Source organism: Trichomycterus rosablanca, chromosome 8 (genome assembly GCF_030014385.1).
Source record: "Trichomycterus rosablanca isolate fTriRos1 chromosome 8, fTriRos1.hap1, whole genome shotgun sequence".
Taxonomy (NCBI): domain Eukaryota; kingdom Metazoa; phylum Chordata; class Actinopteri; order Siluriformes; family Trichomycteridae; genus Trichomycterus; species Trichomycterus rosablanca.
In genome coordinates this window covers 38,143,888-38,215,976 of record NC_085995.1, presented here as the reverse complement: position 1 = coordinate 38,215,976, position 72,089 = coordinate 38,143,888, and the positions used below count along the sequence as shown (strand labels likewise).

Below are 72,089 nucleotides of genomic sequence, written 5' to 3'. Positions count from 1 at the left end.
ACCCCTGTAGGTCCCATTTCAATAATCAACATATAGAGCAGGGGTGTAAAACTTATTTGGCCCTCAAAGGGCTGATTGTGACGTATCCTGCTGTGATTGCTCTCTGCCTTTTAAGTCTTGGACAATTTGTTGTTTTTCTTGGAGGCTAATTTCTGTGTTTGGTGTCAAAATGTCAAATTTATTCTGTATATTTATATTGTACTCCTGTAGCACAGACACGGCCTCATAACACGAGGCGGTCACAAAGTCGGCATGCATTGTGGAAGATCCAGTTTATGTACGAATTTACAGTGTATTTTAAGACAATCATACGTCTTTTAAGCTCTCGTGGGCCACATGAAATGACGTGGCGGGCCGGATTGAATTCGACATGTGATCAAGAGAAATCCTCTTGTATTATACTTTAAAATAGGAATGACTACAATGCCTTAATTCAGGCGAGAGTTTGGGAGTGTAGTTCACGATAAATAAGATCTCAAAAGACGTGCTATCATGCTGTGTGTAGGAATTACTGCCTATTTAGTCCAAACCTGCATTTATCGGATGAGAAGGCCTGGTCCACAGTTACAGTTTAGGTTTCTGTGCAGGCAACTGCAATTTCTTACACCAAACTGGTCAAATTGTGTCTTTATGGAACTCACTTTGTGCTTAGGGACACAGACCTACTTTAAACAGAACAGAGCTTATTATAGTACTACATTTTAAAATGAGACCGGCTGTATTTATAACTGCACTGTGATACTGAAAATAATAGGAATGATTAGAAACTAGAGGAAAGGAATTTTGACACCCCATTGCTGGCCCAATTTCAAACATCAGCCGTAACATTAAAACCACCTCCTTGTTTCTACACTCACTGTCCATTTTATCAGCTCCACTTACCATATAGGAGCACTTTGTAGTTCTACAATTACTGACTGTAGTCCATCTGTTTCTCTACATGCTTTTTTAACCTGCTTTCACCCTGTTCTTCAATGGTCAGGACCCCCACAGGACCACCACAGAGCAGGTATTATTTAGGTGGTGGATCATTCTCAGCACTGCAGTGACACTGACATGGTGCTGGTATGAGTGGATCAGACACAGCAGCGCTGCTGGAGTTTTTAAATACCATGCCCACTCACTGTCCACTCTATTAGACACTCCTACTTAGTTGGTCCACCTTGTAGATGTAAAGTCAGAGACGATCGCTCATCTATTGCTGCTGTTTGAGTCGGTCATCTTCTAGACCTTCATCAGTGGTCACAGGATGCTGCCCACAGGGCACTGTTGGCTGGATGTTTTTGGTTGGTGGACTATTCTCAGTCCAGCAGGGACAGTGAGGTGTTTAAAAACTCCAGCAGCGTTGCTGTGTCTGATCCACACATACCAGCACAACACACACTAACACACCACCACCATGTCAGTGTCACTGCAGTGCTGAGAATGATCCACCACCTAAATAATACCTGCTCTGTGGTGGTCCTGGGCTCCAATATGGTAAAGTAAAGCCAATAAAATGGACAATGAGTGTAGAAACAAGGAGGTGGTTTTAATGTTATGGCTGATCGGTGTATATGGCATGAATTATACCATTTACTTAATGTATCTCGACTTCACATGCTTATGAAAACAAACCAGAAGTGAATCAGAACATTTGCTTAACAAATACGTCTGGCTTCACACAGGCATCGACGTGGACATTGATGTAGAGCATGCTGGTCAAAGGGCAAAAGTGACACCTACTCCTCCTGCCTCAAGTGGACCCCCTAGTGGTCGGAGTGATGGTGACCCAGCCGGCCCATCCAAAGGGGAAGACGGAGGACCAATGAGCTCAGTAGAGAACAATGAGAACAGTATGGGGAGTGCCGACAGAGGAGCCAAAGTAATGATCAGTTAATGATAAGTTGCACCATAGTGTTTAATAACTGTACCAGAAATCAGTACCCAAGTTTAATTTCTTAATTTTTAAAGGATCAGAGGGACCAGAATACCGATGAAGAATGGACCCATCTGAGCTCAAAGGAAGTGGATCCATCCACCGGTGAGCTGCAGTCACTCAGGATGGAGGTGGACGGCGCAAATCTGGAAGCTGATGGAAGCCCCAGCAGCTCCACTGCTAACCAAGGTCCGACCGGTTTACGCGAGGCTGCGCTCTACCCACACCTGCCCCGAGGTACAGTACTGGATCTATCTTCTAGAATCAAGTTAGAACCGCAAATCGCTAAACCACTAAATCGCAGCCTAAATCTTTCCTCTAACCCTCCAGATGCAGATCCTCAGCTGGTGGAATCCCTCTCCCAGATGCTCTCCATGGGCTTCACAGATGACGGCGGCTGGCTGACCAGGCTCCTCCAAACCAAGAACTACGACATAGGAACCGCGCTGGACACCATCCAGTACGCCAAACCACCAGGCCCACAGCAGTGAAGCATCAGCAAGGGCTCACAAACACCGGGGTTACATTTAATCACTTACAACCCCGTGCTAATCTATAGCAATCTGCCAACTCTGCCTTTCTAAAAATATATAACAAGTTTCTTTCATACTGCTGACGGCAACTTACTCAGGCATTTAAAAGACCAGTTAGCACATGCTCCATTTTATTAACAACATTTGGCACTTAAAAAGTTACAAAAGTCGATATAAACACAGAAATCTACCATCATAGTCACCGGTTGGTTAAATAATTTAAGATACTTTTTTTTTGTTTGTTTAATTGGAAGCATGTTTGTAAGACTTCTGTCCGTATAACCGTTTTATTATTTGAATTATATGGAGTATTTTTTGCTAGTCACAGTTTAATAGGATTTATTTTCTGTTTCACATGTCTAATAAACTGTAAGCAAAGCAATTGTTTAAGTGTTTGTGGATTATTCACAATACATTGTCTATATACTTAAGGCCTCAGTACACAGTACTAACAGTGTACGCAGTACAAACAGTACACAATACTAACAGTACAAATTATGTACACAGTACTAATGGTACACGCAGTGCAATTTGTATAGTATACATACTGTAGTACAAACTGTGGGTACAGTATACAGAGTACACAGTACAATTTGTACAGTACTAACAGTACACACTATGTACAGTACAGTACTAACAGTACATGCAGTACAAATTATGTACAGTACATAGTACTAGCAGTACAAATGAGATACGGTAAACAGTACTAACAGTACATGCAGTACAATGTGTATAGTACACAGTACAAACTGAAGGTGCAGTATACAGAGTACATAGTACAATTTGTACAGGACAAACATGAGCGGACAGTACTGTTCCAAGCTGGCACTGATATGAAGCTGCTATAATAGGTGTCACTTGTCTCAAAAAGCCCTTACACGTTGAAATGTCAAAATTCACTTCAATTTAAGCACAAGAGCTCAGTCTGCGTACCAATTCATCCCAAAGGTCTGTGTATGTAGTAACCTGAAGATCATCTTAACTGTTCCAGCAGAGCTCATAGTTCAGCATTTTCCTGGCAATAACCCTACCCAGATTCGTCCACCACAGTGGCAGATGGTGACGTATGCTGCATCACGTCAGAGGATGTGTTTTACTCTGATCCCAAGTCCAACAGCAAGTGCTCGCCATTGCTTGACACTGTGATCTTACACTACACTTAGGGCTGCTGTTATAACCTAAAATCTAATTCACAACGCTCCAAATTAACACTGACGTTGTGCTGACGTTGCTTCCAAAGGCAGTTTGCACTTTGGTAGTCAGTGATGCAGTCTTGCTCTTTAAGCTGTTAGATGTCACAATAGCGTCACTAAAAAAGCTATTTTACACACCCGTGGCTTAAATGCCAAAACCCATTTATACTTTTGGCCATACCGTGTCTAAATTGATTAAAATATTTATCAATATGTGTCATTAAAGTCCTCCTCTGTATGGAACATGGAGTTAAAAGGAAGACCAAGGCACGGCTTTTCGACGGGTGGAGGCTGAACACACACTGGTTTCTGGGTGTTAACAGGTCTTGAGGTGAAGGTCGGACTTCGAAGGTGTTGGGAAGCATTTCCACCCAAACAGCGAGTCAGATTCCCAAACTCGCACACGACGTTCCGGTCTAGACGAGTCTCATCCGTTGGCGCTCTTGCGTTTTCCTTACTGCTCAGATTCCTGATGATTCCAGTCGGATCGTTGGCTTGGGACAAGTAATCAACATCGGTGGTACTAGTGGTATACTGACCACATACGCTACCCTCATCATCGTTCTCGTCATGGTCAGTGCTAGCAGAATTGAGAAACCTTGTCCACTTAGAGTCCTTTGCATCCAGTTTAGTTTCACTGGGTCTCTTACTTGAGGATGAAGGTGGAAAGGAACCGCTGGAAGGAACAGAGGGCCGATTGGGGGGCAGTTTGTTGGGTCCGGCGCATTTTGAACTTGGACTTTGATGTTTAGAGCTCAGTGGGAGAGCTGAGGGGTCAGGAGGAGCGAATGTGCTGCGGCATGCGTTGTTTACTGGAGATTCTTTGGGGGATTGTCGTGTTTGAGGTGATGATTTAAAGGCGACATCACGGTTCTAAGGAAAAAGATTCACCCTTCATGAAAAAGAAACAATTCTAACCAACCATGTTAACACTGCTGTTTTATATGGGCCATTCCGTCCCTATGACATTATACACCGATCAGGCATATCATTATGACCACCTTCCTAATATTGTGTCGGTCCCCCTATTGCTGCCAAAACAAATTGTGCTGCTTTCTATCAGAACCAGCATTAACTTCTTCAGCAATCTGAGCTACAGTAGCTCGTCTGCCAGCCTTAGCTCCCCACGTGCATCAATAACCCTGTCGCCGGTTTACCACTGTTCCTTCCTTGGACCACTTTTGATAGATACTGACCACTGCAGACCGGGAACGCCCCACAAGGGTTGGCCCTCGTCAAACTCGCTCAGATCCTCACGCTCGTTCATTTTTCCTGTTTCTAACATCAACTTTGAGGATGAAATGTTCACTTGCTGCCTAATATATTCCGTGATGAAGAGATAATCAGTGTTCTTCACTTCACCTGTCAGTGGTCATAATGTTATGCCTGGTCAGTGTATGTATACATATATACGCAAATTAACTTTAAAGTTCTCCCTTTTTCTCCTGTATGTTTGATAACATTTTAACTCTAACCGAGAAGATGCATCTCGACGACGTACATTCCTGTTACCGGCATTTTTTCTTAGTTGTTATTTGTTCATTTTAAAAATAACATGTTTTGATAAATCTCGAGACTGTGCCCAGTGTTCTTGTGCTTTTAGCATGTTCTCCATGCTGCTATATTTCATGTATTTATTAATTCTATGTTAAAAACTCAGTCCTGTTAGTCATATGCAGCTCATCTTCCACTTAGAAACCTTCTAAATATGAAACTGAGATTGAGATTGACCGAAAAAGCCACTGAGGTCTGAACTATGTGGCTGGATCTGCTAATGTATGAGAATTTTACCTGAAATGGAACTGCCTTGGTCTTCCCATGAGTTTCCAGGTCCTCATCATCGCGTGCGGTCATGTTCTCACTACAAGCCGCCTCCGAGGTGAAGTTTTTCTTTCTTCTTCTGTGGAATAGCAACACTTTATGTTGCTATGTCCAAAATATGATTATAATATCTATCGATAATGTTACTTTTACATTCTAATGCTTGTAATGCTTCTAATGATTCCTTGTGCATTAATGAATAAAACAGAGCTTCTTGTCTCACCTGAAAGTATTACGATTCTGACCCCACTGTCGTTCTGTGTAAACGTTCTCTTCCTCCTCCTCATCTTCATCTTTCGGACAGCTGTTTGTCTGGTCTACAAATTTACTCCAGCGGCTTACAACTTGTGCCTCACCCTACACAATAATTTATTAGAATAGAACGCCTTTATTCGTCATATATCCATGTACACATGTACAGTACAACAACATTCTATTTCCACATACCCCAGCTCATTTGGAAGCTGGGGTCGGACAGAGGGTTGAAAGCCTTGCTCAAGGGTCCAACAGTGGCTGACTGGCAGAGCTGGAATTCAAACTTTCAACCTTTCGATTGATAGACCAAGGCTCTACCCACTAGACCACTACCAGATGAACCAGTGTATTTAAAATAATTTGTATTTTAGAATTTTTAAGGCCATGCTTTACACTTCGGTTACATTCATGACAGGACAGGTAGTTGCAGGTTACCCATGATTCATCAGTTTAAGTTACAGGTCTTTGGACTGTGGGAGGAAACCGGAATTCCTGAAGGAAACCCCACACAGAAACTCCACAACAGAAAGAACCCAGACTGTGAGGCAACAGTGCACAACAGTGCTACCGAGCCCCCCGTGCTGGCCCAATAATAGTAGATATGTAGATATGTCTAGATATGTTGTTGAATCTATATCTATATCGATGGGCAGTTGTAGCCTAGCAGTTAAGGTTGGTTGGTTGAGTTTTATCGCAATTATAAGCTCTGTATTTAGAGCCATCTCTATGGCGTGCCATTTGTATGTTGTTTTTTAATTATTTTTTTTCCCTTTTTCTCCCCCTTTAGCGCATCCAATTGTTCAGTTTGCATCGCGCTTCCTCTCTGTCTATGCCGAACCCCGCCCTGACCGAGGAGATCGAAGCTAACCCGTATCCCCTCCGAAACACTGGCAGCAGCCGGATGCATCTTTGCCACCCACACATCGATGAGTTTTGGCGCCACCTAGCGTTGCATGCGGAGAGACGCGCCCCAAGTGCGCTCTTCCTCATCTCTTGTGTAGGCGCCTCTTAATCAGCCGGCAGAGGTCGTAATCGCATTCTGACAGAGAGAGACCCACCCCCACCGGTCTCCAATCCCACCCCCCCCCACCTGAACAACAGGCCAATCGTTGTTCATATAGCCACCCAGCCTTCGATCGCTTAGGATACAGAGATATATGTTGTTTACATGTGCATCAAAACTGTAGAGGTTAAAATTACAACAAATGTTTTAATTTAATGCTTTTCAGGAATTTTAAAATCTTAAAAATGTCATTTATGTCCGATCCCATCAGGTACAGATTTCTGTCCTGGGTAAAAACTTTGCATTCACATAGAATATGTTTCATTGTTAGGGTAGTTGAGCAATGAAGGCACTTTGGGGCCTGTTCTCCTTTTACTAGATGTCCGTGTGTGATGTCCTATCTTGCATCGTGTGAGGGCAGCGGTTAAGGTACTGGACTAGTAAGCAGAAGGTTGCAGGTTCAAACCCCACCACTGCCAGGTTGCCACTGTTGGGCCCTTGAACAAGGCCCCGAACCCTCAGTTGCTTAGACTGTATACTGTACTGTAAGTCGCTTTGGATAAAAGCGTCTGCTAAATGCCGAAAATGTAAATATCTGCAGTGGCAACTTGAACAAATGACCATCTGAATACGAGTCCAGTTGCTTAACGCACTGAGCTACCACTGAACTACAACCACAATTTTTAGAACTGGGTTTGAATTTCCAATAAAACAGTCATCATTTATCAGTCAAATCAGTTATTTTGCACATAATAGCAACTGCTGCCTCTATAAGAGCAGAAATTACAGCACTGATGAATAATAAAATTGTCTGCAAATGAAAATCCTTTAAAAAAAAAAGGGCTTTATGTTTCCAAACAAGATTTAAATGCATCATCTAATTAAGCTGCCACAGGAAAAACCTCTACCTTTTGCTCACAGGTCTGAACATCCTCACCAGTGTCTTCATCATCTCCACATACATCCTCATTCTCCCTTTAAAAAAACATAATCATAAAACTTTTACTTTAATTTACTGGGTTAAGACATTTAGTCACTAATTACCTTTAGCAGCTTACCACTGAGTCCAAGCTTTTTCATTTTCTACCTCTTGCAGATCCCCACGCAGTGAGTTCAGCTTCTGTACATGCCGTCTACAGTCTGCACCCGTTCCTCTGCCATATTCCTGCAAGAAAGCAAATACAGAGCATAGCTGGGCGGTATATCGACTTTGATTCCTCATACGGTATGGCTTTTTCATATACCGCTATACCGTAGCACAGTTAATACAACAGCTGTAGGCTTCAATAGGCAGCAAATCATGTAATATTGTTAACCAATGAAAGAGGTTTTCTTGATATAGTGGAAAAAACTAAACAAAAACAGCAAAGAAATGAGCCATGTCGGCAGTTTAGAAGTTTTTTTATACTTTATATACTTCCCGGTTTGTCATGGCACAGTTGCTGCAAAAAAAGCAAACGGTTAACCGACGTTACTCCCGGGACAAAAATACTTCAGTTTAATTGTTATATCGACGTTATACCATCAACACCGAAGCAAACTGGAAGCACAGATATAAAGTCGTCTACTTTTCGATAGATATACTGTTTAGTTTATTGACCCCAAAGGAAATTAAAAGCACTTAAAACCTTCATTATATACATGGTGAAATTAAAACTTTTTATATTCTACGTACTTATGACAGTAGAATAAGCCACAGAAATGTAAAGTCCCAGTCATACAAAAAATATAACACACTGTGATATACTGTAAAACCGTCAGAATCTTAAAAATACTGTGATACAATTTTTTGGTCATACCGCCCAGCCCTTATAGAGCAACAGAAAAATATTAAAAAAAAATAATAAAAAGCTCATATATCATAGAGAATAAATGAAAGTATAGAATAAACCTACCTTCATAAGGGACTGTTTCTCCCCACACATCTTGCAGCTCCATTTTTTGCTTTTTTTAACCTGAAATAAAAAACAGCATTGTCTGATAACCCCCGTCTTCATTTGCATTACTATTCTTCAGAGCTTTACATGTACATTTACATTTTCAGCATTTAGCAGACGCTTTTATCCAAAGCGACTTACACAATGAGCAATTGAGGGTTAAGGGCCTTGCTCAGGGACCCAACAGTGGCAACTTGGTGGTGGCGGGGCTTGAACCGGCAACCTTCTGTTTACTAGTCCAGTACCTTAACCACTGAGCTATCACTGGCTTTATTAAAGACTTGTTTGAAAAGACCTGTTATTACTAGAGATGGACCGATCGGGGTTTTTGGCACCGGGGGGGGGGGGGGGGGATTAGCAGTAAAAAAACTTAAAAAGAGCCTCACAGTAAAGATAAACAGGAGCAGCGCGCACGTGTGTGTGTGTGTGTGTTTGTGCCTTTAGAAGAGACGCTTTGTTCACAGTATCGCTATAAGTGATTCATTGATTCATGAGTTGATTCGTTTTTATGTGAAGCGTAAGTTTCTCTTCTCGGTTATCTCTCCGTGTTTACTGTTATTAATTAAATGTCGTGGTTTTAAATAAATACCAGCTACTACAGAACATTCTGTGTGACTCTCTTACATTAAAAAGCTTCATTAAAAAGCTTAATTAAACTGCTATTACCACAGATCTGTAACCGAGTCAGACTCGTTCCGTCTAAGGAGCTAAAAGTTTTCTAAAAGTTCAGCAGATGATCCTAAACTAACGAATTTGGTAATGAATAAACTTTTGCCTCTGATTGGCTCTGTAACGTTTTCTGTTCTCATCTACATCACAAGTAAGAACCGCTCACGATTTACCAAAGTGAACCAGGAGTTTATATAACGTGCTGATAGAATCGACTCAGATGTGACCGGGTTGAATTATCTTTTTAAAGTAAATATTACAATCAGCAAAATTACATCGTAAGAGCTTTCACGATGGTTTCTGTACGATGGTTGATGAATGGTGATGTGATGGTTGGTGCTTCGTAGCTCAAAGTCTGGATCAATCCACTGAGCTGTTAACTTAACATGGTCTTTATATATCACACGATCGGATCGGCTACTTTTAGGAAATATCGCCGATCGCCGATAGCATATTTTGATTAAAAATCGGCCGATACCGATTCGTAGCCGATCGATCGTCCCATCTCTATTTATTACATTAACATTATCACACTAACCTTATTCTGATAATTTACTTCTAAGTGTTTATAAGTAAGGGTCGACCGATATTTAGATTCACACAAGTAGGTTGATCCAGAAGGCTGTCCAGTCTGTGTGACAAGGTCTCTGATTTAATTGTGTAGATGATGATAGATTTAGGCTTTTATGGAATATTCTCCACCAGTTGACAGATCCCTCTTGGTTTCTTTACTGACCTCGGTCCCGTTGCTGAGCTCAGGAGAAGACGATGGCACAGAGACACGGACACTGCCAGTACCAAAGATCTTCTAACTTTATTTGGGGAATTAACAAGAATAAATAGCTAAGGAGAAGGGGGTGTTGGTGGACAACAAAAGCAGGCAGCTGCTGTACAAGGTGTGAATATTTTCAGGATGTGGAAGTAACAGGATGATCAAAGGGACAGTAGGAAGTTCCAAGGTGCGAACACATACATGTGGTTATCATATAACTCATGGCTATAAAGTTAACTAAAGAAATAAATATATTCTAACAGCTTAAACCAGAGGTGGACAGTAACGAATGACATTTACTCGTGTTACTGTAATTGAGTAGTTTTTTTTGTGTACTTGTACTTGTAAGTAGATTTTACAACCAGTAACTTTACCTTTACTTAAGTATGTTTTGTAGTAAGAATTGTAATTCACTACATTTTAAATAACATCCGTTACTGAGTAAAAAATCTAGGTATAGAGTAGTTTTGAGTAATGGATTTGCAGTATGACTGTTGTTTGGTATTTGTTAGTGATGAAAAGAAGGCTGGTCTATAGAATCCACAATAATGCCAACTTCAGTGGTTATACAGTTTTATGGGATGGTCTGTACTAAAATTACACATCCCTAAATGTTTTAAATGTTGTATCAACATGTTCTTTCTATTAGATTTTAATTAAAAACAACTATTGTGAGATATATCCACTTGTCCGGTTTGCATTACACAGAAGGGGCGGCACGGTGGCTTAGTGGGTAGCAATGTCGCCTCACAGCAAGAAGGTCCCGGGTTCGATCCCCAGGTGAGGCGGTCCGGGTCCTTTCTGTGTGGAGTTTGCATGTTCCCCCCGTGCCTGCGTGGGTTTCCTCCCACAGTCCAAAGACGTGCAAGTGAGGTGAATTGGAGACACTAAATTGTCCATGACTGTGTTCGATATAACCTTGTGAACTGATGAATCTTGTGTAAGGAGTAACTACCGTTCCTGTCATGAATGTAACCAAAGTGTAAAACATGACGTTAAAATCCTAATAAACAAACAAACAAACAAACATTACACAGGAGAGGACCCCCCCCCCCTGCTGTTAAACACATAACGAAGTAACGTTTACTCTGAGTACATTTTAAATGAGTTACTTTTTACTTGAGTAGATTTTTAGACTAGTAATTTTACTCGTACTTAAGTAAAAATTCATTAAAGTAATAGTACTTTTACTTGAGTACAATATTTTAGTTCTCTTTCCACCTCTGGCTTAAACTAGTCTTTAAGAGGGGTGTCCACATACTTTTGACTATATAGTGTCCATGTCTATTCTATAAAACCTAAGGTGATGTTTAGCATTTAATACAACCACACAGCTTTTAGTAGCTTCAAACAAACAGGCAGGTTTAGCCTAGCAGTTAAGATACCGGACTAGTAATCAGAAGGTCGCTGGTTCAAGCCCCACCACTGACAGGTTTCCACTGTTGGACCCTTGAGCAAGGCCCTTAACCTTCAACTGCTTGGACAATATATACTGTCACAGTACTGTAAAATCACTTTGGATAAAAGCGTCTGCTAAATGCTGAAAATGAAAATGTAAACAAACATTAAGAATAACTACATGAGCACACTAGCCAGCAAGCTAACATTACAAGCTAGCTAAATAAATGTAAACAGATTAGCAAACAGCTAAAGACTTTTTAAGCGAATAAAGATAAACTTTTACCTGCTGTACTTGAAACGTCTTGCAGGAGAAACATCTCACAACCTGAAACTCTTGTACCATCCTGATAAATATGGTATTAATTTAGTTTATAGAACTAAACTCGTTTTATCATTAGCAACAAGATCTTGCTTTTTGAAACCGCGCGGTACGAGGCGCCTGCGTCGTGACGTCATAACTGGAGTCGATTCCCGAAAGCGTTGGACTCGACTCCTTGCCTGCTTTATTTTCGGCAATCTATGGAGTCAATGCCCGGAGTGTTGGAGTCGACTCCTTCACTGATTCACTTTTGGCAACATGTCGATTCTCGAAAAGTGTTGGAGTCGACTCCTTTCCTGATTCATTTTTGGCAAACCATGGAGTCGATACATTTGAAGACTCTTAACATGTACATTTTCGGCATTTAGCAGGCTTACAGAAGTATTCCACAGTAAACATCTCCCTACTCTAAGTAAACAACAGTCCAAGGATAAAAAAAAATAACTTCAACTACATTCCTTTTTGCGCCACCTACTAAAATTAGTGCACCATGGATTTGGTGTTAATCCAAACTCACCCATTCACTCACACATAGTGGCAAATTTAAGGCAGCTAATGTAACTTTCGAAGACAGCACCTATGCAGACAGCAATATGTGATACACGATGATGCAGCTGGAAAAAGTAGGTGCTGTACAGTAACGTGGGTTCTTGAGACCTGGGTTTGATTGCTGTTGCCTGTCCTCCCTGTGTTGTGGGCAGTTGTAGCCTAGTGGTTAGGATACTGGACTAGTAATCAAGGCCAGGTTGCCACTTTTGGGCCCTTGAGCAAGGCCCTTAACCCTCAGTTGGCCCTTAACCCTCAGACCCTAACCCTAACCCTTTAGTGACTGCTCGGCCACAGTAATTACAAAATAGACAAAATATATATTTATACAAAAAATAGAAATGTTTTTTAAAATGTAAAAAGTGTAGAAAATGAGAAAATTTTAAGTTGAAATTAAGAAAAGAACTTAAAAATATAATTAAAAAAATAGAAGCAATTTAAAGTGAAATAGAAGTAATTAAAGTGAACCAGTTGTGCAAAAGTGACAAAGTAGTGCAGAAACTGAACATAATACTGAACATAAATTGCAAAAATGTAAATGTTCTCCTCAGTTTACCATCTGGTCAAGGCAGTTATAGCAGTGGTGGAGGAATACATAGAGCATGGTGTGATCCTCCATACCTATTCAGGCTGTATTAAAAAATATGAAAAATTTCCCCCTAAAAGGAAAACAATGTTGAACAAAAAGTCCAACATATGAAAGTCCTTGTAGTAAATAGAGAGATACAGATCAAACCCAGGTCCTCAGGGCCCATGTTGCTGTGTAGTTGTGTAGTTATGTACTGCACTTTTAAAACCCACCTTTTTGCTAAGCACTTAAGCTGACATGTACTTACTAAAGTTCTTATTTATTCCTTGTATTAAAAAACCCTTGGTTCTCACAGGTTGTATTCTTGGACTGTTGTCTACTTAAACTAGAGTTAGGTAATGTTCACTGTGGAAGCTCTTCTGTAAGTCGCTATGGATAAGAGCGTCTGCCAAATGCAGAAAGTGTAAACGTTAAAAACAACAATTACATCTGAATTATGCATGTTTTTTTCTCCCAGTTTTGTTAGACTAATTTTTTTTGTGCTGCCTGGACTAGTCCTTCCCCAATTACAAAATTACACTAACAATTTTAAATGATTAAGATTTAAACATCATGTTTTTTACACTTTGGTTACATTAATGACAGGAAACGGTAGTTACTCATTTCACAAGATTCATCAGTTCACAAGTTTAATATCAAACACAGTCATGGACAATTTTGTATCTCCAAGTCACCTCACTGCATGTCTTTGGACTGTGGAAGGAAACCCACACAGACCTGGAGAGAACATGCAAACTCCACACAGAAAGGACCCAGACCACCACACTTGGGGATCAAACCCAGGACCTTCTTGCTGTGAGGCGACAGTGCTACCCACCGAGCCACCGTGTCACCCCAGTGGAGATAGTGGTAGAGAGGCATATGCCAACAAAGCAATCATGTCAAAGCAATGTCAGCAATCATGAAGAATGACTCCCACATTCTCCATAAAACACTACAGGGGCAGAGGAGTACACTTATCAATGTATAATCTGCACTGGACACTTTCTGTAGTTCCTGTAATAGCTGTACAATCGTATACTTCCTGCACTTTAGGAACAGCTAGAGTTGTAAATGTAAACATACTGTATACTTAGAGACCCTTGAGGCCCTTGACTTCATATGAATGTCAGATTGTAGGGTTAAAATTTCTGTATGTAACATGAGATCTGAATATTCTTGGTCAGCTTCTTCCACGTATGAACGAAACAGCCGTCTTTGCAGCGGTCATGCCCCAATAGAACCGTTTTTGTGCTAGGTTGCACTCATCTTCACAAACAGTGCAGATAACAAAAGGAAAAATGCAAAAATGGCACAAACTGACTACTGATGGATGAAAACTTTCTAGATTAGCGGTGCTGTAGGCAGGCTGAGGTGTAGCTACAGTAAGAAAGCGCATATTAAAGAAACAGTGGCCACATTTCAAGCTAATCACGTTGACCTGTTTGAATGAGGCACTGCACGATCGACTGGTAGATTGCGATCGACGTATTGGGCACCCTGCTCTAATGAAACACTGTTCAAACTGAAACATAACTTTGAGAAAACGTTTTAGATCATTATATTAATCAACTTCTTTAAAAAAGAGACAGCAAGACACAGCAGCTTGTATTTTATCTTTATATTTATAAAATCACAGGTAAATCATTTCATTAATAAAGCAGGAATCATTAAGTGGCTTCTCATGCAGAAAAAACAAAATCGTTTATCTAAAAACACATAAGATGACAATTCTAGGAAGAAAAAATCCCTTTCTGATTCATATTGAATTTTAAATTCATTAATTAGTACTGATAAAAATGAAACTCGGCCCAATTTACTTCTTTGGCGTTTTTGAAGTTCTTTATCTAGACACAGACTGAATAAATCAGAAAATGTCTCACATGGATAAAACCTCCCTGAGTTACATTTGCTTTGTTTAACTTGAATTAGAGAACACGTTTATAATCATACATATTAAAACTGCTAATAAATGTTAGTTTTTATAGAAACAGGTGCAATTAATCTGATGAGCTTAACCAACCCAGATCTTAATCCTGACAGTTATAAAATCCCAGAAACTGATTTCAGATCAGCATAAAAAGTGTTTTTTTTGTTTCACCATCATGACGACCATTTCAGAAGACGAGCTTCTTCATCGTAAACCACATCATGAATGGAGGAATGCCAGTTTTGAAATGTTCAAGTTAAAATACAACAGCGTGATTTTCATTTCATTTTCATCGTAATTATGTGATATTAGGCATCAATTCATTTATGAATCGTTGATTATAGAAGCAAAGGCGAATGGACTGAGCTTGTAACCCGCTCCACTGTAGAACTTATTCTGGAACTCCACCCTGGAAAGGAAAAAAGGAGTCAATACATTTATACACTAGAAGAAAATACTTAATTATTAGCAGTAAAACAGCATAAAAGAAAACAATATCCATATAAACATGCACTATTGTAATAAAAAAATTTTGTCCAATAAATTTCCATTAACCGTTTAATCCTGGTCAGGGTCACGACAGGTCCAGTTCTACCAGTAAACACTGGACGCAATACCCTAGAGACAGGGTGCCAGCCCATTGTATGTCTGTGTAGACAGCTGGCCAGCCAATAGCACTGCTAAAATCAAACCCAGGACTGACTTTTTTAATGAACGGAACTGATACACACTGACCAGAAATAATGTTTATTATTGTCACTTCTTCAATTAGTGAGCTTGAACCATTCTGCTGGTAAAAATACCTGACTGATACCTTACAACATGATCCATTTGATGCTTTGTAAATAATATTCAAAACACAAAACTTCAAAGACACCATACATAGCAGAGAGAAGGAAATAAAATGAAATTAATAATAATAGTTTAGATTCTGCCCTGTGCAGGTTTCTAGGCCATACTACACATTAGTGTGTGTGTGTGTGTTTTTTCTCACCAGTGAAGTCGAAGTGCATGCAGAAAAGCCGACAGTCCCTCCATGATGAGCAGAATAGAAACCGTCAGTACAGCGAAAAAAGCAAAAATGGCCACCATGACGATGCCTCCGACGTAGCTGGTCTGAGCAAAGGAGATGTGCATCACCATCACCCACAGTACTTCTGATAGCTCTGTAAAACACACACACACAGACACACACTTAATATACATTGTAAACACAAAGTCATTCATCCTAAATATTTAATCACATTTTGTTGATATGCACACATCCCTCACTGTTAGGGGTTATTCATTAATTTCCTTCCTACCTACCCTGCCCTACCTATTCTATCTGTTTCTCCTAATCGTGTCACCCCTTTCAGACTCCCAATGGGTCACAAGGGACACAAGGCAAGAGATGGGAGGAAACTAAACTATTAGAAGAATTTAAACTCTTCATGGACAGAGCCAAGGATCAAACACACATTCTCGGGACCCATGCTTCTGTGCAGCACCCACTCTACAGGGTGTATTGTTGTTCTATATTAGGGGTTTTCCATCAAAGTTTAAACCCAAATCTTAAATATTTAAGGAACTTTAATGTGTAGTTGAATTAATTAATCAAACTGCTTGAGTACTGTGGCAGATGGGAAGTCTCGGGCAGACAGGTTTTATGCCTACCCACACTATTATTAGAACTTTGTTGGATGGTAAAAACCCTAAAGTTTGGTATCACGCAATAATTCTTCATCATTTACACCAAATTCACTGGAACCATTCTTTGGAAACGTGGATACTCACGAGCGTGAGCCAGACTGAGCGCCCACAGACGGAGGTATGAGGCGGTGTTGGAGATGCAGCCCAGGCAGTACTCTATTGTGTGGATGGCCTGGTGCATGAAAACATTGGCTCCATCAAACTCCTGTCCAAATAAAGACATATAAAGTATTACAAAATATATTAACATACAATTAAAATCACAACATGTTTAAAATACAAGTACAAGACTGTACAAGACTGACCAACAGTTTTTACCCACAGGCAGTCAGGCTTGTGAACAAACATGGACTGTCACATACACAACTTACCTCATGAACATTGAACCTCCTCATACAATGCACAATTGCACATTAAAATGACTGCTGCTACTTGCACATAATGTTGCATAATTTGCACCTTGAAAAAACTGCTGCCATATTCTCAAACACTGCATATTATTTCCGCACCTTATATGACTGCTGCTATATGCCTTTTTTTACAGCCTTAGTTTATTTCTATTTTTATTCCTTGTATATAAAATTTTTTTATAGTTTAAATTTTTATTTTTAAAAGTGTTTATACTAAGTTTTTATTCTGTTTAATTTTGTTCTTATGTATAATACTGATAATTGACTTTTGGAGGACGAACAAAGTAAGAATTTCATTGTACAGTGTAACTGTTGGTTCTTCTGTGCACATGACAATAAAACTCTTGAATCTTGAAAATGATCTTAAATGGGAACCTGTGTCAAAGTCACTGTGAGAAACTAAAATGCATAATACACAAAAATCTAAGACATACTGGCTTTAAATAAATGATTATTCTTTGTTGGCATACCTCCTCCTCCTCTCCGGCTTTTGTTTCCACGTCCCCCTGTTGAGTATTTACCGAGTTGTTTTCTGCTAGTAGAGGCCGCCTTTCACCCTGCAGAAAAAAAGAGCAAATTCAACATGCAAGTACACACACATATAAGCAAACACAGCAAAAGTACCATATACACACACATTTTAACTAGAGGCGTAGGTTAATTAAGCCATAATTCAAGTGTCATATCAATTATAGAAGTAAGTGACAATCATAGGCTCAAAGGTAGGACTCTAAATTCTTCATTCTTAATGCTTAACTTCACAGATTTTTAAAGAAAAGAGCCACATTTCACGACAGTCATTAAATTACACAGCTACAGCACAGCTACCTCAACAGTTGAATGTAAACCTAGAACATCCAGCGACGGTGAGGCTTCATGTTCTGTCTCAAAGACAAAAATTCTTGTCTGTCCACAGAATTGTTTGGGAGTTTTCCAAACTGCTTTACTCTTCGACATTTTTTTTCTTTTTAAATAAGTATTTTTTTATTTTTCACATTGTTAAACTTGAACTTACATACAAACAATGACCACTACACATTATTTACATATACAATATCCAAAGCCTCCCACACTGCATTCAATGTTCGATTTACACCCGTTTATACAGCCATAAATAATAAATAAAAGGAAAATAAATACACATATACAAACCCCCAACTTAAATCTTTATAATACAAACTTCTCCAGTGTCCCAGTATAATAATTGGTGATGAAAAATCCTAGCCACTCTTTATTATTTTTTTTCAAAGAATATTCTTGTAATTCGATCACCAGTATAGTCCAGAAACACAGTCCAGATATTATTACCATTGTTTGAGGTTACTCTTCGACATTTTGACAAATCAATTACTAACTGAATTGCCGTAGGATTGCTAGGACACCTCATAGTGCAAACTAACCAGTAAACGTGAAGCACTTGAACGCTACGCGAATGAAAAACACAAACCTTGAATTCTGATTTTCACAGCTAATTGCATATTACACAATACCGTAGTGTAATTCTGCCGTGTGTCCAGTGCTTTTGGAGAGGCTCTGGACCCACCCGTGATTAAAAAGAAAAACAAATGAATGAAAAATGAGAGAAGAGCACACAAACACTTACAGTGGGCTGGTGTTTCTTTCTCCTGTAAGTGAGGTACTCTTGCATGGGCTTTCCCAGCAACAGCACAGGAACTGAGCACAGAGCCAGAACCACCAGCACCTTCTGTACCGTTATCTACAGAAAAAAGGAGAAAACCTGCTAAAGTAATAATAAATCAACTAAAAACATTAATACATTACATAAACTCAACCCTAAACCTAAAGTGAATAGACTGACATTTCCAAACAAGCAGACAGCCACTAAATCACATTATTGTAGTGGTTTAGTTTCATGGTACTGAATCGATTCGATTATTTTCATCGTGAGCAACATGAAGGCAGACCAGTAATTCTCAACATTACTCATGTAAAGCAGTGGTCGTCATTCCTTACCGGGCCGCACAGAAAGAATAAATAATTAGAGATCGCCACATCAGCAATGAAAACACTGATTCCATTTCCAACACACTTTGGACGTTATTGTCTCCCATCACCCCTAGATGGGAGCATGGCGTTGCAGTGAGAAAAGCTCAGGGTTTCCACTAATTTTCCATCTTTTGTGAGTAGTGCTGTTACCCGCCCCTGCCGGTCTGTAAAAATATATCTTATGTGAAACCGGTCCATGGTTAGAAAAAGGTTGGGGACTAATTCTTCCGCAGCGGTAAAGTACGCTAGCTCACCAGAGTTGGGGTTTCGAATACATCGTGTCGAATCTCAGCTCTGCCTTTCCAACTAGGCTGGGCGGCAGCATGAACGACGATTGGCTGTTGTTCAGGGTTAGAGGGTAAGAGAGTCGGATCATAGGTCCTCATAACTGGTGCGACTGCGGCCCCTGCTGGCTGACTGATGGCGCCTGCACAGGGCTGAGGAATAATGCTGATGGGGGTGTGGCCCTCCGTACACAGTGCCCGTCAAGTGTATGAACTCGACTCGTGCAGGTGAAAAATCTACACGACTAGATTAGGGGAGAAAATTGGGGGGAAAATAGAAAATAAAAAAAATAAAAAAATGCTGATGTAAAAGATTACCTAGCATTACCTTAAAGACTTAAAAGAACAACAAAATACTTTAAAGAATATAATATGTTCAAATCTCAGCTCTATCTCAGCTGCTATACGCCGGCCGGACTATTACACATATACACGATTGGCTTTGTGGCTGTGTGTCTGTGTGTCAGGGTTCCTTGTCTTTGCTGACCGGTCGAGGAGCCTTCATGGGGCGTGGCTCTCTAACAGGTGAAAAGAAGTGACTGGCGAGTGTGTGCCAGGAAAGATAAGCTCCAACTGGCCACAACTGGATTGGGTGAAAAAAAATCTGTATCTATCTTTATATATTTCCTCGGCTTGCTCCTGTTAGGGGTCACCGGCGGATCGTGATCCGCATTATTGATTTGGCACAGTTATTACGCCGGATGCCCTTCCTGACACGACCCTCCCTATTTATCTGGGCTTGAGACCGTCACTACAATGCATTGGTTTATGCATCCTAGCGACCAGGTACCTATAGGGCAATTTAGTGTCTCCAATTAGCCCGGCTGCATGTTTTTGGACTGTGGGAGGAAACCGGAGCACCTGGAGGAAACCCATGCAGACATGGGGAGAACATGCAAACTCCACACAGAAAGGACCGAGACCGCCCCACCTGGGGATCGAACCCAGGACCTTCTTGCCGTGAGGCGACAGTGGCTACCCACTCAGTCCGATTTTGGGATATTAGTATCACTAACCTGACCGTCGTAAAGTGGCGGGTTGTCCTTGTTGTCTGTGAACAGGAACATGTCGATGAAGTGGATGAGAATACTGGGCGCCGAGTCCGAGTGCATGGGACCGTACGTCACCCACTTAAAAATGACCATGACGATCAGATAGCCAAACAAACACAGCATGAACATGAGCTCGGGAATCAGAACCAGAAACACACTGCTCGTCTCCTTAAAGTGTCTAAAAAAGGAAGAGGGAACCGTTTATTACATACAGAAGCTAGAATGCAGGTAATAAGAGAACATACAGCTGGTAACTAAAGCTAATTTACTTACATGAAGTTAAAGACAGACAGACAGACTCCAAAAGTCATGTGGATGATTCCAATGATCACGGACATTTTCATCTTATAGGAGTTTAGAAACGTCAGGTGGTTATTAGCCAGACCCCAGATCTGAGTAAAACAGAGCTCACAACAATCAGAATGATCTCAGAAAAGATTAAGTTTCATATTTAACATTATTATTAGTTTTTATTTATTTATTTATTTTGTTTATGCATTTTCTTCCCTTTTCCCCCTTTTAGCGTGTCCAATTGCCCGATTGCATCATGCTTCCTCTCCACCAATGCCAATCCCCGCTATGATAGAGGAGAACGAAGCTAACCCACGCCCCCTCCGACACGTGGGCGGCAGCCGTATGCATCTTATCACCCACACATTGACGAGTGCAGTGCAGCTCAGCGTTGTGTACGGAGAGACACACCCTGAGAGCACTCTTTTCTCATCTCTGTGCAGGCACCATCAATCAGCCAGCAGAGGTCGTAATTGCACCAGTCATGGGAGAGAGAGACCCCATCCGGCTTAGTCCCGCCCATATCTGAACAACAATCCGACTGCATCTTTTCACCTGCATGAGGCGAGTTCATATGCGGATCGGCTTTGTGTACGGAGAGCCACACCCTGACCCTGTGTGTTGCCTGTAGTGGACTGGCGCCCATGTTCTGAGTGCTTCCTAGCTTGCAGTTACTGTTTCCAGGGTTTCTGGGCCCACCGTGATGAGGATAAATCAGTAAAAATTTATATATAAAAAAAGAACAAATAGCTTTACTGCACTGTTGCTTTGCATTTATGGTAGTAGTGGCTTAGTTTTAGAACAGAAAACTACTGGGCCCTTAAGGAGAGCATGTAACCCACAGTTGCTTAAGATCTGATGATGAACTTCAGACACAGTTAGGTGGATTAGGTGGGTTTACGTGCTACACAGCTTTAGCTCTGCTAGCTTAATGTTATTAATGTGTGTAATGTACTGTGTCAGTGCGTCAATACTCAGCATGAACAATTACACTTGGGATCATCAGCTCTACCCATGTAAATACATCATCAAAACATACACAAATAACGTAAAGAGCAGTTTTACACCAAAAAAAAAGACATCTTAAGTGTTTGAGTGTGCTGTTACCGGATCAATGCCAAACGGGTATGGTCCAGTAAACACTCCAGTAACGTTCGGATCCAGCGTGAGGTACTGGTTCGATTTTAAAGTATCGTCACTGTAACAGAGAGAGATCGTTGCTTATACACACAGAAAAAACAACCCAGCCATGAAAACATGCGTTTGTGTGTGTTTAGACGTACGTCCAGTTGTAGAAAGCGGCATGGGGCCGGATGTGCCAGGACGAGGGGAAGACGGTGAGGCCTCTGCTGAAGCACTCGTTATAGATAGCTCCAGTGTAGATGGAGAACAGTCCCATGAGCAGGATCAGATAGCGTCCTCCGAACATCATCCGCCAGATCTAACAGCAAAAAAGATGAAAAAAAAAAATATATATATATATATATACAACTGAAATCCAGGGTTTAAATCTCAGTGATGCTATTGACCGGTCCGATGTCTACACGGACATGATTGGCTGTCGCTTCTGATGAATGAATGAGTGTACATAAACCGTGGGACAATCTGACTCGGATCTGTGCACATGTTTCACCTCATTGTTGTTCTTCCTCATTTTGGGGTCCTTCTCTTCCAGCACCATCCAGAGGGCGCCGAGGGTCATGAGAAGGCCGTGCCCAACGTCTCCAAACATCACAGCGAACAGGAATGGAAACGTGATGATGGTGTAGAGAGCTGTACAGAGAAAACATGTATGTCATACAAATCAAATCAAATCACATTTATTTTCATGTCACATTAACACAGATGTAAAAGGTGAGTGAAAATCTTAGGTGCATAGTCCCTCACGGTTGTAAATACACATTAAATACAAGATATACACAATGACTTACATACAGTAGCACAATTCGTTTAATATATACATATTGTTGTTCAAAGGCTATTAATGTACAGTACAGCGTCTGTGGGTAGCACTGTCGCCTCACAGCAGGAAGGTCCTGGGTTCCATCCCCAGACGGGGCGGTCCGGGTCCTTTCTGTGCGGAGTTTGCATGTTCTCCCCGTGTCTGTGTGGGTTTCCTCCGGGGGCTCCGGTTTCCTCCCACAGTCCAGACATGCAGTCAAGATAATTGGAGACACTGAATTGCCCTATAGCTGAATGGGTGTGTGAATGTATGTATGTGTGTGTGCCCTGCGATGGACTGGGCACACACACATAAAATTTTTAATCGCGATTAATCTCAGAATTTCATATAGTTAATCGCGATTAATCGCATTAAAAAAAATCTGTGTAAATGTTATAGAAAACAAGGATTTTTAAGTGAAATGTTACAATTAAAATGGTGAACACATTTTATGTTAAATGTACTTATGTTAAAAACTGCTGGGACAAGAGAAAACTGTAAGGGAGTTTATTCACTCACATACTAGGCAGTAAATGTCAGATTGTAGGTTAGAATTTCTCCATCAGCAAACATTGTAGATCAGCGGTGCTTTAGGTGGGATAAGGCGTAGTTATTGTATCAGACTTGTCTGTGGTTGTATCGTGACGATGGTTTGATGGACGTTTCTACACGAAGTGAGTGTGTTTTGACCCTTTGGGGCTTCCATAGTTCATGAACTAACGTGCTCGACTCAGCTTTCCGGTATTCGGTACAGAAGAAGAAGTTAATTAAGTGTAATAAAGTGTTCTGCTCCCGACAACTTGTGAATATAGCGTGTATTTATTTCTTTATTATGCAAGTGCATCACTACCACGATCGGTTACATTATGTTAACAAACCGCAAATGAAAAACGGTGGCAAGTCCGACATTAAAACGTTTGTTCTACCAGTCAAGTGTCAACATGAACTAGAATTTGCGTTAATGGCACTAATTTTTTTAATCGCGTTAAATTGAGGTTGCGTTAATGCGTTATTATCGCGTTAACTTCGACAGCCCTAATATATATATAAAATATATTATATATATATATATATATATATATATATATATATAGTTCAAGTAAAGTAGTGCAGAATGAGTTGTATAACATCTAGCTGTGTGACGTATCGCTTCTGTTTGAGCGGATTTACCTGGGTTGACCTCTCTGTAGCTGGCCACTCCATACGCGTCCACTATGTTCTGAAATCCAGCGGTGAAAGCATTTGTGGGGTAAAGGGTGGGAGGGGACGTGGCGGATGGCAAACGGTTGTAAAAGGAATCAACACTGCTGCCACTCTTCCTCTGATGGAGAGGGAAAGAAAACAAGAATGTAAACCTCAGTCATCTGAAGCAAGTATTTAAACAATTAGGGGTAAAAAATTGATTATTAAGCTCTTCTTGTTTCTGCGCTCGAGTGGTGCAGCAGTCTATTACTCTAGTAATGCTATGGGTCAGTCAGGCAGTCCAGGGTATTCCTGCCTTGTGACCCACAGCTGACTGAACACACTGCTGAAATTCGAACCCTGATCTCAGTGGTGGTAGACTAGCGTAACAGACCTCTGCACCACCCTGAGTGCCTTGTTTATAACGCAGTCAGGTTTCTACTGCTTGCAAGTAAATGACTCAAGTGCAACTTTATATTAATTTCCATGGATTTGGAATGTTTGTGGTCAGGTGTCCACATATTATTGGGCGCAAAGGGTATGTAGCTCATTTTATGCCCAAAAGAACAGGGCTTGACATTCACTGACACACTCAGCATATTTTGGATGTATCAAATCCCTCAGAGGGCCTCAGCCAACCCTCCCTGTTAGAAAATAGCCAATCATGTTGGTGTAGACCGACAGCTGACCGAATGCACTGCTGAAATTCGAACCCTGATCTCAGTGGACCACCTGGAGCGCCTTGTTATAAATCAGGTTTTATTCTTCTGCCTGCAAGTAAATGACTCACGTGCAAGTTTATATGAATTTCCATGGATTTGGAATAAGTTTGTGGTCAGGTGTCCACATATTATTGGGTGCACTAAGTATGTAGCTCATCTTATGCCCAAAAGAACAGGGCTTGACATTCAGCAACACACTCAGCATATTTTGGATGTACACACCAGCGTTACTGCAGGTCAGCAAACTCATGAGGAGATGAAAGTTGGGAAAGTGATAGCGCCACACCCTGGATTTAATGTGTAAAATCTTGTTTTAATGCTAAGCTAAGATAGTTTTATAAAGATCAAAGAAGTGAAAACACTGCGCTCTTACCCCTCCCTCTCGCAGGGCGCTCTGTAGGGCAGGAAGCTGCCTGACGGGGCACCAGGCCTCAGCGATGAGGCACTTGTCAGTTACCGAAGGGCTGCAGAGGTTCAGCACCATCTGAACGGCCTTGGACTTCTGCACCAGCACGCGCCACTGTGGCAGCTTGGTCACGGCCTTCATTAGCAGCTGCTGCAGGTACTGCTCCGTCTCGTTCATTACCTGGTGAAGAAGTGAAGGAGGAGGCGACAGTATGTGAGAAAAGATGGAAATAAATAATGTGTTAGAATTTTTAAAAAGCTCATTAAATGTTTAGCTATCAAGATAAATTATGCAGTGTGACAAATAAGCAATAACAGAGACAGGGGGTGTCTAAACTTTTAAATAAGAGTGTTCAAAAGCAGTTGTAGCCTAGTGGTTAAGGTACTGGACTAGTATTCAAATGTGCTCATGTGCTGGAGCCTATCCCAGCTTTTCAATGGGCGCAAGGCACAAAGTAACACCCTGGATGGTGCGCCAGTTCATCGCAGGGCAGACACACGCCCCCACACACACACACACACACATTCACCTATAGGGCAATTCAGTGTCTCCAATTAACCTGACTGCATGTTTTTGGACTGTGGGAGGAAACCGGAGCTCACGAAGGAAACCCACGCAGACACGAGGAGAACATGCAAACTCCGCACAGAAAGGACCCGGAACGCCCTACCTGGGGATCGAACCAGGACCTTCTTGCTGTAAGGCGACAGTGCTACCCACCGAGCCACCGTGCCGCCCAAGATTTAAACTCACTCATATCGTGATATCGTATAAGACCACGGCGCCACCCGAACACCCCCTCAACCACCAAAACCTTTCACCCAGATTATCTTGTTAGACATGGCGCAACATTAGGAATAAATATGAAATATGAGAAGCTTAATTCTTCTGTCACATGACAAGTCATTCGTGAGCAAACTGGTTTGTTGACTACCAAGGTGGTTTTCCTTGGCTGTATAGCAGATTCGAGAGCCAAAATGCAATGAAGAGGAAAATAATTCATCACTCACGGACTTCATGTCCTCGATTCTGGTCCTGAGTCCGGTCAGCACTTCCTCTCTTTCTGCCTGACTCTCCGAATATGGAAACGTCTGTGTGTGGAAACTGTGTGGAGATTTGGACAGAAAATGTTACTAGAGGAACTATTATAAAACTATGGCGTGTCTAAAACTAATGACCTTGTGCTAACCTAATTCAATTATTCAGGAAAAATTATTTCTAATTTTCAAGTATTTTAAGTCATACTAAGCCATACTTTCACATACTAAGGCCACTTTCTAATTTTCTAGTATTTTAAGTCACAAGTCATTCACAAGTCATTCAAATGCAGTGGAGATAAAAAAAAAACTGTACAATAAATACATTTCTAATCTAAGAAACATTTCTTATCTAAAGAAATTGAGGGAAACAGGACCCAAGACAAGTGTAGTACCAGTACATGGTACCAAGTAAATTATAAGTGAACAGCAGAGATATTAAGAAGTAAGGTGCAAAACTGTAATATTATGCAAACTCCAATATTGTGCATCTTTGCAGTAGTTGTATGTATTGGAGTTGTCAGAGTCCAGGGAGCAAGACTGTGCTGGTTGTGTGTGTGACTGTATGTGTGTGCACAAGTGAGTTTTTGTGTGTGTTAGTGTATGCATGTATGTGTATGTGCAAGTGTGTGTTTGTGAGTGTATGTTATTGTGTATATGTGCATGTAAGTTTGTATTAGTGTACAAGTGTGTGTATGTACATATGAATGTATATATGTGCGAGTAATGATGTGTCACATGTATGCATGTGAGTTTGAGTGTTAGTTTATGTATGCGTGTGCGTGTACTTGTGTCAGTGTGTATGTAATTGTGTGTGTCAGAGTGTATATGTGTGTGTGTGTGTGTGTGTGTGTGTGAGAGAGAGCATGTACAGTACCAGTCAAAAGTTTGGACACACCTTCTCTTCAGTGGTTTTTCTTGATTATTTTTATTTTCTACATTGTAGGTTAATACTGAAGACATCCAAACTATGAAGGAACACATATGGAATTATGTAGTGAACAAAGAAATGTTAAACGAACCAGAATATGTTTTATATTTTACCAACTCTACCTCTGCACAGCACAACTGATGGTCTCAAACACATTAAAAAAGCAAGACATTTCAGAAATTAACTCTAGACAAGGCACAAACATTAATTGAAAACCATTCCAGGCGGCACCTCATGAAGCTGATAGAGAAAATGCCAAAAAGTGTGCAAAGCTGTAATCAAAGCAAAAGATGGCTACTTTAAAGAATATAAAATATAAAACATATTCTGGTTTGTTTAACACTTTTTTGTTTACTACATAATTCCATACGTGTTCCTTCATAGTTTGGATGTCTTCCATCTGATTTTCACCTTTTTGGACGCTCAAAGAAGCTTTAAGGGGAAGAAGATTTTCATGTGATGATGATGTGAAAGCAGTGCTGCATCAGTGGCTACGAGCTCAACCACAAACATTTTTTGCTGACGGCATTAAAAAGTTGGTACGCCGCTCAGGTGGCACACTAGAGCTGGCACTTCGAACTCGTCGGTTCGAAACTCAGCTCTGCTATCCAGCAGGCTGGGTGGCTACATGAACGACGATTGGCTTGTTGTTCATACAGGGTGAGAAGCCGGATAGGGACCTCATAACTGATGCAATTACAACCTCTGCTGGCTGATTGATGGCGCTGCACAAAGTTGAGGAATAATGTGGACAGGGTGTGACTCTCCGTACACAAAGCTGATACGCATATGAACTCGCCTCGTACAGGTGTGGGAGGGGGGTGTCTCGCTGTATGTGTATGCATGTATGTGTATGTGCAAGTGTGTGTTTGTGAGTGTATGTTATTGTGTATATGTGCATGTAAGTTTGTATTAGTGTACAAGTGTGTGTATGTACATATGAATGTATATACAGTATGTGCGAGTAATGATGTGTCACATGTATGCATGTGAGTTTGAGTGTTAGTTTATGTATGCGTGTGCGTGTACTTGTGTCAGTGTGTATGTAATTGTGTGTGTCAGAGTGTATATGTGTGTGTGTGTGTGAGAGCATGTACAGTACCAGTCAAAAGTTTGGACACACCTTCTCTTCAGTGGTTTTTCTTGATTATTTTTATTTTCTACATTGTAGGTTAATACTGAAGACATCCAAACTATGAAGGAACACATATGGAATTATGTAGTGAACAAAGAAATGTTAAACGAACCAGAATATGTTTTATATTTTACCAACTCTACCTCTGCACAGCACAACTGATGGTCTCAAACACATTAAAAAAGCAAGACATTTCAGAAATTAACTCTAGACAAGGCACAAACATTAATTGAAAACCTTTCCAGGCGGCACCTCATGAAGCTGATTGAGAAAATGCCAAAAAGTGTGCAAAGCTGTAATCAAAGCAAAAGATGGCTACTTTAAAGAATATAAAATATAAAACATATTCTGGTTTGTTTAACACTTTTTTGTTTACTACATAATTCCATACGTGTTCCTTCATAGTTTGGATGTCTTCATTATTAATCTACAATGTTGAAAATAAAATAAAAAATCAAGAAAAACCACAGGAATGAGAACGTGTGTCCAAACTTTTGACTGGTACTGTATGTTATGAGTGTATACAGTGTATCACAAAAGTGAGTACACCCCTCACATTTCTGCAAATATTTCATTATATCTTTTCATGGGACAACACTATAGACATGAAACTTGGATATAACTTAGAGTAGTCAGTGTACAACTTGTATAGCAGTGTAGATTTACTGTCTTCTGAAAATAACTCAACACACAGCCATTAATGTCTAAATAGCTGGCAACATAAGTGAGTACACCCCACAGTGAACATGTCCAAATTGTGCCCAAATGTGTCGTTGTCCCTCCCTGGTGTCATGTGTCAAGGTCCCAGGTGTAAATGGGGAGCAGGGCTGTTAAATTTGGTGTTTTGGGTACAATTCTCTCATACTGGCCACTGGATATTCAACATGGCACCTCATGGCAAAGAACTCTCTGAGGATGTGAGAAATAGAATTGTTGCTCTCCACAAAGATGGCCTGGGCTATAAGAAGATTGCTAACACCCTGAAACTGAGCTACAGCATGGTGGCCAAGGTCATACAGCGGTTTTCCAGGACAGGTTCCACTCGGAACAGGCTTCGCCAGGGTCGACCAAAGAAGTTGAGTCCACGTGTTCGGCGTCATATCCAGAGGTTGGCTTTAAAAAATAGACACATGAGTGCTGCCAGCATTGCTGCAGAGGTTGAAGACGTGGGAGGTCAGCCTGTCAGTGCTCAGACCATACGCCGCACACTGCATCAACTCGGTCTGCATGGTCGTCATCCCAGAAGGAAGCTGACGCACAAGAAAGCCAGCAAACAGTTTGCTGAAGACAAGCAGTCCAAGAACATGGATTACTGGAATGCCCTGTGGTCTGACGAGACCAAGATAAACTTGTTTGGCTCAGATGGTGTCCAGCATGTGTGGCGGCGCCCTGGTGAGAAGTACCAAGACAACTGTATCTTGCCTACAGTCAAGCATGGTGGTGGTAGCATCATGGTCTTGGGCTGCATGAGTGTTGCTGGCACTGGGGAGCTGCAGTTCATTGAGGGAAACATGAATTCCAACATGTACTGTGACATTCTGAAACAGAGCATGATCCCCTCCCTTCGAAAACTGGGCCTCATGGCAGTTTTCCAACAGGATAACGACCCCAAACACAACCTCCAAGATGACAACTGCCTTGCTGAGGAAGCTGAAGGTAAAGGTGATGGACTAAACCCAATTGAGCACCTGTGGCGCATCCTCAAGTGGAAGGTGGAGGAGTTCAAGGTGTCTAACATCCACCAGCTCCGTGATGTCATCATGGAGGAGTGGAAGAGGATTCCAGTAGCAACCTGTGCAGCTCTGGTGAATTCCATGCCCAGGAGGGTTAAGGCAGTGCTGGATAATAATGGTGGTCACACAAAATATTGACACTTTGGGCACAATTTGGACATGTTCACTGTGGGGTGTACTCACTTATGTTGCCAGCCATTTAGACATTAATGGCTGTGTGTTGAATTATTTTCAGAAGACAGTAAATCTACACTGCTATACAAGCTGTACACTGACTACTCTAAGTTATATCCAAGTTTCATGTCTATAGTGTTGTCCCATGAAAAGATATAATGAAATATTTGCAGAAATGTGAGGGGTGTACTTACTTTTGTGATACACTGTATATGTGTAAGCTTAACTGTGTGCGTCAGAGTCTAGATGTGTGTGTATATGTGTGGGTGTGAGTGAGTTTGAGTGTTAGTTTATGTACAGTATGTGTGTTTGCGTACAATGTGGGTGTATAAATGTATATATGTGTAAGCATTATTGTGCATGTCAGAGTCTAGGTGTATGTGTGTGAGTTTAAGTCTTAGTTTATGTACAGTGTATCACAAAAGTGAGTACACCCCTCACATTTCTGCAAATATTTCATTATATCTTTTCATGGGACAACACTATAGACATGAAACTTGGATATAACTTAGAGTAGTCAGTGTACAGCTTGTATAGCAGTGTAGATTTACTGTCTTCTGAAAATAACTCAACACACAGCCATTAATGTCTAAATAGCTGGCAACATAAGTGAGTACACCCCACAGTGAACATGTCCAAATTGTGCCCAAATGTGTCGTTGTCCCTCCCTGGTGTCATGTGTCAAGGTCCCAGGTGTAAATGGGGAGCAGGGCTGTTAAATTTGGTGTTTTGGGTACAATTCTCTCATACTGGCCACTGGATATTCAACATGGCACCTCATGGCAAAGAACTCTCTGAGGATGTGAGAAATAGAATTGTTGCTCTCCACAAAGATGGCCTGGGCTATAAGAAGATTGCTAACACCCTGAAACTGAGCTACAGCATGGTGGCCAAGGTCATACAGCGGTTTTCCAGGACAGGTTCCACTCGGAACAGGCTTCGCCAGGGTCGACCAAAGAAGTTGAGTCCACGTGTTCGGCGTCATATCCAGAGGTTGGCTTTAAAAAATAGACACATGAGTGCTGCCAGCATTGCTGCAGAGGTTGAAGACGTGGGAGGTCAGCCTGTCAGTGCTCAGACCATACGCCGCACACTGCATCAACTCGGTCTGCATAGTCGTCATCCCAGAAGGAAGCTGACGCACAAGAAAGCCCGCAAACAGTTTGCTGAAGACAAGCAGTCCAAGAACATGGATTACTGGAATGCCCTGTGGTCTGACGAGACCAAGATAAACTTGTTTGGCTCAGATGGTGTCCAGCATGTGTGGCGGCGCCCTGGTGAGAAGTACCAAGACAACTGTATCTTGCCTACAGTCAAGCATGGTGGTGGTAGCATCATGGTCTTGGGCTGCATGAGTGTTGCTGGCACTGAGGAGCTGCAGTTCATTGAGGGAAACATGAATTCCAACATGTACTGTGACATTCTGAAACAGAGCATGATCCCCTCCCTTCGAAAACTGGGCCTCATGGCAGTTTTCCAACAGGATAACGACCCCAAACACAACCTCCAAGATGACAACTGCCTTGCTGAGGAAGCTGAAGGTAAAGGTGATGGACTAAACCCAATTGAGCACCTGTGGCGCATCCTCAAGTGGAAGGTGGAGGAGTTCAAGGTGTCTAACATCCACCAGCTCCGTGATGTCATCATGGAGGAGTGGAAGAGGATTCCAGTAGCAACCTGTGCAGCTCTGGTGAATTCCATGCCCAGGAGGGTTAAGGCAGTGCTGGATAATAATGGTGGTCACACAAAATATTGACACTTTGGGCACAATTTGGACATGTTCACTGTGGGGTGTACTCACTTATGTTGCCAGCCATTTAGACATTAATGGCTGTGTGTTGAGTTATTTTCAGAAGACAGTAAATCTACACTGCTATACAAGTTGTACACTGACTACTCTAAGTTATATCCAAGTTTTATTTCTATAGTGTTGTCCCATGAAAAGATATAATAAAATATTTGCAGAAATGTGAGGGGTGTACTCACTTTTGTGATACACTGTATGTGTGCGTGTGAGCATGCGTGTGTGTATGAGTGTATATATGTGTAAGCGTAATGGTGTGTCAGAGTCTAGCTGTGTGTGTGTGCGTGTGTGTATGAGTGTATATATGTGAAAGCATAATTGTGTGTGTCAGAGTCTAGCTGTGTGTGTATGTACAGTATGTATGTATGTATGTATGTATGTGTGTGTGGGTGTGAGAGTGTGTGTGTGTATGAGTGTATATATGTGTAAGCGTAATGGTGTGTCAGTCTAGCTGTGTGTGTGTGTGTGTGTGTGTGTGTGTGTGTGTGTGTGTATGAGTGTATATATGTGAAAGCATAATTGTGTGTGTCAGAGTCTAGCTGTGTGTGTATGTACAGTATGTATGTATGTATGTGTGTGTGTGTGGGTGTGAGAGTGTGTGTGTGTATATACAGGTCCTTCTCAAAAAATTAGCATATTGTGATAAAGTTCATTATTTTCCATAATGTAATGATAAAAATTAAACTTTCATATATTTTAGATTCATTGCACACCAACTGAAATATTTCAGGTCTTTTATTGTTTTAATACTGATGATTTTGGCATACAGCTCGTGAAAACCCAAAATTCCTATCTCAAAAAATTAGCATATCATGAAAAGGTTCTCTAAACGAGCTATTAACCTAATCATCTGAATCAACGAATTAACTCTAAACACCTGCAAAAGATTCCTGAGGCTTTTAAAAACTCCCAGCCTGGTTCATTACTCAAAACTGCAATCATGGGTAAGACTGCCGACCTGACTGCTGTCCAGAAGGCCATCATTGACACCCTCAAGCAAGAGGGTAAGACACAGAAAGAAATTTCTGAACGAATAGGCTGTTCCCAGAGTGCTGTATCAAGGCACCTCAGTGGGAAGTCTGTGGGAAGGAAAAAGTGTGGCAGAAAACGCTGCACAACGAGAAGAGGTGACCGGACCCTGAGGAAAATTGTGGAGAAGGGCCGATTCCAGACCTTGGGGGACCTGCGGAAGCAGTGGACTGAGTCTGGAGTAGAAACATCCAGAGCCACCATGCACAGGCGTGTGCAGGAAATGGGCTACAGGTGCCGCATTCCCCAGGTCAAGCCACTTTTGAACCAGAAACAGCGGCAGAAGCGCCTGACCTGGGCTACAGAGAAGCAGCACTGGACTGTTGCTCAGTGGTCCAAAGTACTGTTTTCGGAAATCAAGGTGCCAGAGTCTGGAGGAAGACTGGGGAGAAGGAAATGCCAAAATGCCTGAAGTCCAGTGTCAAGTACCCACAGTCAGTGATGGTCTGGGGTGCCATGTCAGCTGCTGGTGTTGGTCCACTGTGTTTTATCAAGGGCAGGGTCAATGCAGCTAGCTATCAGGAGATTTTGGAGCACTTCATGCTTCCATCTGCTGAAAAGCTTTATGGAGATGAAGATTTCATTTTTCAGCACGACCTGGCACCTGCTCACAGTGCCAAAACCACTGGTGAATGGTTTACTGACCATGGTATTACTGTGCTCAATTGGCTTGCCAACTCTCCTGACCTGAACCCCATAGAGAATCTGTGGGATATTGTGAAGAGAAAGTTGAGAGACACAAGACCCAACACTCTGGATGAGCTTAAGGCCGCTATCGAAGCATCCTGGGCCTCCATAACACCTCAGCAGTGCCACAGGCTGATTGCCTCCATGCCACGCCGCATTGAAGCAGTCATTTCTGCAAAAGGATTCCCGACCAAGTATTGAGTGCATAACTGAACATAATTATTTGAAGGTTGACTTTTTTTGTATTAAAAACACTTTTCTTTTATTGGTCGGATGAAATATGCTAATTTTTTGAGATAGGAATTTTGGGTTTTCATGAGCTGTATGCCAAAATCATCAGTATTAAAACAATAAAAGACCTGAAATATTTCAGTTGGTGTGCAATGAATCTAAAATATATGAAAGTTTAATTTTTATCATTACATTATGGAAAATAATGAACTTTATCACAATATGCTAATTTTTTGAGAAGGACCTGTATGTGTAAGCGTAATGGTGTGTCAGTCTAGCTGTGTGTGTGTGTGTGTGTGTGTGTGTGTGTGTGTGTGTGTGTGTGTGTATGAGTGTATATATGTGAAAGCATAATTGTGTGTGTCAGAGTCTAGCTGTGTGTGTATGTACTGTATGTATGTATGTATGTGTGTGTGTGTGGGTGTGAGAGTGTGTGTGTGTATGAGTGTATATATGTGTAAGCGTAATGGTGTGTCAGAGTCTAGCTGTGTGTGTGTGTGTGTGTGTGTGTGTGTGTGTGTGTGTGTGTGTGTGTGTGTATATATGAAGTAAGACCCACCAGTCACAGATCTTCTTCACCTTCTGTCCGATCTGATCCCCCCAGTATGAGATGAGAAAAATGGTCCATTGCAGCATCTCACCCTGTAACAACCACACCAGTCCCACTCAATTTTACAACCACCCACAGATTCCTCTGGTCTTACCAGAATAAAGACTAGTTAGAGAACTGAGTAACACTCCGAGTGAACTTACACTGTCCGGGTGCTCAAGCTTCTCCTCCATCTCCCGAAAATCCACGATGATGTAGCCGCGACACGCCCGCCAAAGCAGCCTCTCGAAGGCCGGAACCTTCCAAGGGTGGACCACACCGGCCACAAAACTGAGTCTCGCGTCCTGCCTGTGCTCCACTAATCCGGCCGGCTCAAAAGAAGGGGGCAGCGCCTGTCTCACACACACACACACAATACATGAACGTGTGGATATAACATTCAACAAGTACAGTAGAGGTCAGAAGTTTACATACACCTCTAAGGGACAGCGTTAAACTGAGAGTGAAGCCTCAGAGAGTTCACACTGTTGATCTGAGACCCATCCTCAGTGTGCATCCTCAGCCAATCCAAATACAGATGTGAATTGTGTAAGGATGCATTTTTCAGACAGTCTAAAGACAGTGTAGGGGTCTCCACAGTGGATTATTTTGGTCCATATACCTTATCTGGTGCAGTTTTTATGCCGAATGCCCCTCCTGACACAACTCTCCTTATTTTTATCCAGGCTTGGGACAGGCACTGAGAGCGCACTATTTTATTATGTTATTTATTACATTATTTTTATATCTATTATATTATTTAAATACTATAATTGTACAAAAATAGTAGAATGGCAGCGCTCCTTCTCCAGATGAGTTTATAAACATTCCTGACACATGCACACTGAGGGTGGGTCTCAGATCAAAAGTGTGAACTCTTGTGAGTAGGCTTCACTCATACACACGACATAGCCAATCACGTCTGTATAGACAGTGGTGGGATGGTGTATTTTAATCCAGTGCCATACTGTCCAGTGCTATACACAAATGATAATAAATCTAAAACATTTAAAGGCTTTTTAAAAATAAAATTATGATATTTGCCGTCTAATCATTTTCTTCACTTAAGAAAAGTGCCACAATGGGCCGCTCTGCCATCCGTCTGGGCTGGGCGGCCACATTAAACAACTATTGGCTGTTGTTCACAAGGTGGATAAGCCGGACCAGGGTTCCTGGTGCCATCACAACCTCTGCTGGCTGATTTATGGCGCCTGCGCAGAGTCAAGGAATAATGCTGATCGGCTGATCCACATATGAACTCGCCTCGTGCAGGTGAAAAGATGCAGTCGGCTACTGAGCACGTGTCGAAGTGTCACAATGTGCAGCTACCGTGGTTAAACCCCCTAGTGTGGCACTACTAGGGCTGTCGCGCTAACCGCAATTTTGAAATATCGCGGTATAGACCAGCCAACCGCAGGGCATGCCAAGCGGTGTTCAAGTTTTTTCTCTCTTTCTTCTATTTTTTTTTGTTTATATTGTTGCAGGGTCCATCTTGTTTTACGCTTACATTCGGGCGTAATAAATGTTAAATGAATTCATAATGAAAATGAGCTAGGAGCGTCATTTTCCCGCAACCTGTTCTCATGCGTTGCTGCTGAGTGTCAGGCTTTGTGTTTTAAAATGTAAACAATCGCAACAGGAATTATAGGCAAGTTTATTAATGATTAAATTGAGTTCACACTCAATAAATACTTGTAATTTAGACTATATTCAAACAGCCTTGGTGAACTAAAACACTTAATGAGGGTTAATATGGCATTGCAGCCTGCAAATATTCTCTTTCTGGTCTTGCTGGAATGATTTAAATGTATTTTTTCGTTGAATAAAAATGTATTGAAACGAATAATAACTTGAAATGTAGTATATATTGTTATGTTAATTATACCTAATAAATAGATAGTTTGTCGCATTGTAAAGTCGCATGCAGGTACAGTACACGTGTATTAGTGTAACGAGCCCCATCAGAGAGAGTTTTAGTACCGAGGGGAACATCGCTACCCCACTCAGATTCTCTCTAAACCACATCAGATGAACGTGTTGGTTCTTCTAGCGCGCATAATAACGCAGGTTTAAACTCTTACAGACTTTATTATATTTCTTTTTTACCATATTTTGATTAGATGTGTATTTACAATATTTAGCCTAAACACTTTTTTTTTTTCGTTTCACACTGTATATCTAGCCTAGGAGCAAAATTTAAACCTTTTTTTTAATAGAGAAAAGACGCGCATCCCTGCTCTGTTCTGTATTTAACATTAAACACGCATTTCATTGGTCTTAAAGCCGTCTCATCTTTGTCATTATAAAGCAATAATATACCGAATCATAGCCTAACAATAAAGCTTGTTTATATAGCTCTAAAATGCAGATTAATTAAGTAATTTTCAAAAACCAAAAAAAATGGCGATATTACCGCGTACCGCGATATTGAGACAGGTTGAATACTACTGCTAATAATCAGAAGCTTTTTTTGCTTTTGCTATTAAAATGAGTTGATTAGAAAGTACTAGTGAACCTGTGAGGCCGTAAGAAAGTGCATCTCAGTGAGAACTCCTCTGTACTGACACAGCTGATTCAGCTGAGTTCGGATACTGTCTCTGTTCCTGGAAACCTGAAACAGGAAAGCATACACGTCCATAAAAAAGAGAAATGAAGCTGGTTTAACATGTGCAGTTTGTTAATATGTGCTGTATCTTACCTCCCTGAGCTCACTGGCTAAGCGCTCACTCTCCTCCTCTATGCTGAGCAGTTCTCGAGGTTGTGGGGCCGGAGGACTGAGCATGGGGTCCACTAGAGAGGCCTGCCGCAGTGACGGAGACAGCGAGCGCGAAATCTCCTGCTCCAGAAACGCTGAGTGCATCAGACAGATGAGGAAACAGGGAGGAAAGTTAGCTAGCAATCAAAGTGCTTGAATACAGATATAGTGGTACCTTGTAACTCAACGTCCCCTAAACTCAAAATCTTTGAAACTCAACGCCCTTCATCAAGAAATTTGTACCCTTAAACTCAATGTGTTCAGTTTGTTTTTTAAAAATGCATTTATTTAATTTCAAATTAACAATGAACAGTCGCTTTGTTCAGCGCTCGGCTTGAGCGGTGCGATAAAACGTCATCAAAGTGTGAATATGTCTTCAGATTTCAGATTTACTCTGAAAGCTCCACATGTATCTGTGTTTATCTGGATTTTCCTCCCTGCTTCACTTTTAAACGTGTTACAGCTCGAGGTTTTGAGAAATTGTGAGAATCAGCTTTTTATTTCAGTGTTTGTATATTATATTTGTGTTATTTTCAAGTGTCAAAAACAATCCCAATTATTTCAAATAAGCCTAAAATATATGCAGCTCCACGGGACCATGGACGCATTAACAGGTTTCCCAAACGTCCTTATTGGAAAAAATACCTTGAAACTCAGTCTTTTAAACATAACGCCACTCCCAGAACCAACTGACACTGAATATTAATTGTGATACAGTTGTATTCTGTTTGTTTTTATAACGCAATGTTATCACATTCGTGATATTCACGGCAGGAATCTGTGTTTTATGCTACTTTTATTAATCGTGTATTATATATACACAAGGCATCTTCAAAAAGTTTCCGCACTCTTATATTTAGGTTATAAACGGTGAGGGTGTAGTAGGAGGAGGAGTAATCGGTCGTGTCTGAGAGACGCTTATAGTCCAGATTTAGCTCCATCTGATTTTCACCTTTTTGGATGCTCAAAGAAGCTTTAAGGGGAAGAAGATTTTCATGTGATGATGATGTGAAAGCAGCGCTGCATCAGTGGCTACGAGCTCAACCACAAACATTTTTTGCTGACGGCATTAAAAAGTTGGTACGCCGCTCAGGTGGCACACTAGAGCTGGCACTTCGAACTCGTCGGTTCGAAACTCAGCTCTGCTATCCAGCAGGCTGGGTGGCTACATGAACGACGATTGGCTTGTTGTTCATACAGGGTGAGAAGCCGGATAGGGACCTCATAACTGATGCAATTACGACCTCTGCTGGCTGATTGATGGCGCTGCACAAAGTCGAGGAATAATGTGGACAGGGTGTGACTCTCCGTACACAAAGCTGATACGCATATGAACTCGCCTCGTACAGGTGTGGGAGGGGGGTGTCTCGCTCAGTCTCACAAATAGATTGGGAGGAAAAAATTATGTAGTCTTTGTCTTTGTATTCATTCAGGATGTGTTTTATGGTAATTGGTGTCTGACATTCTTCACAAAGTCAGGGATCTTCTTCTAGTATTAACTGTTGGTGTGTCAATCTGGAAGGGCCTATTCTACATCTAGTGTAGATAACTTGATCCGGCATTGGGTGAATCTGGTGTAGTTTATTGTTTGTGCGTTTCATTCAAGTTGCCATTTATTTTTAATGTAGTCGTATGTAAGGGGTTTGATATCCGTTGGGGATTTTTTGTAGAGTTCTTCCTCTTGCCAACTGGTCAGCATTTTCATTTCCCGATATTCCGCAATGCCCAGATATCCAGCCTAGTCTAATATTAAACCTTTCGTCCGTGAGTCCTTTATGGTGCTCTGATACAGTCGTATTCGAAGCACAAGCAGAAACTTTCACCCGGCACAGCAGCCTCTAAACCTATAGTGACGTAAAGCTCGAGTTGGGGTCAATAAGCACGCTCACCAAAATTCTTCTCAAGCTCCTCACATCTCCTCACTTCATTGACAAATTTCCTCTGAAAGGCGTTCACATTGGGGTTCAGCTGAAATACAACAAGAGGAAAAAGTCACCATAGATTTGCGGCAGGCAAAAACAGTTTCAGGTGTTTGGTCAGGTCAGGGAGTGATGTTGGAACGAGAAAATCTGGCTCACAGCTGAGGTTCAAACTAGGGCTGGGTGATATTGCAAAAAAAAAAAATTATTTAATATTTAATATTTTCAAATTTATCTCGATTCCGAATTTTTTTTTTTTGCTTGTTCTTGTATAATGCAATTGAAAAAAGACTCAAATTTCTTTTTTTTTTTTTCATTTCAATTTAAAAGACTGCAGAAGTGCAAAAATAGTAACAGCACCACCGATAATTATCCTTTCAGGGAACTCAAACTTTATAACAATAACAATATAACAATAATTCATAATAATGAAAACAAAACAGACATCTTAATTAGCTATATCCTTTATAAGAATAGGTCACAAACAACTCACTTTAAATAATGTGCAGCATACTGTGTGCAGAGCCTGTACTGTGCTGTTTCCACCAATTAAGTGAGTCTGTATCAGTATCTACACTGGGGGACATTGAGTAAGCCGCCAGTCAGTCAGTCAGTCATTTTGTCCTTGTGATTGGGGGGTGGATGGACGGGGCACATTCTGCTTCTAACAATATGGACTACAATTCCCATGCGCACATGGACTCTCACGTGACTATCACAAGTCCCCGGTCAGCCAATCCTGATTGCGCTCAGGGTTTTGATTTAATTCAGAGTTTTGATTCAGTTCAGCTGTGTTCAGTTCCATGTGCATCTTATTTAAACACTTCTGTTTGAGTCTCGTTGTGAAGTTTTGCCGATCGTGTTTGCATGCCTTATTACCGTGTATGACTCTTGTTGTCTTCTGTTTACTGTTTTTGCTGTTTTGGTTTTCGCTGCCTGTCTGTTTATCCTCTGGTTTTGGACTTTGCCTGATTTTGTACACTGTTTTTGCCCTTTTTGATATTAAACTTTCCTTGATTTATATTCCGCGAGTGTCTGGTCAGTTTCTGCCTCGTGACATGTTAGTATTTTAATTAAAACTAACAATGAAAACGTTCATTCGAATTACATTTACATTTTCTGCATTTAGCAGACGCGCTTATCCAGAGCGACTTACAGAAGTGCTTCCATAGTGAACATTTCATTTCTCAAGTTTAAGTAAACAGCAGTCAAAGAACACAAATCTGCTGAAACCTGTTAGAACCAAAGTGGTTTTTTGGGGGGTTTTTTTGGAAATGGAAAAAATTTTTTAGTAAATAAGTACAATTCAGCTTAAGTGTTTAGTAAAAAGGTGATGAAGGTTTTTAATCGTTTTTTAAAGACAGCAAGAGACTCAGATGTTCGGACAGACAGAGGAAGCTCGTTCCACCACTTGGGTGCTAGAACAGAGAAGAGCATTGATGCTTGTCTTCCTTTAGTCCTGGGTGGAGGCTCAAGTCGAGCGAGACTAGTGGCTCGGAGGTTGCGCGGTACAGAGCGGGGCTTGATTAGACCACGAAGGTAGCTTGGGGTCCATTTTTGGCTTTGTAGGCGAGCATCAGTGTTTTAAACTGAATGCGTGCAGCTACAGGAAGCCAGTGAAGAGAACGCAGCAGTGGCGTGATGTGGCAGCAGTGGGGGGATGTGGCAGTGTTTGAGCTGGTTAAAAACCAGACGGGCAGCTGCATTTTGAATGAGCTGTAAGGGTTTAATAGTGGACATGGGAGCTCCTGCCAGGAGGGAGTTGCAGTAGTCCAACCGTGAGATTACAAGTGACTGGACCAGAATCTGAGTAGCTTCCCTGGAGAGAAATGGCCGAATCTTCCTGATGTTGTACAGGAGGAACCGGCACAATCTTGTCGTGTTGGCTATATAAGGAGAGAAGGTCAGCTGGTTATCCAGGACAACACCAAGGCTTCGTACCTTATCAGATGGAATTAACCGAATTAATCGTGAAAAATCGCCCAGCCCTAGTTCAAACTCATTTCTAATGATTTCAATAAGACGAGGGTCTGTGAAGGCCACTGGAGATCCTTTACACTAAACACCTTAGGTCAAGTCCTGATGGACTATGTTTGTGCACAGTGGAACAGAAAAATGCCTTTAAAATAATACTACTTATAATATAGATGCAAGCTGCAATTACTGAGGTCCAAGCACAAATTAACCCAATTAGGCCCAATACAGTCCAGATTTGGCATGATGTCATTTGGTCCCAGTTGAAGAAAGTATAGTCGAGTTATTACACAAAACGTTGAAATATTATGCAAATTAGCTATGAATCTAAAAGGCGGAGCTATATGGTTCTTGAGGCTTTTTTTTAGGGCAAGTAAAGAGGCAAGTAATCAGGAGGGGAAATGATTTTGTCTCTAACAAGAAATCTTAACAAAAACAATAATGCTTGGACCCCTAATAATCTAGGGCAGATAGAACGACTTTATTATCATTCATACATACACTGATCAGCCATAACATTAAAACCACCTCCTTGTTTCTACACTCACTGTCCATTTTATCAGCTCCACTTACCATATAGGAGTACTTTGTAGTTCTACAATTACTGACTGTAATTTGTTTCTCTACATACCTTTTTTTCACCCTGCTTTCACCCTGTTCTTCAATGGTCAGGACCCCCACAGGACCACCACAGAGCAGGTATTATTTGGGTGGTGGATCATTCTCAGCACTGCTGTGACACTGACATCGTGGTGGTGTGTTAGTGTGTGTTGTGCTGGTGGAGTTTTTAAATACCGTGTCCACTCACTGTCCACTCTATTAGACACTCCTACCTAGTTGGTCCACCTTGTAGATGTAAAGTCAGAGACGATCGCTCATCTATTGCTGCTGTTTGAGTCGGTCATCTTCTAGACCTTCATCAGTGATCACAGGAGGTGAAGTGACAGTGAGGTGTTTAAAAACTCCAGCAGCGCTGCTGTGTCTGATCCACTCATACCAGCACAACACACACTAACACACCACCACCATGTCAGTGTCACTGCAGTGCTGAGAATTACCCACCACCCAAATAATACCTGCTCTGTGGTGGTCCTGTGGGGGTCCTGACCATTGAAGAACAGCATGAAAGGGGGTAACAAACCATGCAGAGAAACAGATGGACTACAGTCAGTAATTGTAGAACTACAAAGTGCTTCTATATAGTAAGTGGAGCTGATAAAATGAACAGTGAGTGTAGAAACAAGGAGGTGGTTCTAATGTTATGGCTGATCAGTGTATAAGAGTGGGAGCTGTTATATGCAAAAAGTAGGTGGGCGCATCGATGCCCATTGTTCTGGAATAGGTTGTCCAACAGTCTAATCATCTGGTATCGACATACTTTAGGCCATAGAGTTTAAGAGGTATCGGACACTCAACAAAATTTATGTACAAAGGGGTGCCCAGGTGGCGCAGCGGACTATTCCACTAGCACACCAGCGCTGGGATTCTGAACTCGCGGAGTTCGAACATCTGCTCTGCTACTGGTTGGCTGGGCACCACTAGTGGGCATAATTGGCAATGCCTGCAGCAGACAAAATTGGCCATTAAAGTCTGCCAGGTGGGAAAAAAGCGGACTGTAAGTGGGTGGGGTCTTTGACGCTGTGCAAGGACCCTGGTTCACAGCACGAGGCGCCTCTACAAGAAGTGGAGGAGCACGGAGATCAGTGTGTGACTCTCCACGTGTGAATTTACTAAAAGTGTGGGCGAATAAGAAGTCGGTGGACTGCGCACGCGTCAGAAGGAGCGTAAGGTCGGCAAAAATACCCTCCGCGGACACGACCGGAGTCTCCAGCAGCGGAAGACGAACTGACTAGGCTGAATTGGGAGAAAAAGGGGAAAAAACGCAAATAACAAAAATAAATAAATAAAAATGATGTACAAAGATGGTAAGTGGAAACTCTTGGTCATCATGTTCACCAAAGTTTTAACATCAAACTTAGTAGCCAGACTAAATTCCGACACACTCGTGACCAGCCAATCGCATTACGGGATCACGTCCAGCCTTGTGAGACCAGATATAACATGACACGGTGTATTAAGACTATGAAGAATAAACGCCGCCTCTTACATCTCTGAACTCGACGATACCCAGCTCTCCAAGTTCACTGACACAGTTATAGGCTGCACCCGACTGCAGGAAGAGCTGCACCAGGCAAACTTCCTCACTGCGGAATATGGAGCCCATCACCTGAGAGAGAGAGAGAGAGAGAGAGAGAGAGAGAGAGAGAGAGAGAGAGAGAGAATTACAGACATACTCTCACATGTCAGTTTGTCATGTTCTGTAAATAACATTACTGGAAGTGTGATGTGGAAATTCCAGCCGTGATTCAGTTCACCCTGTTCTCTCTCCCCCTCATGTGATGGTGAATTTACTAACCCGGTTACAAATCATACAGTCGCAAATTATGTGTCTGCACCAACTCCAGAGTTTCATTTAGTGGGTCGAGACCTAATACAGTTGGGGGTAAATACTGGGTCCGTTCAAAAGTACTGAAATCTATACAGTAATGTTACCTGGGAAGACGTCTAATGACCGTAACGCTGCACCAAGTTAAGATTTAATCAACTACTGTAAGCTGCTGCTACTGAGGCTAGTGTGACCTTCTATATATAAAGAACAAAAATGTGTATATACACCGATCAGGCATAACATTATGACCGTGATTCTACACTCCACTTACCATATAGGACTGTAGTCCATCTGTTTCTCTACATACTTTTTAACCTGCTTTCATGCTGTTCTTCAATGCTCAGGACCCCCACAGGACCACCACAGAGCAGGTATTATTTAGGTGGTGGATCATTCTCAGCACTGCAGTGACACTGACATGGTGGTGGTGTGTTAGTGTGTGTTGTGCTGGTATGAGTGGATCAGACACAGCAGCACTATTTTAAACACCTCACTGTCACTGCTGGACTGAGAATAGTCCACCAACCAAAAATATATACGGCCAACAGCGCCCCGTGGGCAGCGTCCTGTGACCACTGATGCAAGTCTAGAAGATGACCGACTCAAACAGCAGCAATAGATGAGCGATCGTCTCTGACTTTACATCTACCAGGTGGACCGACTAGGTAGGAGTGTCTAATAGAGTGGACAGTGAGTGGACACGGTATTTAAAAACTCCAGCAGCGCTGCTGTGTCTGATCCACTCATACCAGCACAACACACACTAACACACCACCCACCACCTAAATAATACCTGCTCTGTGGTGGTCCTGTGGGGGTCCTGACCATTGAAGAACAGGGTGAAAGCAGGTTAAAAAAGTATGTAGAGAAACAGATGGACTACAGTCAGTAATTGTAGAACTACAAAGTGCTTCTATATAGTAAGTGGAGCTGATAAAATGGACAGTGAGTGTAGAAACCAGGAGGTGGTTTTAATGTTATGGCTGGTTGATGTTGTTCTTTTATATTTGTATATATTTATTTTAAGAAATTATGGATGGTTTTAATTTTGGCTTGGATAGAGATTTTTGTCTTGCTAGGGATTGGCGTTCCTGCGAGTATTTAGTACATTCAGTCAGTGTGGGTTTAATAAAAAGAGGTATGTGTATTTGTGCTGTGTATTGATTATATTGTTGACTGGGACTGACTGAAAGGGACTGATAAATTGCCCATCTCTGAGATCAGAGTCTGAATTTCAGCTGTGCTGTCGACCGGTCATGCTCCTATTCAAACACTTCTATGTGTCTCTTCAGAGATGGTGAATAATGGAGATCAGTGCATGACTGAAGTTTGTGATACTGAATTCGCCTCAGGCAGGTGAAAAGAAGCGGTTGGCAACTGCAGACGTGTTGGAGGTTGTACGCCATGTCTGCCCTTTACCTAGTGGGTAGAGCTTTGGGCTATCAACCGGAAGATTGGCGGTTCAAATCCAGGCTCTGCTATGCAGCCACTGTTGGGTCCTTGAGCAAGGCCCTTAACCCTGTCTGCTCCAGGGGCGCTGTACGATGGCTGACCCTGCGCTCTGACCCCAGCTTCCAAACAAGCTGGGATATGCAAAGAGAGAAGTTCGTTGTACTGTACACCTGTATATGTATATATGACAAATAAAGTCTATCTTCTGTTTGGGCCATGTTCATGGCAGGAAAGGTTGTGATCTGTCTTTTATTTACTTACTCTGTTGACTTAGGGAAGTTGTGTCTGTTGTCTATGTATGTATGTGTTGCTTCAGTTTTGTTATTGACAGGAATTTTAGGAGTGTTGTTGCTTTTGTATTGGTAAATAATTCCTTTATTAATTTTGCTGGTAAGATCTGTTGTCTTTTATGGTCATAAATGATACAATCCAGCATTAAATATTTTATTGTAATCTGTGTCTGGCATGGTGCGCAATATGGGACAGCTTCGCCTTTTATCAGGTACATGTGTGTTAATCTAGTGTGTCCAGTACGGCATCTTGTGTACACTGTCTGGTCCCAACGGTTTTCAAGGTAGGTCTGCATTTTTTTCAGTGTGTTCCACTGTGTTCCAGTCGTTTTGCCATTTGTCCTTGATATATGAATTTATTATGAGTATGAGTTTATAGGTTTGATGTCCACTGGTGGGATCTGGTACGTTGTATTTTTTTTTATGCTGCCTGATCTGCTCTCTTATTGCCCAGGAGACGTGTTGGAGCGGTGTGTGTTAGATACTGGTGACATATCTGGGTAAATGGATACGACTAGTTTGGGAGAACAAGGGTAAAATGCATAAACAGAATACAAATGCATTTCTAACCTCCCAGTACCTAATTTTATAATTATGAATTTATTCATGAATCTGCAGCACAGCGTCACACTTTGTACATTGTTGAAATAATCAGATTTAGAGGGAAATTAGATTAGTTCTTCTTCCAAAGCATGAAGTGAATTACGTCTAGTTTCCCTGTCAGAAAATTTCCCATTCTATAGACACTGGTTCCACTGGTTTGACACACAGTACGCAGATTTAAAACCGCTTGAATCTTTACAGAAAGCAAAACTCCCTTCCTGTCTACAAGTCAAGATCTTTTAACTTTCAGTAAATCTGGACTTTTTAACTTCCACAATCAGGTTTCGTTTTCATGCTCAGGCTTGTACCAGGTGTCATACGAGCTCGTTTCTCGTTAACCAGAGCATCTGCGTAACCTCATTATTTAAAGCTGCTCTATGTAACCTAGATTTGAAGATCTTGCTGTCAGGTTGAACTAACGTAACTGACTGACTGACTGTATACGCACATGACTATCCATATACAGTGTATCACAAAAGTGAGTACACCCCTCACATTTCTGCAGATATTTAAGTATATCTTTTCATGGGACAACACTGACAAAATGACACTTTGACACAATGAAAAGTAGTCTGTGTGCAGCTTATATAACAGTGTAAATTTATTCTTCCCTCAAAATAACTCAATATACAGCCATTAATGTCTAAACCACCGGCAACAAAAGTGAGTACACCCCTTAGTGAAAGTTCCTGAAGTGTCAATATTTTGTGTGGCCACCATTATTTCCCAGAACTGCCTTAACTCTCCTGGGCATGGAGTTTACCAGAGCTTCACAGGTTGCCACTGGAATGCTTTTCCACTCCTCCATGACGACATCACGGAGCTGGTGGATATTCGAGACTTTGCGCTCCTCCACCTTCCGCTTGAGGATGCCCCAAAGATGTTCTATTGGGTTTAGGTCTGGAGACATGCTTGGCCAGTCCATCACCTTTACCCTCAGCCTCTTCAATAAAGCAGTGGTCGTCTTAGAGGTGTGTTTGGGGTCATTATCATGCTGGAACACTGCCCTGCGACCCAGTTTCCGGAGGGAGGGGATCATGCTCTGCTTCAGTATTTCACAGTACATATTGGAGTTCATGTGTCCCTCAATGAAATGTAACTCCCCAACACCTGCTGCACTCATGCAGCCCCAGACCATGGCATTCCCACCACCATGCTTGACTGTAGGCATGACACACTTATCTTTGTACTCCTCACCTGATTGCCGCCACACATGCTTGAGACCATCTGAACCAAACAAATGAATCTTGGTCTCATCAGACCATAGGACATGGTTCCAGTAATCAATGTCCTTTGTTGACATGTCTTCAGCAAACTGTTTGCGGGCTTTCTTGTGTAGAGACTTCAGAAGAGGCTTCCTTCTGGGGTGACAGCCATGCAGACCAATTTGATGTAGTGTGCGGCGTATGGTCTGAGCACTGACAGGCTGACCCCCCACCTTTTCAATCTCTGCAGCAATGCTGACAGCACTCCTGCGCCTATCTTTCAAAGACAGCAGTTGGATGTGACACTGAGCACGTGCACTCAGCTTCTTTGGACGACCAACTGAGTGTCTGTTCTGAGTGGACCCTGCTCTTTTAAAACGCTGGATGATCTTGGCCACTGTGCTGCAGCTCAGTTTCAGGGTGTTGGCAATCTTCTTGTAGCCTTGGCCATCTTCATGTAGCGCAACAATTCGTCTTTTAAGATCCTCAGAGAGTTCTTTGCCATGAGGTGCCATGTTGGAACTTTCAGTGACCAGTATGAGAGAGTGTGAGAGCTGTACTACTAAATTGAACACACCTGCTCCCTATGCACACCTGAGACCTAGTAACACTAACAAATCACATGACATTTTGGAGGGAAAATGACAAGCAGTGCTCAATTTGGACATTTAGGGGTGTAGTCTCTTAGGGGTGTACTCACTTTTGTTGCCGGTGGTTTAGACATTAATGGCTGTATATTGAGTTATTTTGAGGGAAGAATAAATTTACACTTTTATATAAGCTGCACACAGACTACTTTTCATTGTGTCAAAGTGTCATTTTGTCAGTGTTGTCCCATGAAAAGATATACTTAAATATCTGCAGAAATGTGAGGGGTGTACTCACTTTTGTGATACACTGTACCATCAGATCAATGCATGGAGGGGTGGGGAGAGTTACAGAACACCTGATGTTACACAACAGTTTCCCACAATGCATAGCTCTAAATATCTCCACACCACTACATGTTATGGACGGCAGCTTAAAGTTTATCTAGATTATTTTATCATTATAACTCAGAATTTAGAATTACATGAGACGCTACACATCTATATATTGGATATTGTAATTGTTATCATATTAAATATGTGATTATTTTATAGTAATAGTAGAAATCTCAAGATATAATCATTTTGGTTTAATAAGAAAGAGAAAAAGTAGAAGTGGAAGTGACCAACCAAACCACAAGAGCTATGGAGAGCATTTTAATTACAAGCTCTGATTGTGTTCACTTGTAAGTCATGTTTCAATACAATCTATCTCCTTTACCATTGTTTCTCATCATTCCTAATCATTATTTTTTTGTTTTAACTTCGCTTTATCCTGGTCAGGATTGCAGCGGGTCCGGATTTCCCTGGAATCACTGGGTGCAAGGTAGTAACACATCCCAAACAGGATGCCAATCTACACAGGGCCTCGTCATTCCCCCATATTCCCCTCAGACACAGTCATGTCTGTCTGTAGGTGGACGACGGCCAATAGCACCACTGGGGATTCGAACCCTGGAAATGTTACCACTACGCCACCTGAGCACCCTTTTTCTTTATAATCTTGCATAAAATGTAGATAAAGCAGCACAGCATATTATAAGTTATAATAAGTTATATTCACTTTTAAAGGATGTATACAGTTCAATTCAAATGTTTGGACAGTCTGGGTGCAACATACTATTTAAAATAACTTTTTTGCAATTGTTAATGCAAAGTTATTTTATTTTTGTTTAATTAGGGAAGGAATTATATTAAAGCACCTATAGTAAATCACAATTTCAATTGTGCGAGTAAAATAGTAAAATATATATACACACACAACACACACATACAGTATATACATATATACATATACATATATATATATATATATGTATATGTATATATATGTGTGTGTGTGTTGTGTGTGTATATATATATATATATAAGTGTGTGTTGCCCAGAAATGGACTTGCACCCTATTCAACAAGTGATTTAGGGTGGTGCAGCACACACCGCGACTCTTACCAGAAGTGAAATGAATAAATAAATGTATAGTATATGTTACATATTTAAAAAATAGTGGATTTACATTAAACATGTATATGAATCTACATAAATCAAAGTTGTCCAAACATTACCCCAAACTTTTATTAATTAAAGATAGCAATGTTTTAAAGAAATGTTTATGTTTTAAAAGGAATAAAGTAAAACAAATGTTCACTTTAGATGCATAAACTGTTAACAGTATAGAACATAACTACAGTAAGTATGTACTGCATGAACTATAACGTGTTTATACTGCATTATTCTCCACCCTGCAAGCTTCTACACATATTCTCCATGTGTTTACAACGTTTATAATAAATACGTGGTGTAAATAAGCAAAATAAACTCACCTCTTTAATAATAAATCAATATCAGCGCTGAAGTGTTCTTAAACACTTCCAGTAAAATTCCTCAGCAGTTTCCTTCTGTCCACCGTGATAATAAACCAGCTGCATCAGCTGCACGCACAATCCTACCCGTTTTCCATAACACCCCGCCTCCTGAGTTTGGATTAGTCAAAAAACTCAAAAACTGCGATTCTATTGGCTAATTTTACCCTTCAAGGAGAGTGTTAACCAATGTGAGTGAAGAGGGCGGGGTTTGTAGAAAGCAGGTGGGAAAAAAGCGCAGGCGATCACCAAGTTCCTGTTTTCAAATGAGTCACATTACACGAGCTGTTCACGTGATTTTGTCTCTCTGGAGGAATCAATAATCAGAGAGAAAATATTAAAACCACAAAGATTTGCAACTAATCTAATTAATTCTTTATTAATTTTCATAACATAATGGTTTTCATAATAGGTATTATCTTAATTTTCTATCATTTTTAACATCACTCGGACGCCAGCCATTACCACAACAAAACACCTGGACAGGTCACCGGTCACCGGACCATCAGTGCACCACCCACCCCACTAGTGGTGGTAAATGCGGTTCATTTTATGGACTCTCCTGGCACACTCTTCACACTTCTCTTGTCAGTGAAATCTTGATAATGGGGACAAGGAGGGGGAGAGGGCGGTGGACTCACCTACCAATCAGATAGGTATATTAATGGATCAAGGGTTCAAGGGGGATGGTCAACAACAAATTGCCAGGGTAACTTGACCCAGTCAGGTAGCCACAGTGGCACCAAAACAATAAATTACCCTGGGGAAGGGCTATGATACTCCTTCAGTGGTACAGTCCTAAAGTAGCCTGTAAGCATTTGCATTTTAATAATAATATACCTATATTTTGTTGTTGTTTTGCTTACAAGAAAAGATGCTGCATTACTAATCTATACTAATCTGTGAATGCTCACGGTTTTCACACAAGCTTCCTGCATTTTTCATGTTTTTATACAGTTAATGCACATATGCACCTTGTGTAAATAATCTCTATTGCACAATTTTTATCACTGCTATGTTGTTTATTTTATTATATGTATATAATAATAATATGTATATAATATAAGATACCTTTTCTATTTTTTTTACTTACTCTGTTAGTGTACCGTACTGTAGATCCCCACTGCACACTTTGCCTGATGTTGTACTGTTCATGCTGCTGCTACATTGTTTATTGTTTATTATACGTTTAGATATAGTGTACCTTTAACTTGTATGTACAGTGTATCACAAAAGTGAGTACACCCCTCACATTTCTGCAGATATTTAAGTATATCTTTTCATGGGACAACACTGACAAAATGACACTTTGACACAATGAAAAGTAGTCTGTGTGCAGCTTATATAACAGTGTAAATTTATTCTTCCCTCAAAATAACTCAATATACAGCCATTAATGTCTAAACCATCGGCAACAAAAGTGAGTACACCCCTAAGAGACTACACCCCTAAATGTCCAAATTGAGCACTGCTTGTCATTTTCCCTCCAAAATGTCATGTGATTTGTTAGTGTTACTAGGTCTCAGGTGTGCATAGGGAGTAGGTGTGTTCAATTTAGTAGTACAGCTCTCACACTCTCTCATACTGGTCACTGAAAGTTCCAACATGGCACCTCATGGCAAAGAACTCTCTGAGGATCTTAAAAGACGAATTTTTGCGCTACATGAAGATGGCCAAGGCTACAAGAAGATTGCCAACACCCTGAAACTGAGCTGCAGCACAGTGGCCAAGATCATCCAGCATTTTAAAAGAGCAGGGTCCACTCAGAACAGACCTCGTGTTGGTCGTCCAAAGAAGCTGAGTGCACGTGCTCAGCGTCACATCCAGCTGCTGTCTTTGAAAGATAGGCGCAGGAGTGCTGTCAGCATTGCTGCAGAGATTGAAAAGGTGGGGGGTCAGCCTGTCAGTGCTCAGACCATACGCCGCACACTACATCAAATTGGTCTGCATGGCTGTCACCCCAGAAGGAAGCCTCTTCTGAAGTCTCTACACAAGAAAGCCCGCAAACAGTTTGCTGAAGACATGTCAACAAAGGACATGGATTACTGGAACCATGTCCTATGGTCTGATGAGACCAAGATTAATTTGTTTGGTTCAGATGGTCTCAAGCATGTGTGGCGGCAATCAGGTGAGGAGTACAAAGATAAGTGTGTCATGCCTACAGTCAAGCATGGTGGTGGGAATGCCATGGTCTGGGGCTGCATGAGTGCAGCAGGTGTTGGGGAGTTACATTTCATTGAGGGACACATGAACTCCAATATGTACTGTGAAATACTGAGCAGAGCATGATCCCCTCCCTCCGGAAACTGGGTCGCAGGGCAGTGTTCCAGCATGATAATGACCCCAAACACACCTCTAAGACGACCACTGCTTTATTGAAGAGGCTGAGGGTAAAGGTGATGGACTGGCCAAGCATGTTTCCAGACCTAAACCCAATAGAACATCTTTGGGGCATCCTCAAGCGGAAGGTGGAGGAATGCAAAATCTCGAATATCCGCCGGGTCCGTGATGTCGTCATGGAGGAGTGGAAAAGCATTCCAGTGGCAACCTGTGAAGCTCTGGTAAACTCCATGCCCAGGAGAGTTAAGGCAGTTCTGGGAAATAATGGTGGCCACACAAAATATTGACACTTCAGGAACTTTCACTAAGGGGTGTACTCACTTTTGTTGCCGGTGGTTTAGACATTAATGGCTGTATATTGAGTTATTTTGAGGGAAGAATAAATTTACACTGTTATATAAGCTGCACACAGACTACTTTTCATTGTGTCAAAGTGTCATTTTGTCAGTGTTGTCCCATGAAAAGATATACTTAAATATCTGCAAAAATGTGAGGGGTGTACTCACTTTTGTGATACACTGTATGTTGACACCTGAACCAAAAGAAATTTCTTGTACATCTGCTACTTGGCAAATAAAATGATTCTGATTCTGATTCTATACCACTACTACTGATAATAATAATAATAATAATAATAATAATAATAATAATAATAATAATAATAATAGCATGTGCATAAAATCAGCCACATAACGAACACCAGTGTGTTTAACCGCTTGTTTATTGGAATATTTAACTTATTACTTAGATTCATGGAGTGAAGCCGGTTCAGCCAAATCACAGTCCGCAGTGTTTCCAGTGGGCCTGCTCACTCGCCTTGTGCAGCCAATCAGAGGACCATTCGAATCATTAACCCGGGTGATTAGGAACCGCCCAGCTCTACCACCCACACACACAGAGTGGTCATTTTAAGCAGTAACCCCCCCCCCCACCCCCACCCCCACACACAGACATAAATGTTTTTAAAAGGTATAAAGAAACAACACTAAAGAAGCCCCCATAAACAGGGCAGTTGTAGCCTAGTGGTTAAGGTACTTGACTAGTAATTAAAAGGTCACTGGTTCAAGCCCCACAACTGCCAGGTTGTCACTGTTGGGCCCTTGAGCATGGCAATTAATCCTCAATTGCTTAGTCAATTACTGTCACAGAACTGTAAGTCGCTTTGGATAAAAGCGTCTGCTAAATGCCGAAAATGTAAATAAACACATGGAAAACATTTCAAACCTTAGGCAAACAGAGACAGGATTACATATCTGGACACAAACTGTGTTGCAATTTTTTAATTTTTTTATTTTTAGGAATCAGGGGCGTAACTACCGGTGGGGCAGGTGCACTGGGGCTCATGGCGGGGGGTGGGTGTCACCACGACATGAACTCAACTCCCCACCGCACTGCTCCCCCATTGGCTGCACTCGCCAGGTTGTTTTTATATTAAAATATAACAATAAAATATCAGAATACAGCATATACATATACTGGTGCTGGTCATAAAATTAGAATATCATGAAAAAGTTGATTTATTTCAGTAATTCTATTCAAAAAGTGAAACTTGTATATTATATTCATTCATTACACACAGACTGATATATTTCAAATGTTTATTTCTTTTAATGTTGATGATTATAACTGACAACTAATGAAAACCCCAAATTCAGGTACAGGTTTCGTTTTCATGCTCAGGCTTGTACCAGGTGTCATACGAGCTCGTTTCTCGTTAACCAGAGCATCTGCGTAACCTCATTATTTAAAGCTGCTCTATGTAACCTAGATTTGAAGATCTTGCTGTCAGGTTGAACTAACGTAACTGACTGACTGACTGTATACGCACATGACTATCCATATACCATCAGATCAATGCATGGGGGGGTGGGGAGAGTTACAGAACACCTGATGTTACACAACAGTTTCCCACAATGCATAGCTCTAAATATCTCCACACCACTACATGTTATGGACGGCAGCTTAAAGTTTATCTAGATTATTTTATCATTATAACTCAGAATTTAGAATTACATGAGACGCTACACATCTATATATTGGATATTGTAATTGTATATTAAATATTAAATATGTGATTATTTTATAGTAATAGTAGAAATCTCAAGATATAATCATTTTGGTTTAATAAGAAAGAGAAAAAGTAGAAGTGGAAGTGACCAACCAAACCACAAGAGCTATGGAGAGCATTTTAATTACAAGCTCTGATTGTGTTCACTTGTAAGTCATGTTTCAATACAATCTATCTCCTTTACCATTGTTTCTCATCATTCCTAATCATTATTTTTTTGTTTTAACTTCGCTTTATCCTGGTCACGATTGCAGCGGGTTTCGTTATCACTAAAGAAGCCCCCATAAACAGGGCAGTTGTAGCCTAGTGGTTAAGGTACTTGACTAGTAATTAAAAGGTCACTGGTTCAAGCCCCACAACTGCCAGGTTGTCACTGTTGGGCCCTTGAGCACGGCAATTAATCCTCAATTGCTTAGTCAATTACTGTCACAGAACTGTAAGTCGCTCTGGATAAAAGCGTCTGCTAAATGCCGAAAATGTAAATAAACACATGGAAAACATTTCAAACCTTAGGCAAACAGAGACAGGATTACATATCTGTCAATATTGAAGACACCTGGTGCCACACTCTAATCAGCTAATTAACTCAAAACACCTGCAAAGGCCTTTAAATGGTCTCTCAGTCTAGTTCTGTAGGCTACACAATCATGGGGAAGACTGCTGGTCATTGCTAAAGAGGCTGGCTGTTCACAGGGCTCTGTGTCCAAGCACATTAATAGAGAGGCGAAGGGAGGGAAAAGATGTGGTAGAAAAAAGTGTGCAAGTAGTAGGGATAACCGCACCCTGGAGAGGATTGTGAAACAAAACCCATTCAAAAATGTGGGGGAGATTCACAAAGAGTGGACTGCAGCTGGAGTCAGTGCTTCAAGAACCACCACGCACAGACATATGCAAGACATGGGTTTCAGCTGTCGCATTCCTTGTGTCAAGCCACTCTTGAACAAGAGACAGCGTTAGAAGCGTCTCGCCTGGGCTAAAGACAAAAAGGACTAGACTGCTGCTGAGTGGTCCAAAGTTATGTTCTCTGATGAAAGTAAATTTTGCATTACCTTTGGAAATCAAGGTCCCAGAGTCCGGAGGAAGAGAGGAGAGGCACAGAATCCACGTTGCTTGAGGTCCAGTGTAAAGTTTCCACAGTCAGTGATGGTTTGGAATGCCATGTCATCTGCTGGTGTTGGTGCACTGTGTTTTCTGAGGTCCAAGGTCAACGCAGGCGTCTACCAGGAAGTTTTAGAGCACTTCATGCTTCCTGCTGCTGACCAACTTTATGGAGATGCAGATTTCATTTTCCAACAGGACTTGGCACCTGCACACAGTGCCAAAGCTACCAGTACCTGGTTTAAGGACCATGGTATCCCTGTTCTTAATTGGCCAGCAAACTCGCCTGACCTTAACCCCATAGAAAATCTATGGGGTATTGTGAAGAGGAAGATGCGCTACGCCAGACCCAACAATTCAGAAGAGCTGAAGGCCACTATCAGAGCAACCTGGGCTCTCATAACACCTGAGCAGTGCCACAGACTGATGGACTCCATGCCACACCGCATTGCTGCAGTAATCCAGGCAAAAGGAGCCCCAACTAAGTATTGAGTTCTGTACATGCTCATACTTTTCATCTTCATACTTTACAGTTGGCCAACATTTCTAAAAATCCTTTTTTTGTATTGGTCTTAAGTAATATTCTAATTTTCTAAGATACTGAATTTGGGGTTTTCATTAGTTGTCAGTTATTATCAACATTAAAATAAATAAACATTTGAAATATATCAGTCTGTGTGTAATGAATGAATATAATATACAAGTTTCACTTTTTGAATAGAATTACTGAAATAAATAAACTTTTTCATGATATTCCAATTTTATGACCAGCACCAGTATATGACATTTGTTGAGGGGGCCCAAAATTGCACTGGGGCACATGAGCTCCAAGTTACGCCAAGTTTAATGTCAAACAGTCATTGACAATTTTTGTATTTCCAATTTCCCTCACTTGCATGTTTTTTAACTGTGGGGAAAAAAACCCATGCAGACACGGGGAGAACATGCAAACTCCATACAGAAGGGACCCGGACAGCTTCACCTGGGGACCGAACCCAGGACCTTCTTGCTGTGAGGCGGCAGTGTTACCCACTGAGCCACCGTGCCACCCAGTTTAAGCATTTCAGCCATATGTGGCTATAGTTAGAAACAGATAGATAGACATGTGGACAGTCAGACAAAGAGACAGACAAACAGAGACAAAGAGAGAGAGAGATGGATAGATAGACAGACAGGTAGATAGACTTTATTTATCCCAAGGGAAATGATAGCAAACCAGTGTAGAAAAATGTGTAGCAGGATATTAGAAGATGATTTGTATACGTTACAGACTCAGTAACCAGTCACACTGACACGGGACATAAAAACATCATTGTTTCTTTATTGAAATCTAATTTGCATTCAGGTTCAGTTCATAACCGGGTATAAACATCAGGCGCAGGAGACTGAGAGCAACATCACTAAGCTAAAAAAAAAAAAAAAAAATGCCCTGAGTACAGAGCAGAAATGAAAACATAAGCAAAATCAACATCAACTACAAATCTTGCAGAAGTACAAAAGTGTAAATCATATGATGAATGACCAAAGATCACAGAGAGAAAATATGTTCACCTGCCACTACAGAATAATCAGCTTTTACACCAATTAATGAATTAACCACACATTCGAGGTTGAGAAATACATCAGGGTCCTAATTCGTTTCATGTGCTTGAGTTCTACTTTATTTCGCTTTCACTAAAGTGGATCTTGGACTAAATAAACCCCCCAAAATGTCTATTTCTTTATCATGTTTCACATTATCCGCTCCTCTTCCGCCCTACAAGCTGTAGAACTTGAGGCTTCTGTCCATGCCAGTGGAGGACAGGAAGTGGGCGTGCTCACCGAACGCCACGCCCGTCACCAGACCCGAGTGATCTACAGAGAACATGAGAAAAGGAGGGGAATTAACATTAACGATTAGGAGAACCGAAAAACAGAAAAGGGAACAGAAATTCCAGCGTGAGTTAATCATTCCCGGTGTAGTAACCTCACAGCAGTGTGGCGACATGAAGCACATTTTAGGTTTAAAACATGACCTGTGGGAGACTGGACGACGATAACATCAATTATATCATATGAATAGAATAAAAACGACTGAGAGCCACTCCAAACCATAAGCTTGCCTTTATAAACGGATCTCACTGCACTCCCCCTTCCGAACTACACTGTAAACCTCTACCCAAGGAGAATCACACAGCAGACCAACACCCACCCCTCTGGCAAGTGTGAAACCATCAGATTCTTCTATCCACCAGCCAGTGGTCGATTCCTATACACACACACTATATGAACGAAAAAGTATCGGGACACCTGACCATGAGCTTGCTAGACAATCCATTCTAAAACCATGAGCATTTATACTGAACTGCTCCGTCTTTCTTTGTAGCTTTATCCACATCACCCACTATTCTGGGAAGCCTTTCTACAGGACGGAGTGCGTCTCTGGGAATGTGTGCTTGTTCATTCAAAAGACCCAGTGATAAAAGGCACTGGTGTTGAAAGAAGAGGCCTAGATCACAATCCAAATTTAATTCATTTACATTTTCGGTATTTAGCAGATTTTATCCAAAGTGACTTACAGTACTGTGTCAGTATATTTTGTCTCAGCAATTGAGGGTTAAAGGCCTCGCTTAAGGGCCCGACAGTGGCAACCTGGCAGAGGTGGGGCTTGAACCAGCGATATTTGATTACTAGTTCAGTACCTTAACCTCTAGGTTACAACTGCCCATAATTCATCCCATTAATTCTTCTCAAAAGGACTCTTAACCCCGTCTTAACAGACTTCGCTTTGTTCTCAGGGACAAAATCATGGTGAAAGAGAAATGGGATTCCCCAAACTGTTGCCATATCATTTTTATACAGGCGGTAGCAATGGATGGGCCAGAAGCAACTCAATTTAATCATTAGGACGGGTTTGTTTGTTTAATTCTTAACACCATGTCAGCTGCAATGTCTATTATCATGGCTCGATAATACAGTAGATTATTTAAAAGTCAAGGTTAAGAGTCATTAGGACGGGTGTCCACATACTTTTGGCCACATAGCGTAAATCCCTAATGAGTTCCTACTACTCAAAGGCGACCTGATGAGACGGTAGGTGTCACTGTCTCAATGTGACGGTACAACATTTGACTTTCCCTTCCTCAGACAGAGCCAAACATCACCTACCAGGCTGGTAGCACCTCCAACACCAGAGCTTGATCAATGGGCTAATTGAGAATGTAGTCTTTTCACCTTCCGTTCCTTTAAAGCCATTTCTTTGTGTGCCCGAAGGTGCTTTAGCATCTTTTTATAGCTCTCCCCTGTTTTGTAGTTATTTATTGATTTATTTGGGTTTTAACACGTGTCATTTAATGTCAAAACAGGTCCCCTGTCTTGTAGTCACCGACTCATTTAGATCCTCAGTCGTCTGTTTGGGGCCGAAGGTGGTTTTAGCACAACAAATGAGGAGTCTAATGATTCATGATGCTCTGACAATTCCTAATGAAGCTTCATGATCCTCCAAATGAAGGCTAATATTAAGTTCTGAGACTTAACAGGTCGACTGTCTGAGCTTCTGTTCATGCTTTAATCTCCTGTAAAGTATCACTACAGCCGAACAGTGAATGGTGGCGAATGTGCTGCACTCACCGGTGAACTTGAGGACCTCCGACCACTGTTTGCAGACGTAAACTCTGATGTCCGACCCTCCGACAGCCAGGTATGTTCCGCTCTGGTCAAACACCAGAGACTTCACCTACACACGAGGAACAGGAACACAATGCTGGTTATAAACATTTACTTTTTTTAGTCGGTGGCTTAGAATGTCAAGGGGCGCCAATTAGCTTAACTCGATTACCAAATCAATTACCACGCCATGCATTACTTAGTGGGAAAAGATGTATAGATAGGATATAGACTTGGATGTCCCGCTGACCCAAATGCAGTCTGATAGCACCAGCGTGAGCAAATCATTTTTTTTTACTATTTATTTAAGCATTTTTTCCCTTTTGCGCTGCTGTGGATCCCAGATTGCGTTCGAGGCGTGCACAGTCCTAGCGGACCCCTTCTTTAACGCCTGTGCTTCGGTGGATTAGCACACGAGACTCATCCACTTTCTGCACAGGCGCCTCGGTCTGCTAACCCAGGGTCCTTGCACAACGATTGAAGACCCCACCCTCTTAGTCCGGTCATGTCCCCACCCAGCAGACATGGTGATCAGAGCCAAGATTCGAACCAGGGTGTTCAGAATCTCGACGCTGGTGTGCTAGCGGAATATCCTGCTGCTCCACCTGTGTTTAGTTTTTAATGCCGAATTCAGCCCTTGGGCCGTGTTTTTAATCGCTGGAAAGGTTCTATGTTCTATATTCTATATTATTTAGTGAAGTTGTGTCTGGTTCTGGCTTTAGTTTTGTTATGGACAGGAAGTTTTAGGAGTCTTTTTGCTTTTGTATTGTTGAACAATTCCTTCAAGGTCTTTGCTGTTATAATACATGTACATGATACATTCCAGGATTAAATGGTGCTGCACAATATGAAGCAGCTTCACCTTTTATCAGATACGTGTGTGTTAATCTGGTGTGTCCAATACTGCATCCTGTGTCCACTGCCTGGTCCCAGCGGTTTTTACATCTTTTATTACGCTTTTATATAGAACAACCTACAGTAATGTGACAGTATACAGTCTAAGCAACTGAGGGTCTAGGACCTTGCTCAAGGGTCCAACAGAGGCAACATGGCAGTGGTGGGGCTTTAACCAGTGACCTTTCGATTACTAGTCCAGTCCCTGCCCTATAGGTCGGCATTTTTTTACTCCAATAATGAAATTCGCTTCGTATAATGTATTGTTCTGGTGTGTGTTCCATTCGTTCTTGATATAGGAGTTTATTATAGGTTTGATGCCCATTGGTGGGATCTGGTACTGTGTATTTGGTATGCATGCTGCCTGATCTGCTCTCTCATTGCCCAGGAGCCCACAGTGTCCTGGTATCCAGCATAAAAGGAGCAAATTACAGACGAATATGATTTTATTTGGGTTCAGAAGGTAATTGGGTTTAGAAGGAATGGTTGATTTACTTTTTATAAGATTGTTGATGATTTGACATGAGACGAGGAGGATGAAACCACTAAAAAACATGGTTACAAACCTCATAGTTATTGTCCAACGTGATTGTCTTGAAGTTCTTCAGCTTTCTCAAATCCCACAGCTTCAGAGAGCTATCCTGAGCACCTACAGCAGAACAAAGACAAAGCTTGCTTTATTGTCAATACTGCAATATGTACAGGACATACAGAGGATTATACAACAGGTAGTTCCGACCTCACAATCTGATTGGTTGAGAAGCGTTCTAACCGTGCTGATATTGGTGATAACAGCACGGCCTTTTCACACCACAACTGTATTACTCCGCTGACGCGTTGCCAGTAACGACGAGCTTCATGCACACAAACACGCACGCAGGCGACACAGGCGTTATTCCCGGTCGCGTTTTAAATCCGTTATTTGATACACAATCTAGTGCACTGTGTAGGGAACATAAATCAATTGTCTAATTCACTATCTAGTGCACTATGTAGGGAACATATATCCGTGATCTGATACACAATCTAGTGCACTATGTAGGGAACATTAATGTGTTTGTAACGCGAACAGTTAGCTTAATAGCCCAGTTAACAGCTCCTAGAAGTTCTGTTATCACCCATAATCCTTTGGTGTGTGCAAGAGGTTTTTTATTTCTTTTTTTCCCCTTCGGAGGTTCTTGCCTTTTTCTTCTTTTTCTTCTTACCTCCCTGAAATGAGTTTTTGCAACTTGGGATGTCTGCTCTGTAGTGTTAAACTTTATATTGGTTGTGGAACTACTTTTTGGCGGAAGGTATTGTCAATATTAAAGCACATTAATTATGAAATTCAGGGCTTCTTTGATTTATTTTCTTTCTTTATTTTGTAAAAACTGTTGTATAAAAGCAATAGAACACGAGAGGTCGTGTGTTATCGCGAATAACATCACCAAATCACAGCCGTGATGTTATTCGCGATAACACACGACCTCTCGTGTTCTATTGCTTAATTAAAATTACGTTACTCTCAGACCCATGGTGCAGCAACAACAACAACAACAACAACAAATAAAGCATATACACAGGAAAGAAACAAAAAGAGAAGCTAGTCTTTAAGTAACTCCTGCTTCGCGTACCGGTGGCAAGGTAGTAACCGTTTTCGGAGAAGGCGATGGCAGTGACTGGGCCGGAGTGGCCGGGGAAGTTCGCCACGTTGGTTCGCTCCTTCAGATCCCAAATCTTGATCTGCGAGTCGGCCGTGCCGGTACCGAAAATCAGACCGTCAGGGTGGAACTGGGCGCAGGTCAGCGCTGTAGCAGGAACAGTCGAAAAAGCAACAGAAAGAGGTCAGTCAGGTTTTATGTGTGCACAATAAACGGGAATGGAAAACACACCGTTCTGTGAAGGTCATACCACATCCTGCTGTTTCATCGGTCACTTTGGTGAGAACACGACCGGTCTGGATATCAGAGAAGGCCCAGTACTAAAACAACAAGACAATGAGGGTTAAACTAATTTCTCACAATTCTAGCACCTCGTCTATTAACTCAACTATGTGGCCTTCATTTCATTTCAAAGCGCATTTTGCTGCTTATCGCGAGACTTTCAAACAATCCGTGACTAAACCACATTCTGCTGGCTGTACCACCGAGCATCTAAAGTGCAAACCCGCTCTCAGCATCTCAAAGCTCACTAGTCACAGTGCCGCATTTAGCTCACAAGATTTAAGGTGGGATGAAACGGATGAAATCTGTGTTTTACGCTTGTTTTATATATGTTTTCAGTCTTATGTTATTAAGGACTTTGATCTGTAAATAACTTTATTAGGATTTTAACGTCATGTTTTACACTTTGGTTACATTCATGACAGGAACGGTAGTTACTCGTTACACAAGATTCATCAGTTCACAAGATTATGTCGAACACAGTTTTCTGGACCATTTTGTATCTCCGATTCACCTCACTTGCACGTCTTTGGACTGTGGGAGGAAACCGGAGCTTCAGAAGGAAACCCACACGGACACGGGGAGAACATGCAAACTTCACACAGAAAGGACCCGGACCGTCCCACCTGGGGATCGAACCCGGGACCTTCTTGCTGTGAGGCGAAGTTATACAAACAATCTGTCTCAATGGTGGCGGTATGAAAACGTTCAGCAACAAACTGGGTCAAAGTTCAATCAGCTGAAGTTGCACAGAGGCAAGTAGTCAAAGAGGCAAATGTAAGGTAAGCTGCACCGCCTCACTCTATAGCAGGGGTCCAAAAACAATACTCTCTTACAAGCTGGCCCCACTGTGGTTTACAAGATGTAGCATAAAGCCTCCACAAGGGGGCGTTCACATACAAGCTTGAATGGGAGCCATTTTTTCAGCTTTAAAGGAAACAGTGGCACAACCAGCAAAGGTGTCACATGGAGCCTAGTGCAGCTCTAAGCAGTGGTCCCAGGTTGGACATGTCAAAAAAGGTGTGTGGTGATCTGGCTCAATCAGATCAAGGGTTGTGCAAAGCACCAGTTGACAGACTGGACTACAATGGGGGAAAATAGGGTGCGTGTACACGTTACCTGATCCTCGGAGGAACTGAGCAGGTAATCTCCAGTAGCATGCAGAGAGAGTCCAGTGACTCCGGCCTCGTGAGCTCTAATAACCTGCACACAGTTACTGGCTGGGAGCGACCAGACGCGGATGGTGCTGTCTGGAGACGCCGAAAACACCATCGACTGCAAGACAGGGTAGCAAAACTCATCATGATCCGTGTGTGTGTGTGTGTGTGTGTGTGTGTGTGTGTGTGTGTGTGTGGGCGAGATACAAGGCTGGAGAACGACACACTACCTGAGATGGGTGGTAAATGACAGAGGTGACTTTTTTGGTGTGACCCTTCAGCGTGGCCACGATCTGCTCCTCACGACGGTCGAACACCACCACGTTCTTATCCGCACCACCTGCGAAGAGAGAGGAGGGTTATTTATTTGTGTTTCAAGGCCATGATTACTCTAAATTAGGGCTGCAACTATCGATTATTTTTGTAATCGAGTATTCTATCGATTATTCCAGCGATTAATCGAGTAATCGGATAAGAAATACTTTTGCTTTAACAAAGAGCAAAAACAAATACATATTAGATTAAATAAAACATGTTTCTTAAACCAAACTGTACATTTGTATTCCTTGCATACAGGACAGTTTAACAGTTTTTAAATGCAAAAATAAATAAATCAAAAATAAATCAATTTACTTTTAAAATGAAACATCAGGTCATCAAGTCATAAATAATAATAAACAAAAATACATGAACATAAGCCTGTAATTTTCAGCTACAGCTCACGCAGAACATAAAGCTTTAATATTTTGTTGGGAGGTTTTGTGGTGTTTGTAGGGGGATAAAAATCTGTCAGGATTGTGTCTCTAGATGAGGTAGATCTGGTGTGTGTGTGTGTGTGTGTGTGTGTGTGTATGTGTGTGTGTGTGTTGTGTGTGTGTGTGTGTGTATGTGTGTGTGTGTGTTTGCCTAAATCTTCATAAAAGCCTGTGGTGGTTGAAACGAAGTAAAGTCAGTAAACATGAGTAAAGTAAACACGACGCTCTGATGGTGTGGATGTTATACTGAGTTTTAGTTTTATCAGCTTAAAATGATCTCAAACTTTCTGTGGTTTTACAGTCTCCTCCTGTTCGCTATTTTCTCTCTATATTTTGCAGTCCGCGCTATCAAATCTCGGCTGCGTCCTAAACTGATACGTTCAGTTCGCAGGAGCGGCGAACGTGTCCAAATACGTAGTGTTCATTAAACTGTCCGCAAAAAGAACGCGGATTAAGTCCTGTTAAACACGCTGCGCAAAAGTGAAAGTCGTCCGTGTAAAACACCGTGAGCTGTATATGGTTGTGCGGATTAAACGATTCCTCGATGCAAAAAATTTGAATCGATGATTTTTAGTAATCGATTTACTCGAGGAATCGTTTCAGCCCTACACTAAATTATATACACGGCACATAGGATTGGTCTTTGGTCAAGTTAGGGATTTTGGTTTTACATGTTTGTGAGGAAATTTACTACCGTTTTGATTTTATTCAGGTTACTTGTTAGTCATTGTTTTCACTAATTTTCACTACGATTTTCTGTGTCTCTCTTTGGTACCTAAGGTAGGGCAGCCATACGTCCTTCTTTCCCTTGACATGTCCTCTTTCTGGACCTGAAAATGCACCAGGCTGGGATTCTAAAATCACCAAAAATGTCTGGGATTCAGCTGTGCGCTATTCTTTGCGTGTTTTAGCACTAATTACTCATTTTAGACTAATTACAGAAAAAAAATCTGCGTTTTTGTCTCGGTCGGGATCCCTGGGAAGCAGAATGCATGACCTGTCGTGCTGGCACGTACGTGTCAGTGTTGAATAAAGGTGCCAGTTCAGCAAAACACAGAAAATGTTGTTACAGCTGTAGAGGGAGTTTTTGCATTTCACACCACGAAGCATCACAGCAGCTACAGATCAATGGACTGCAGGTCTGCCTTGTTCAACAGTCTTTCCGTGGTTCTGAAACAGCCCAGTGCAGGTGTTCGTCTGGCCCATGCTGCAAAATATAATCATCCTACTTAAGGCAGTGGTCCCTAACCACTGGGCCGCGGACCGGTACCGTCTCGTTGCAGCGAAAAAAGCTCATTTGAGAGTAGTATAGTTATTCTATTTTACATCCCCCGTCGGTCCGTGAAATTATATCTTAAATAAAACCGGTTCATGGTGCAAAAAAGGTTGCGGACCAGTGACTTAAGGTATTTGGTTTATGTGTTTTTAATGGTGATTGGTTGTGGCAGGAGTCAAAAGTGGAGTTCCTTCCTTATTAAAAGAGAGTGGCTCCAATACAACATCTAGAATAGAATACTTGGTCTTTTCTGATCACTTCTCAGCTGGACATATTTAGAGGAGCTGCTTGTTTATGGTTTGGGCTTAAATTTCTTTGTTCTACCCCTGACTAGGCGATCAGCTTAACCAGTTTGACTTTACCTTGGTCTCATTACCAATTATTACAGAGAGAGGGAAAGAGAAAGTACAAGGAGCGAGAGAGGTATACCATGAATTAAACACGAATCTAATGAGGTCAGAGGTATATTGTTTCTCAAGCGTGTGTGTGTTTGTGTGTTTACCTGTGAGCACCTTGTTGGTGTCTGCGGGACACAGATCCAGAGCCAGGATTCCAGGGATACTGGCGCTGTGGAGACCCTAAACAGAAGAGAAGAGAAGAAAAATGAATTGTGATTTTATTAGGGCTGTCAAACGATTAAAATTTTTAATCGCGATTAATCTCAGAATTTCATATAGTTAATCGCGATTAATCGCATTAAAAAAAATCTGTGTAAATGTTATAGAAAACAAGGATTTTTAAGTGAAATGTTACAATTAAAATGGTGAACACATTTTATGCTAAATGTACTGATGTTAAAAACTGCTGGGACAAGAGAAAACTGTAAGGGAGTTTTATTCACTCACATACTAGGCAGTAATACTATCCAATGGTTTGATGGACGTTTCTACACGAAGTGAGTGTGTTTTGACCCTTTGGGGCTTCCATAGTTCATGGACAACGTGCTTGACTCAGCTGTCCGGTATTCTTTACCGTAACAGAATAAGTTAATAAAGTGTTCTGCTCCCGACAACTTGTGAATATAGCGTGTATTTATTTCTTTATTATGCAAGTGCAGATGCTACGACGCTCTTTTACATTATGTTAACAAACCGCAAATGAAAAACGGTGACATGTCCGACATTAAAACGTTTGTTCTACCAGTCAAGTCTCAACATGAACTAGAATTTGCGTTAATGGCACTATTTATCTTAATCTCGTTAAATTGAGATTGCGTTAATGCGTTATTATCGCGTTAACTTCGACAGCCCTAGATTTTATACATCATTTATACGTTTTGCATGGCAAGTTTCATCACACACACAAAAGCAAGACAGGACCAGACTTACAGCATGAGAAGCCACTTGGCGATACTTGTTGAGATCCTCGCCTCTGACCAGCTCCTCTGGCACGGTCTTGCCCCTCTAAAATCCAAAAACAAACAGGACATCATTACACACACACACCTTATAGTATGTTTAATCTTAACAGTAATCTTTCAATAATTTCCTTCGGGATAAATAAAGTATCCATCTATCCATCTATCTATCTATCTATCTATCCATCCATCCATCCATCCATCCATCCATCTATCTATCCATCCATATATCTATCTATCCATCTATCTATCTATCTATCTATCCATCTATCTATCTATCTATCTATCCATCCATATATCTACCTATCTATCTATCTAATCTATCTATCTAATCTATCTATCCATCCATCCATCCATCCATCCATCCATCCATCCATCTTATCTATCTATCTATCTATCTATCCATCCATCCATCCATCCATCCATCCATCCATCCATCCATCCATCCATCCATCCATCCATCCATCCATCCATCCATCCATCTAATCTATCCATCCATCCATCCATCCATCCATCCATCCATCCATCCATCCATCCATCCATCCATCCATCCATCTATCTAATCTATCTATCTATCTATCTATCTATCTATCTATCTATCTATCTATCTATCTATCTATCTATCCATATATCCATCCATCCATCCATCCATCCATCCATCCATCCATCCATCCATCCATCTATCAGCACGACAACAAACACAATGCACACTACATAAACGAACTTCAAAAGCAGTAAGATTTACCTTTTTTCTCTCGGTGGTCAGGACAGAGGCCTTGTCTTGCAGCTGGAAAGAGGAAAAACAAGCAGCAAGATTAAAACCTGTCGTTCTGAAGCTGCCGAACCTTTAAAGTCTCACTTAAACACTCATAGTTTTAATTTACACCCAATATTTTTAAATGCACACATTTCCCAATTCACAACACTTCCAATTCCCTATGACTGCACACTTGCAGGCCACTTCTTTTCACCAACCAGCGTCAGGTTCCCACAGAGTCGAATCACACACTGAGAGTTAAGCTGTGTACTGTGTAAATCCTACCGCACGGAGAATCCTTATCCAATCAGTCATCGCATTTTCCCCCAATCTAGTCGTATCCAATTACCCGATTGCATTACGCTTCCTCTCTACTGAAGAGCGAGACCGACACACACCCCTTCTTTTCACCTGCACGAGGCGAGTTCATATGCGGATCAGCCCTGTGCACGGAGAGCCACGCCCTGATCAGCATTATTCCTCACGTCTGTGCAGGCGCCATCAATCAGCCAGCAGAGGTGGTCATGAGGAACCCTGGTCCAGCTTTCCCCACCCCTGTATGAACAACAGCCAATCGTCGTTCATGTAGCTGCCCAGCCCAGCAAGATGACAGAGCTGAGATTCGATACGGTGTATTCCAAATCCCAGCTCTGGTGTGCTAGTGTACTTTACCGCTGCACCACCTGAGCGGCTTTAATTTTTTTAACTGACAATTATTCAACAGCATCTAAAGAAAACAAATTTGCAAATGGTATTTTTTGATATTTTACGCATCATTACTATTAATTTGCTAAACTGCTCATATTAAAAATCAACTACAGTGGACCCTTGAGTTACGAACGGTTTACCATACCAACATTTTGGGTTACGAGCGATCCTTTTCAACTTAACGTACAAACAAATTTCGGACTATGAACCGAAATTCGTGAAACACGTGACGTCACGAACAAGTTCGTTCTCTCTCTCTCTCTCTCTCTCTCTCTCTCTCTCTCTCTCTCTCTCTCTCTCTCTCTCTCTCTCTCTCTCTCTCTCTCTCTCTCTCTCTCTCTCTCTCTCTATATATATATATATATATATATATATATATATATATATATATATATATATATATATATATATATATATATATATATATATATATATATATATATATATATATATATATATATATATATATATATATATATATATACAGTGTATCACAAAAGTGAGTACACCCCTTACATTTCTGCAAATATTTTATTATATCTTTTCATGGGACAACACTATAGACATGAAACTTGAATATAACTTAGAGTAGTCAGTGTACAACTTGTATAGCAGTGTAGATTTACTGTCTTCTGAAAATAACTCAACACACAGCCATTAATGTCTAAATGGCTGGCAACATAAGTGAGTACACCCCACAGTGAACATGTCCAAATTGTGCCCAAAGTGTCAATATTTTGTGTGACCACCATTATTATCCAGCACTGCCTTAACCCTCCTGGGCATGGAATTCACCAGAGCTGCACAGGTTGCTACTGGAATCCTCTTCCACTCCTCCATGATGACATCACGGAGCTGGTGGATGTTAGACACCTTGAACTCCTCCACCTTCCACTTGAGGATGCGCCACAGGTGCTCAATTGGGTTTAGTCCATCACCTTTACCTTCAGCTTCCTCAGCAAGGCAGTTGTCATCTTGGAGGTTGTGTTTGGGGTCGTTATCCTGTTGGAAAACTGCCAGTTTTCGAAGGGAGGGGATCATGCTCTGTTTCAGAATGTCACAGTACATGTTGGAATTCATGTTTCCCTCAATGAACTGCAGCTCCCCAGTGCCAGCAACACTCATGCAGCCCAAGACCATGATGCTACCACCACCATGCTTGACTGTAGGCAAGATACAGTTGTCTTGGTACTTCTCACCAGGGCGCCGCCACACATGCTGGACACCATCTGAGCCAAACAAGTTTATCTTGGTCTCGTCAGACAACAGGGCATTCCAGTAATCCATGTTCTTGGACTGCTTGTCTTCAGCAAACTGTTTGTGGGCTTTCTTGTGCGTCAGCTTCCTTCTGGGATGACGACCATGCAGACCGAGTTGATGCAGTGTGCGGCGTATGGTCTGAGCACTGACAGGCTGACCTCCCACGTCTTCAACCTCTGCAGCAATGCTAGCAGCACTCATGTGTCTATTTTTTAAAGCCAACCTCTGGATATGACACCGAACACGTGGACTCAACTTCTTTGGTCGACCCTGGCGAAGCCTGTTCCGAGTGGAACCTGTCCTGGAAAACCGCTGTATGACCTTGGCCACCATGCTGTAGCTCAGTTTCAGGGTGTTAGCAATCTTCTTATAGCCCAGGCCATCTTTGTGGAGAGCAACAATTTTATTTCTCACATCCTCAGAGAGTTCTTTGCCATGAGGTGCCATGTTGAATATCCTGTGGCCAGTATGAGAGAATTGTACCCAAAACACCAAATTTAACAGCCCTGCTCCCCATTTACACCTGGGACCTTGACACATGACACCAGGGAGGGACAACGACACATTTGGGCACAATTTGGACATGTTCACTGTGGGGTGTACTCACTTATGTTGCCAGCCATTTAGACATTAATGGCTGTGTGTTGAGTTATTTTCAGAAGACAGTAAATCTACACTGCTATACAAGCTGTACACTGACTACTCTAAGTTATATCCAAGTTTCATGTCTATAGTGTTGTCCCATGAAAAGATATAATGAAATATTTGCAGAAATGTGAGGGGTGTACTCACTTTTGTGATACACTGTATATATATATATATATATATATATATATATATATATATATATATATATATATATATATATATATATAGAGAGAGAGAGAGAGAGAGAGAGAGAGAGAGAGAGAGAGAGAGAGAGAGAGAGAGAGAGAGAGAGAGAGAGAGAGAGAGAGAGAGAGAGAGAGAGAGAGAGAACTTGTTCGTGACGTCACGTGTTTCACGAATTTCGGTTCATAGTCCGAAATTTGTTTGTACGTTAAGTTGAAAAGGATCGCTCGTAACCCAAAATGTTGGTATGGTAAACCGTTCGTAACTCAAGGGTCCACTGTAGTTGATTTTTAATATGAGCAGTTTAGCAAATTAATAGTAATGATGCGTAAAATATCAAAAAATACCATTTGCAAATTTGTTTTCTTTAGATGCTGTTGAATAATTGTCAGTTAAAAAAATTAAGATTAAGGTTCAGATGGTCTCAAGCATGTGTGGCGGCAATCAGGTGAGGAGTACAAAGATAAGTGTGTCATGCCTACAGTCAAGCATGGTGGTGGGAATGCCATGGTCTGGGGCTGCATGAGTGCAGCAGGTGTTGGGGAGTTACATTTCATTGAGGGACACATGAACTCCAATATGTACTGTGAAATACTGAAGCAGAGCATGATCCCCTCCCTCCGGAAACTGGGTCGCAGGGCAGTGTTCCAGCATGATAATGACCCCAAACACACCTCTAAGACGACCACTGCTTTATTGAAGAGGCTGAGGGTAAAGGTGATGGACTGGCCAAGCATGTCTCCAGACCTAAACCCAATAGAACATCTTTGGGGCATCCTCAAGCGGAAGGTGGAGGAGCGCAAAGTCTCGAATATCCACCAGCTCCGTGATGTCGTCATGGAGGAGTGGAAAAGCATTCCAGTGGCAACCTGTGAAGCTCTGGTAAACTCCATGCCCAGGAGAGTTAAGGCAGTTCTGGGAAATAATGGTGGCCACACAAAATATTGACACTTCAGGAACTTTCACTAAGGGGTGTACTCACTTTTGTTGCCGGTGGTTTAGACATTAATGGCTGTATATTGAGTTATTTTGAGGGAAGAATAAATTTACACTGTTATATAAGCTGCACAAAGACTACTTTTCATTGTGTCAAAGTGTCATTTTGTCAGTGTTGTCCCATGAAAAGATATATATATATATATATACAGTGTATCACAAAAGTGAGTACACCCCTCACATTTCTGCAGATATTTAAGTATATCTTTTCATGGGACAACACTGACAAAATGACACTTTGACACAATGAAAAGTAGTCTGTGTGCAGCTTATATAACAGTGTAAATTTATTCTTCCCTCAAAATAACTCAATATACAGCCATTAATGTCTAAACCACCGGCAACAAAAGTGAGTACACCCCTTAGTGAAAGTTCCTGAAGTGTCAATATTTTGTGTGGCCACCATTATTTCCCAGAACTGCCTTAACTCTCCTGGGCATGGAGTTTACCAGAGCTTCACAGATTGCCACTGGAATGCTTTTCCACTCCTCCATGACGACATCACGGAGCTGGCGGATATTCTAGACTTTGCGCTCCTCCACCTTCCGCTTGAGGATGCCCAAAAGATGTTCTATTGGGTTTAGGTCTGGAGACATGCTTGGCCAGTCCATCACCTTTACCCTCAGCCTCCTCAATAAAGCAGTGGTCGTCTTAGAGGTGTGTTTGGGGTCATTATCATGCTGGAACACTGCCCTGCGACCCAGTTTCCGGAGGGAGGGGATCATGCTCTGCTTCAGTATTTCACAGTACATATTGGAGTTCATGTGTCCCTCAATGAAATGTAACTCCCCAACACCTGCTGCACTCATGCAGCCCCAGACCATGGCATTCCCACCACCATGCTTGACTGTAGGCATGACACACTTATCTTTGTACTCCTCACCTGATTGCCGCCACACATGCTTGAGACCATCTGAACCAAACAAATTAATCTTGGTCTCATCAGACCATAGGACATGGTTCCAGTAATCCATGTCCTTTGTTGACATGTCTTCAGCAAACTGTTTGCGGGCTTTCTTGTGTAGAGACTTCAGAAGAGGCTTCCTTCTGGGGTGACAGCCATGCAGACCAATTTGATGTAGTGTGCGGCGTATGGTCTGAGCACTGACAGGCTGACCCCCCACCTTTTTAATCTCTGCAGCAATGCTGACAACACTCCTGCGCCTATCTTTCAAAGACAGCAGTTGGATGTGACGCTGAGCACGTGCACTCAGCTTCTTTGGACGACCAACGCGAGGTCTGTTCTGAGTGGACCCTGCTCTTTTAAAACGCTGGATGATCTTGGCCACTGTGCTGCAGCTCAGTTTCAGGGTGTTGGCAATCTTCTTGTAGCCTTGGCCATCTTCATGTAGCGCAACAATTCGTCTTTTAAGATCCTCAGAGAGTTCTTTGCCATGAGGTGCCATGTTGGAACTTTCAGTGACCAGTATGAGAAAGTGTGAGAGCTGTACTACTAAATTGAACACACCTGCTCCCTATGCACACCTGAGACCTAGTAACACTAACGAGTCACATGACATTTTGGAGGGAAAATGACAAGCAGTGCTCAATTTGGACATTTAGGGGTGTAGTCTCTTAGGGGTGTACTCACTTTTGTTGCCGGTGGTTTAGACATTAATGGCTGTATATTGAGTTATTTTAAGGGAAGAATAAATTTACACTGTTATATAAGCTGCACACAGACTACTTTTCATTGTGTCAAAGTGTCATTTTGTCAGTGTTGTCCCAT

At 41.6% G+C, this 72,089-nt stretch overlaps 4 protein-coding genes across 4 annotated transcripts in view; 1 reads left to right on the top strand and 3 right to left on the bottom strand.

The window, feature by feature from the left end:
- Positions 1-2,586, top strand: part of sqstm1 (sequestosome 1) — a 10,784-nt gene extending 8,198 nt beyond the window's left edge. The window contains exons 6-8 of the mRNA XM_063000864.1: positions 1,668-1,864; positions 1,954-2,155; positions 2,249-2,586. Of these exons, the coding sequence (XP_062856934.1) occupies positions 1,668-1,864; positions 1,954-2,155; positions 2,249-2,409 (560 nt within the window). The 3' untranslated portion in view covers positions 2,410-2,586. The remainder of the gene's footprint in view (positions 1-1,667; positions 1,865-1,953; positions 2,156-2,248) is intronic.
- A 210-nt stretch (positions 2,587-2,796) lies between these two features.
- On the bottom strand, positions 2,797-11,879 carry mrnip (MRN complex interacting protein). The gene is made up of 7 exons (XM_063000865.1): positions 11,786-11,879; positions 8,619-8,678; positions 7,782-7,888; positions 7,632-7,698; positions 5,689-5,822; positions 5,436-5,544; positions 2,797-4,517 (listed from the first exon to the last, which is right to left on the bottom strand). Exons 1-7 carry the CDS (start codon positions 11,843-11,845, stop codon positions 3,852-3,854), a joined length of 1,203 nt encoding a protein of 400 aa, XP_062856935.1. The 5' UTR covers positions 11,846-11,879; the 3' UTR covers positions 2,797-3,851.
- Positions 11,880-14,574: 2,695 nt separating this feature from the next.
- On the bottom strand, positions 14,575-49,336 carry tcirg1b (T cell immune regulator 1, ATPase H+ transporting V0 subunit a3b). The gene is made up of 20 exons (XM_063000863.1): positions 49,258-49,336; positions 42,959-43,078; positions 38,848-38,926; positions 36,902-37,053; positions 36,719-36,814; positions 34,368-34,556; positions 34,174-34,256; positions 25,864-25,957; positions 24,821-25,033; positions 23,714-23,864; positions 22,235-22,374; positions 21,885-22,042; positions 21,709-21,799; positions 20,584-20,702; positions 20,275-20,488; positions 18,571-18,684; positions 17,438-17,524; positions 16,642-16,762; positions 15,860-16,031; positions 14,575-15,274 (listed from the first exon to the last, which is right to left on the bottom strand). Exons 2-20 carry the CDS (start codon positions 43,073-43,075, stop codon positions 15,190-15,192), a joined length of 2,475 nt encoding a protein of 824 aa, XP_062856933.1. The 5' UTR covers positions 43,076-43,078; positions 49,258-49,336; the 3' UTR covers positions 14,575-15,189.
- A 6,767-nt stretch (positions 49,337-56,103) lies between these two features.
- The window catches only part of prpf19 (pre-mRNA processing factor 19), a 24,396-nt gene continuing 8,410 nt past the window's right edge, over positions 56,104-72,089 (bottom strand). The window contains exons 7-16 of the mRNA XM_063000157.1: positions 66,554-66,595; positions 65,780-65,854; positions 64,954-65,029; positions 62,651-62,760; positions 62,383-62,538; positions 61,232-61,301; positions 60,955-61,128; positions 59,908-59,990; positions 58,412-58,517; positions 56,104-56,656 (exon numbers count right to left, since the gene is read on the bottom strand). Coding sequence (XP_062856227.1) covers positions 56,559-56,656; positions 58,412-58,517; positions 59,908-59,990; positions 60,955-61,128; positions 61,232-61,301; positions 62,383-62,538; positions 62,651-62,760; positions 64,954-65,029; positions 65,780-65,854; positions 66,554-66,595 — 990 coding nt within the window. The 3' untranslated portion in view covers positions 56,104-56,558. The remainder of the gene's footprint in view (positions 56,657-58,411; positions 58,518-59,907; positions 59,991-60,954; positions 61,129-61,231; positions 61,302-62,382; positions 62,539-62,650; positions 62,761-64,953; positions 65,030-65,779; positions 65,855-66,553; positions 66,596-72,089) is intronic.

Bases quoted from the DNA above. Each gene is read 5' to 3' on its own strand.
- mrnip (XM_063000865.1), bottom strand. From the start codon at position 11,845: ATGGTACAAGAGTTTCAGGTTGTGAGATGTTTCTCCTGCAAGACGTTT. The intron at 7,699-7,781 runs GTAAGCTGCTAA...GTTTTTTTAAAG, and splicing joins GAAAAAGCTTGGACTCAGTG to GGAGAATGAGGATGTATGTG. The intron at 5,545-5,688 runs GTGAGACAAGAA...GCTATTCCACAG, and splicing joins CAGAATCGTAATACTTTCAG to AAGAAGAAAGAAAAACTTCA.
- tcirg1b (XM_063000863.1), bottom strand. From the start codon at position 43,075: ATGGGCTCCATATTCCGCAGTGAGGAAGTTTGCCTGGTGCAGCTCTTC. The intron at 23,865-24,820 runs GTAAGAGCGCAG...CCTCTCCATCAG, and splicing joins GCGCCCTGCGAGAGGGAGGG to AGGAAGAGTGGCAGCAGTGT. The intron at 21,800-21,884 runs GTACGTCTAAAC...TCTCTGTTACAG, and splicing joins GCCGCTTTCTACAACTGGAC to TGACGATACTTTAAAATCGA.